The 61,492-nt window shown below is 52.9% G+C and overlaps 2 protein-coding genes and 1 non-coding gene across 4 annotated transcripts; 1 reads left to right on the top strand and 2 right to left on the bottom strand.

Annotated features, from left to right (window-relative positions):
- Positions 1 to 5,343: 5,343 nt before the first annotated feature.
- Positions 5,344 to 26,886, bottom strand: POLDIP3 (DNA polymerase delta interacting protein 3). 2 transcript variants are annotated; one of them, XM_027594745.2, is made up of 9 exons: positions 26,748 to 26,886; positions 18,186 to 18,576; positions 17,385 to 17,471; positions 15,956 to 16,051; positions 13,955 to 14,134; positions 13,316 to 13,393; positions 11,022 to 11,151; positions 8,678 to 8,744; positions 5,344 to 7,683 (listed from the first exon to the last, which is right to left on the bottom strand). In XM_027594745.2, the coding sequence occupies exons 1-9, from the start codon at positions 26,804 to 26,806 to the stop codon at positions 7,506 to 7,508; spliced, it is 1,266 nt and encodes a 421-aa protein (XP_027450546.1). In that variant the 5' UTR covers positions 26,807 to 26,886; the 3' UTR covers positions 5,344 to 7,505. The 2 variants fall into 2 exon arrangements, with proteins under 2 accessions (XP_027450546.1, XP_027450547.1); XM_027594746.2 differs by lacking the exon at positions 13,955 to 14,134.
- Positions 26,887 to 27,195: 309 nt separating this feature from the next.
- Positions 27,196 to 27,345, top strand: LOC113923314. The gene has a single exon (XR_003520292.1). It is a non-coding gene; the product is annotated as a U12 minor spliceosomal RNA (small nuclear RNA).
- Positions 27,346 to 30,947: 3,602 nt separating this feature from the next.
- LOC113922645 (NADH-cytochrome b5 reductase 3) lies at positions 30,948 to 59,783 on the bottom strand. Its single transcript, XM_027594797.2, has 9 exons — positions 59,638 to 59,783; positions 50,206 to 50,337; positions 47,296 to 47,368; positions 46,831 to 46,937; positions 44,171 to 44,300; positions 43,623 to 43,706; positions 43,301 to 43,386; positions 37,901 to 38,000; positions 30,948 to 32,175 (listed from the first exon to the last, which is right to left on the bottom strand). The coding sequence occupies exons 1-9, from the start codon at positions 59,656 to 59,658 to the stop codon at positions 32,003 to 32,005; spliced, it is 906 nt and encodes a 301-aa protein (XP_027450598.1). The 5' UTR covers positions 59,659 to 59,783; the 3' UTR covers positions 30,948 to 32,002.
- Positions 59,784 to 61,492: the final 1,709 nt, after the last annotated feature.

Here is a 61,492-nt window from a genome sequence, read left to right as displayed (position 1 = left end):
TTTTTTTTAAGATTTTATTTATCTGAGACAGAGAGAATGAGAGAGAGAGAGAGAGAGAGAGAGAGCACATGAGAGGGGGGAGGGTCAGAGGGAGAAGCAGACTCCCTTGCCGAGCAGGGAGCCCGATGCGGGACTGGATCCAGGGACTCCAGGATCATGACCTGAGCCGAAGGCAATTGCTTAACCAACTGAGCCACCCAGGCGCCCTGGGTTATTTGTACTTTTATTGTTGCGTTGTAAGAGTTCTTCATCTTTCCTGGATGCAATTCCCTCGTCAAATACGTGACTTGCAAATATTCTCTCCTGTGGGTTGTCCTTTCACTTTCTTAAAGGTACAAAAGTTTTTAAATTTTTGATGAAGTTAAATTTATTTTTTGAGGGTATCCAGTTGTCTGCACCATTTGTTAAAGACTATTCTTTCCCCCGCTGAATTAATTGTCTTGGCACCTTTGCTGAAAATTAATGGACCAGATACATGAGGCTTTAATTTTGGACTCTCCATTCTATTCCAGTGGTCTGTATGTCTATCCTTATGCTAGTACCACACTGTCTTGATTACTGTAGCATTTTACTTAAGTTTTGAAATCTGGAAGTGAGTTCAACTCTCTTCTTTTTCAAGATGTTTTTGGCTACTCAGGATCCCTTTAAATTCTTTCAACAATGTTTTGTAGTTTTCAGGATGTAAGTTTTATACTTATTTTAAGTACACCTATTTAAGTATTAAGTTTATCCTATTTTATTGTTTGATTCTATGCTGAGTGGCATTGTTTTCTAATATGATTTTTAGGTTACTCATTGTAAGTATATCGATTGACCTTGCATTCTGCAACCTTGCTGTTTATTAATTCTAGTAGTCTTTCAGTGGATTCCTTAACATTTTCTGTATAAAGACCATGTCATCTACAAATAGAGATAATTTTACTTTTTTCTTTCCAATCTGCATGCTTTTCTCTGCAACTCCCTGACTTCTCCCCTACCCCAATCCCCCTGGCTAGAGCCTCCAATTCAATATTAAACAGAAGTGGTAAAGCCAGACATCCTTGTCTTGTCTCCAATCTTAGAGGGAAAGCTTTCAATATTTAACCCAGGGATTACTGATTTCACTGTGACCAAAGAACACACTGTATGAACTTAATTCTTCTACACTTGCTGAGATTTGTTTTATGGGCCAGGACATGGTCTATCTTGGTATATGTCCCATGGTATTTGAAAAGAATGTCTTCTATTGTTGGGTGGAATATTCTTTGTTGATTGGATCCTGTTGGTTGGTGGTGTTAAGTTCTTCTACATCCCTGTCTAGTTCTACCTATTGTTGCAAGGGGTGTTGAAGTCTTTAAGTGTAAGTGTGGATTTGCTATTCCAATTCTATCAGGTTTTGCATCACATGATTTGCAGCTCTGTTACTGGGTAAATACGCATTTAGGATTATACTTCTTGGTAGATCAACCCTTTTTTTCATTATATAATGTTCCTCTATCTCTGGTAACTTTCTTTGCTCTGAAGTCTAATAGATCTGTTCCTAACACAGCTACTTTTTGGGGACTGTTGGCATGATATATATTTTTCAATCCTTTTGCTTTCAACCTGATACTGTCATATTCGACGTGTCTCTTGCAGATAGCATATAAATTAGGGCACGTTCTTTCACTCACTTTGGCAATCTCTTTCAATGGAGATATATACCATTTACATTCGATATAGTGATCTTAGTGACATAATCTCACATTTTATTAATTTTGTCTTTTTTTCTTGCCTTCCCATGGTTAACCTGAACATTTTTTTTTAGAAATTCATTTTCATCTATCTGTAGTGTTTCTGGTTGTATTATCTTTTTTAGTGATTGCCCTAAGGATCTCATCATATATTCTTAAGTTACTACCACATATTATTGTTGACATTTTACCAGTTTGGGCGAAATGTAGAAAACTTCCCTCTATTTCCCTTTGCCCTCCCCTATTTATAAAGTAATTGCTTTAAATATTTCCTCTGTGTACATCGAGAACCACATCAATGTTATAATTTTGGTTTCAACCATTAACAATTTAGAAAACTCAAGAGAAGGAAAGTATTTTATTTACCTATAGTTTTACTATTTCTGCTGTTCTCCCTTCCTTCCTGAGACACGAAGTTTCCTTCTTTTGTAAGTTTAGAGAGCTTTTGTAGCCATTATTTTAGTGTAGGTCTGCAGGCAACAAATTCCTAGTTTTCCTTTACCTTAGAATGTCTGAAATACCCCTGAACCCTGAAAGGTATTTTTTGCTGGTTGTAGAATCCTCTTTCTTTGTTAAAAGTGTGCCACTTTCTTCTGGCCTCATGGTTTCTGTTGAGGGACCTGTCACGTTGTTTTTCCCTTATAGCTGTCATTTTCCTTTTGCTTTTGAAATTTTTGTCTAGTTTTCAGAAGTTTGGCTGTGAAGTGTCTTGGTGTTAATTTCTTTGGGATTCTTAGAGCTTCCGGAGTCCACGGGCTCAGATCTTTCACCGTTTCCGGTGCGTATATGGCTATTACTTCAACTGCTTCGGCCCCAATTTTTCTTCCCTCCTTCTGGTACTCTCGATTTTTGTTGTTTTTTTAAGATTTTAGTTATTTATTTGACAGAGACGCAGCGAGAGCGGGAACACGAGCAGGGGGAGCGGGGGAGGGAGAAGCAGGCCTCCCGCCGAGCGGGGAGCCCGCCGCGGGGCTCGATCCCGGGGCCCCGGGACCACGACCTGAGCCGCAGGCAGACGCCCAACGCCCGAGCCGCCCAGGCGCCCCGTTGATTTTTTAGATTTTTTGTCGTAGGTCCGTGAAGTCTTTTTTTTTTTTTTTAAGTATTTCCTTTCTGTTCAGATTTGTTAATTTCTATTGTTTTACCTTCAAGGATTCTTTCTCTACTGCTTTCTTGGTAATTGTATTTTTCAGCTCTAAATGATCCTTTATATTTTATTTGCTGAGACTTTGTATTTTTTTTCACTTGTTTCAAGTGTGTTCATTGTTGACACTTTTATGGTGACCGCTTTTAAATCCTTGCCAGACAATTCTAACATCTCTCACCTCAGTGTTGTCTCCCCACCCCCTTTTCTATTTTCCTGGCCTTTTCAGTCTATTTTTGACTGAAACACGGACATTTTGGGTTGTTATAAAGTCTGCATCTCGGGGCGCCTGGGTGGCTCAGTCGTTAGGCGTCTGCCTTCGGCTCAGGTCATGGTCCCAGGGCCCTGGGATCGTGCTCCGCGCCGGGCTCCCTGCTCTGCAGGAAACCTGCCTCTCCCTCTACCCCTCCCTCTGCTTGTGTTCCGTCAGGTGAATAAATAAAATCTTTAAAAAAAAAAAAGACTGCATCTTATTTAGATTTTCTGTTACAGCACATCTCCTCTGATGGGGCTGGAAAGGCACCACTTAATTACTGCCAGGTGTGGAGTTCAGGGTCCTTGCTTGATGTCTGCTGACACCCAGGGTGGGAGTGCCTCCTAGTTACTGCCTTGTGGGGGTGAGTTCCATCATCCCATTACACTTCTACTTAGAACACCCTGGTTGGAAGGGGCTAAGGTGCCTCATTTCTCCTCCTATGGCCTCCACTGACACCAATTTAAAGTTCCAGCTCCCTGCTTGGCCTTCTCGGATACCACCCCAACAAGAATTTTGGGGTGCCTCCAATACAGCCTAGTGAGGATGGAAACCTAATCTCCCAACTTGGCTTATGTTGGTGAAGTCAGGGTGGTTTCCTCTGTGGTTTGGCTGTAGTCTTGCTAAGCTCTTCTTTTTCTGGCCCTCATTTGGGGTTTTGTCTGCCTTTTCAGCACCCAGGTTGAGATGTGAAGCAAAAAGAAAACTCAGGGAGCTCAGTGCCAGTAATTCCTTGGGTCCCAGGCTCCCAAGGTCCCCAGCCAGTCTGCCTTCTCTCCACCTTCCAGGCTTATGTTTGTTTTATATAAAATCTCCAGAGTTCTATTTAGTGGAAAGGATAGGGATTAAGTACTTCCATTCTACCTTCCCAGAAGAGCTGTTCCACTATTATACCTTAATAAACCAATAATGAAAATATAAAAATGGTACAGCCGCTGTGGAAACTGGAATAGCAATTCCTCAAATTACTAATAGAATTACCATAGGATTTAGCAATTCCACTTCTGGGTATGGACCCTCCAAAATTGAAAGCAGGGTCTTTTTTCTTTTTGAGAGAGAGAGGGGTAGAGGTGGGGGCGGGGGGGGGTGAGAATCTTAACCAGGCTCCATGCCCTGCGTGGAGCTTGACTTGGAGCTCGATCTCAAAACCCTGAGAGCACGACCTCAGCTGAAATCAGGAGTCGGACGCTTGGGGCGCCTGGGTGGCTCAGTCATTGGGCGTCTGCCTTCAGCTCAGGTCATGGTCCCAGGGTCCTGGGATTGAGCCCCACATCAGGCTCCCCGCTCCGCGGGAGGCCTGCTTCTCCCTCTCCCACTCCCCCTGCTTGTGTTCCCTCTCTCGCTGTGTCTTTCTCTGTCAAATAAATAAATAAAAGCTTAAAAAAAAAAAGAATCGGACGCTTAACCGACTGAGCCACCCCTGAAAGCAGGGTCTTAAAGAGATCTGTACACCTGTGTTATCAGCATTATTCACAATAGCGAAAACATGGAAACAATCCAGTTGTCCACAGGTGAATAAGCAAAATGTGGTATACACACACATACAAAGTAGTATTCAACTTTAAAAAGAAAATTCTGATATATGCTACATGGAAGCCTGAGGACACGATGCTGAATGAAATAAGCCAAAGACAGATAAATACCGTACCAATCTACTTATATGAGTAATCAAAGTCTTAGAAAGTGTAAGGATGGTTGCCAGGGTCTGGAGGAGAGGAAGATGGGGAATTACTGTTGAATGGAAATAGCATTTCAGTTCTACAAGATGAAGGGTTATGGGGATGGATGATGGTGAGTTGCACAATATGACTGTATGTACAAAGATGGTAAATTTTGTGTATTTTACCACACAAAAACCATCAACAAATTAGTTTTTTTCTAATGCATAATTGATCTAAGAGAGAAATTTCATAGGTGAAATTTGACGTCTTCAAACCAAGGCAAAATTCGGGTTCTCCTGTTCCCTATGAACAGACCTAATTCTATGCTGGAGCTGACCATGCTAATACCTAGTGAGGCACTTTAGGCCCAGGACATACTGAGTTACTGTACCAGGTACTTCACAGACATTGATGCTTACATCCTCCGCTATGGAGACGGGGGTTCAGCAAATCCTGTGAAAAAATGCCCCAAGATCACAGCTGGTGAGTGGGAAAGCAAACTCCTGTTTTCTAGTGCCAAGTCCCACAAGGTCACTTGGAATCCTTTAAGAAAGAACAGCTCAAAGGTAGGAATAACAAATATTTATTCAGAAATGGGTAACATAGAGTCTCCTCCATCCCTTCATGTCTCTTCCTCTCCTTTTGAACAAGAGATACACGAGGAATGCGGAGGGGTGGGGGTTGGAGAGGGATGCAGGGATTGGCCCATCACCTTCTCTTCCATTTCCCATGACGACACCCTGTAGAGCAGGGGAGGCAAACAGGCTCCACCCTGCAATGTACCATATGGCCATCCAGAGGACAGGGTCCAGATGGCCAGGAGGCTGCAGCTGGGCTCACTGAACTCTGTGATCGCCAGAGCAGCCTGGCACGGGACTGGGCGGCGGGGGGGGGGGGGGGGGTAAAGCCATGCAGGCAGGGTATTTACCATCCCTACTTGAAGCAGAGTCCAAGCAGTGATCCAATTGTCCCCAGTACCTGAGAAACCAGGTCCTACTGCCTTGTAGGTGCTCTCATGGATCAGGAAGGGCAAAGTGTAGGAGGAATGTCTTCCAGCTGCTGAGAAGAACTAAGTTTGCACCCGTTCAAAGGGGGGAAAAGGAAACAAGGGAACAGAAGCAGCATTCTTTGAAAAACCAAAAGGTGGAGCACCATCAGGTACCCTCCACTGACTTCCAAGGCCTGAGCAGCCTTAGAGCTGGAGGACTGAACGGTGTTCAAAGCCTGGGTCCTTCCTGCTTACAGACCAAACTCTGGAAACACGAGTTTCCAGATTTTTCTTCACTGGGCTGGTCTCAAGCAGGCCACGAAAGGCTCTTAGTGTCTCAGGTCCCCTCTACTTCCTAGACTCGTGCCTTTCACAGTGCTCACTTGCTACTGATTCTGTAGAGCTCCCCGAGCCCTGCTGCCCAACTCGCTCCAGGTCTGCCACCTGGATTCCCTCTGTAGTCCCAACAAAGCAGCAGGAGACTGAGGAGCCTAGTGGAGCCATGCTGTCCTGGTATTCAGGCAGGGGCTGCCCCTGGGGGCTACAGTTCTGCCCCAACTCACTTGGAAGGGCTGCTCTGCTCTCTCCACGCCCTGCCTACCACCCAGCATTCCCTGCGCCCTTCACTGCCAAGGCAGGGAAAGACCCCTCTGGTCATGGAAGGATGGGGCAGTCACAACACTGGGAACGGTGCCCCTCGGTGGCAGATCGATCTGTGCCTCTCTCAGCATCCCTATCGTCCTGTAAGCATCTTGAGGCCAGAAAGGAAGAGCCAGGAGCAAGCCAGTATCTTCCATTCAAATAATCCCCAGACCCCCAGTGTCACAGAACAAGAGGGAGGCCTTTAAAAAAAAAAAAAAAAAAAAAAAAAATCCAACTAGCAGAGAGCTGGCATTTGCACCCAAACCAGGTGTGACGAGTGCCGTGCAGGCGAGACCTGGGAGGGCTGACGACGCACACCCCTCCTGGCAACGAGACCCAGAAGGCTGAGAGCTGGCGCGGGGCATACAGCAGGATGCAAGGACAGGGAAACGTGAACTCAAGAACGGACTGTGAGCCGCCAGAAGACAGCGCAGCAAGGCCTGGGGATGCTCTTCCCAGCAGAGCGGCAGCCTCACCTGCCCTTGCCACGTGGCCCTCTCCAGACCACACTGTCGAGAGCCGATCATGGCGCGAGGACAAGAGGGCTGTGGCCTGATCCCCGCCCAGGCCACCTGCAATGACCAGGCAGGTGAGTGGCGCAGCTCTCGAGCTGACCTGGCTTCCCCTAGGACGGCAGGGGCTCCCACTGCCCACTTCGTTTGAAAGTTTAAAAAAGAGAAAGGGGAGGCAACTCCTCGCCTCTTGGAGAAAAACGTGTCCTTCTTCACAGAGGCCCCTGCCCTGCATTCCACGGGGCCACAAGAAAGCCATCCAGAGAACTCAGGGTACCATTTTCAGACAAGAAATCAGTTTGGGGCTGAGATGAGGGGGAGAGACACTGAGCAACACCAGCCTACCTTGGTGATGAGGTGGAGGGAGAAGAAACAGACTACAGGAAATGTTAACGTGCAGAAGAGCACAGGGTAGAACACAACACAGAAAGATGGGTCCCGTCCAGTGAGGAAGCGCTCTACCCCCGGCGACCTTCCCAGGCTCAGGGGCCTCCAGTCCAACGGCCCATTGGTCACAAGCTTTGCTTTAGGAAACAGAGCCACCCTCCTCTGCCCCTGCTTCTGGCTGCCTCACCGCCCCCCACCCCTCCAGCTCAAAGTTTGATTTTGAATTCTGTGGGCTGTGTAGTCACAGAGGCCCCTGAAGACTTGAAGAGCGCTTTCAGGATGGTGTCAGGGTCCACTTCGGCAGGAGGGTTGGATGAGGCGGTAGAATTCACCCTGCGAGGCAGCTCAGTCTCCTTCTTCACTGAGGGGCTGTCACTCAGCCGTCTGCGGAGAGCAGAGAAGAGTCAAAATCCTTGTCAGTTTTCCCTCAGATGGGAAGGGAACCCACCATTTACTAAGTCTGTTATGAGCGCTAGGTGCTGAACATAATGCTTTTTGTACCTCCTGATCTCACGACATTTTGTAGCAAATCCATCATTTTTTAATTTGCGGATGACAAAACCGAAATGCAGCCTGTTGTGATCTGGGGTTTTAACTTTAGGAAATGCTGCATGCCCTTCAGAGACGATCACATACACATCAGCTTATTATGTATTTAGAGAAGGCTTGAAGTCAAGAAATCGGCTTCACTCTGTTTAGCCCAAACTCATTAGGCCGTAAAACCCACATTTTCCAGAATACAACTTATTCCCGGAGTGCAGCTTAAAACACTCGTCCAAATCACACAACTCATTATCTGAGGTTCAAATTCTGGTCTTTCTAAATTTCAAAGTCGGCCTGCCCCACCCCCTTGGCAAATCTAGTATCTTCCCCCGAGGTTTTGTCTCCTCGTCTATAAAAGGACGTCCTGCCAATCTACATTTCATGCATCTCAGGCTCCAAAAAAAGCCTCAGTCTGGGCCAGGCATGTTACGTGCAGGTGCGTGTCATAAAACAAGGGCCAGCAGCGGGGCCTGTCTCCACCAGAGTCTGGGACGAGGAGGTGGCATTTTCCATTCACTCGGATGGGGCCCACAGTGGAACAAAGACACACTGGTCTGCTCTCCACTCTCTTCTCGGGCATTTCTGAATTATAAAGCTGAGAACGAGGTCTAAACACTAGCCCCCTCAATCCCCTGCGGAAATGACAGGTCACTCTATACAATTCAGCACCCCGGCGGCCCACCCGGGACGGCACGCCCGGCGTCAGCACGGAGGAAGTGCCAGAGAGGAAAGTGCTGACGCAGGCACGTTATGCCGCAGAATGAAGAGAATCCCACAGAGAAAACAAGGAGAAAAGCTCCACCCAGCCCCCAGCACCGCAGCCTCTGGAACTTACAGCAGGATGGGCTGGTCTGAGGTGATAACGTTCCCGTTCATGTGAAGGTTGCACTTCATGGGCTGCCCTGAAAAAAGACAAGAAAAAAAAAGGTTCTGCGATGAAACTTTGGCTCAGGACAAAACGACAAGGGCTCCACCTCTATCACGAGGGCTCGAGGCCCCCACCGCCAGCGGCTCCGGCTCTCGACGGCTGACGGGACTGCCAGGCCCTGGGAATCCCAGGGTAGGAGGTCCACGAAACCTCAGCAAGGATGGCACCAAAGTGGAAACAGACCACACTTCTCACTTCGAGCAGGAGAGGACAGCGGAAGGAAGGGAGAACCTGAACTCAGTGTGACTCTGTCTAAACTCGTTTGTGAGGTAGCAAAGGAAGATGTTTATGCAACAAAATTAAGTGAAAGAAGAATTCAAAAGTGAACACACAGGCTTCCACTTGGTCTATGAAGGATTAACTGCTCCGGGTATTGACTGCGACGCTACTCTACACACTATGAGAGAAGTATAGCAATCACAGCACGAGAGAGGGGGGAAGAGGGAATAGAGCCATACAGGGGTAACATTTCTAATACCTCACTGGAATTAATTTAATACTCATCTGAAATAGATTCTGGTACTGTAAACCCTTGAGCAGCCATTAAGGTAGCGACTCAAAAAATAGTGAAAAATGGGGCGCCTGGGTGGCTCAGTCGGTTAAGCAACTGCCTTCGGCTCAGGTCATGATCCCAGGGTCCCGGGATCGAGTCCCGCAGAGCCCGCTTCTCCCTCTAGTCCTCCTCCCTCTTGTGCTCTCTCTCTCACACATTCTTTCTCTCAAATAAATAAAATCTTTAAAAAAATTTATATATATGGTGAAAAAAATCTTTAAAGGACCTAAAATGTCACATTAGAAAATATTCATGCAAGTGAGTGTTGGGGGGGGGGAGGGAGAAAGAATCATAAGCAGACTCCACACAGAGCGTGGAACTCAATGAGCTTGATCCCACGACCCGAGATCATGACCTGAGCCGAAACCAAGAGTCGGATGCTAAAGTGACTGAGGCACCCAGGCGCCCCAAGACAAAGGAGGTCATTTTCCAATGATCAAAGGGTCACTTCACCAGGAGAGAGCAATTATAAACATATATACAACTAACATCTACAAACATATATACAGCATCAGACCCTCAAATACACAAAGCGAGACTCACACAATTGAGAGAAGTAAACCATCACAGTTGATGATTTCAATACTTCGCTTTCAGTAACGGACAGAACCAGGCAAAAGATCGACAAGGAAACAGAAGATTCAAATAACATTATGAGCTAACCAGACCTAACAGACATCTACTAGTAACAAAATACATATTCTCCTTAAACACTCATGGAACAGAAGGAAACTTGGCAAAGTCACAAATAAATGGAAATTAAAAACAATCCTAAATAACCAATGGGTCAAAGAAGAAATCACAAGGGAATTCAGAAAATACTTTTAAAATGAATGAAAATAACAAGAGAACATACCAAAACTTATGGGATGCAGCTAAAGTACTGCTTCGAGAAAAATACATAACTATAAATGCACAGCTCAAAAAGAAGAGAAAAAGTTGGCAAATCAGTTATCTGGTAAGAGACGCGTTAACATATAAAGATTTCTTTTAAACTCAATTAAGAAGTGGGCAAACAGCCTGAACAGACATTTCTCCACGATACACCAATGGTTCATGAATACATGTAAGAAAAGATACTCAGCATCATTCACCAACAGGGAAACACAAACCGAAACCCCACTGACCGTTACACCAGTGTCGGCATCTCTACAGGAGGTCCCTGGTCCACAGGGTACTCAGTAAACACGGAAAGAACTAATCAGCGGACAAAGGGGCCTGGCAGACAGTTTCTCTGCACAGGCCATCCTGAGGTAAATAATGTGGCCGTGAGCTCAGTAAAATCAGGAGCCTGCTCCCGAGGAGCAGCGCTCACCCAGGTGCGAACCGTTAGACAAGGCTTCAGGCCTTTGAGAAATCTGTGTCCCAGCAGTAATCAGACCAACATCTGGAAGGAGGCGGCAAGTACTTTTGGTTTCCCCGGCGAGAACTCTTAAGAGAACCATCCATGGAGAAACGGTGTTTCTCTGCTCACTGGACCGAAGTCCCACGGCTGGGTGAAAACGCAGGGCCCTGCACAACAGGCGGCTCAGGGGACCACGCACGCCCGTCTATTCTTGGCGCACGGGAACCTTCCCCCCAGAGGGGCTGGGTGCGCCAGGAGTCTTCCCACCCGTCTCAGAGGGAGGCTCGCTCTGAAGGCCTGCTGCCCGAGAGCGAGCAGCGGGAGGTGAGGTGGCTGCTTTCTCCCTGACTTACCGTCCAAACACCTGTTGTTATACTTCTTATATGCAGTAATGGCATCGTCCTTCTTCACAAAGACCACCTCTGCTACCCCAGGATGGACCAGCCGAGCCCTTTTAAGGGCTCCACACACACAGAAAAGCTCCTGCAAACAACAGGAGGAGTTAGGGTTGAAGAATTTGGGGCCGTTATCCTGCCTGCCTGCCATTCACACCCCCCAGAGGGCTCCGGGTAGACTGGCAGCTGCACTCCAGTTGAATATGCCCAGCGCCCAGGATTTGGGGAGGCGCCGTTTTAGGTGGTGTCCCTGGGACATCCACAGGCCTCTCGAAGTGGGACCAGATGAGGGGACGAGCCAAGCCGGCAGCAAGCGATGGGTCTGGGCTTATAAGCCCTGGAGTCTGTGCGTCCTTCAGCAAGCCACCCCCAAAGACTTCCTGCTTCTGCACCCACTTTCTCCACAAGGATAACAGTTACAGAATTTCTCTGAGGGCCCGGTCATGAAAGGGAACGTGTAGGCTCATCAAAGGCAGTGGTAAATATGTCACTAGGGAATCTGGCAAGTTATTTAACTTCTCTGACAATGAGTCTTCTCTTCTGAAAAAAAGAAAAGGAATGGTCTCGCCTTCCTCCTAGGGTCGCTGAAAGCTCAACTGAGGGCATTTTTTAGGGCAATGCTCTGTAGGCGTGTGTTACCGCCATTATCATGTCCCCTGGCGCCCCCACCTCCTTTTACAGGGCAGGAGGGGAGGCCAGAGAAGGAAGACAATGTGGAGATGGACCACGGAGGCCAGCCAGCACCCATGCCTTATCTTCACCTGCGACTCCCTTCACAAGGCTCTCATGAGGACAGAAGAGGTTTCTGCAGAGGTCACCGAAATGTTTTTCATTATAAAGTGGAAACCGTTTAATACCAAAGCCAAGATATGGAACTGAATAATACTAAGTGTGATCCCAATTGTACTGCTGTCGTTCTCTCGGTATAACCCGTGTGGGGAAAGGGAGGGTGCCTACCGCTGGCATTCAAGCGCATGGTGATCACCACGGGTGGGCCGTTCCCACTACTCTGTATTTTCAAAGATCCTGCCTACAAAGTACCTGCCACATACTAAGTGCCCAATACACTGTAGCTATTACTACTTTATAATCAGGAAAAAAAAATGTTTTAATTCTCTATTAACTTGTCAAGTATCAGACAAAGTAGGCTACAATGCCCACTGTGTGTACCATGCACTGGGGAGCCTGCTTACTTCTCAAAGCTATCACACAGCATTCGTGTTTCACACTCAAAACCACTGTCAAACGCGGTGGCCTTTATGGGCTGTTACAGAACTTGAAACTCAGCTGCAAAGAGAGGCTGGAGTCCAGGTGCATTCCTTCTATGATCTGACAGTTCAGAGTTTAAAGGGCACCTGGGTTTTCAAATTAATGGTGGTTTTTTCGGTGCCTAAATGAAAATAAGGTGGAAGAGAAGTCCTGGCTGCATCTGGCTCTGCCCTTACCAGGTTTAGGTTTTGCCCATGACTAAGGGCGGGCCAGGCCAGGGCAATCCAGGGGGGCCAACCACCAGATAACACTGATCTGTCTCACTCCGTTTACTCTGGAATCATCATGAAAACCCCTAGAGGAGGCAGAAGTTCCAAAGACTCACAGGAAAATGGGAACCACTGGGCTGGGAACCAAGGGACTGGAGGATCCCATTCAAGACCCACCCAGCACCACGCCCTGGCCCTGGGTGAGTCGCTGTGAAGAAGAGTTAGCACAGCCAGCCCGACTGCTCTCTGTCGAAAAGACCCGCTTCCAAGGCCGGATCTTGGCTGGTGTCGGGCAGCTCGGAAATTGGGGAGGGCTCCCACCGCCCTAGGACGTAAGAGGGGCTCACCGAGCCTCATCTATGCAAATAACGTGGTTTATGCTGAACACCTGCTTTCCCCCTAGGAGTCTGGGACGCTCGTATGCAGGGGCAGGGGGAGCCTACACGACTAGTTCCTAGTAAAGACCCTGGGCACTGAGTCTGTACCGAGTTCCCTGCTTTCACGTGTCATAGCTCGTTGCTGGGGGAATAAAGTGCATTCTGTGTGACTCCACTCGGGGAGGAATCCAGAAATCTGCACCTGTATTCCCCCGGCCTCTGCCCCACGAGCCCTCCTCTTTGCGGATTTTGCTCTATATCCTGTAAGAAATCTCAGCCCCAACAGGACTCTCTGCAGAGTCCCATGAGCCTCAGGGAATTAGCGTACCTGGGGATGGTCTTGGGGCCCCTTGACACAGACCTGAGAGCTAGAATCCTGGCAGGACACAGTACTCACCACAATGTCTTCCTCAGTGACTCGAGGGTGCAGATTGTTCACGGTCATCTTGGTGCCTTCCAAAGGGCTGAGGACAGGCTGCCAGACAAGACAGTTCCCAGAATCAGACAACAGCTGTGCGCTCAGCAGCAGCACGCGAGTGACCAGGAAGGCCCAGAGGAAAGCCCCCTAGGGAGCCTGTCACAGTCACGCCCCACCACAACGCTCAGGGCCCGAAACGCTCTCGCCACCTCCGAGATATGCCCGACACTCGCAGGCCTCTGAGCCTCCGCATGGAATGCCAATCATGTGTCAAGACCCACCCAGCTCAGGTGACACTTTCTCCTTAAAGCCTTCCTGACTTGCCCAGTAAATCAAATGCTCTTTCCTCACTGCTCCCAGCAGCTCTCCTCGGGGCAGACCTCTGTTCTATCACCAGCGTTGCTCGGTCTGCAGCTCCGTTTCTTCTACTCGCCCGCAAGCTTGTGGAGGGCAGGGGTTGCTGAGGCTTGGTTTACTCATTTGTAAAATGGAGGTGACAACGCCCACCTCACGGAGGTGCTGCGAGGACTCAACAGGGTACACACAACACACAGCCCACCCAGCACAGGCTGACTCTCAATGGGTGCAGTTGCTTCCCCTCCTTCACCTTCACCTCACCTCAGCAGGTGGGAGCTCTTTCGGGGGCTCCTCCTTGTTCACTAGTGTCCGAGACATGCTGGTCAAGGCTTTTGTTCGAACAGAGGAGGGGAGGGCAGGAGCTGTGTATGCATCATTCTGAACCACTTTGGTGAGAGGGAGGGCCTTAGACACAGAGAACTTGGAACTGCTCAGTCCGGCCTAAACAAAGAGGCAGACAGGAATCTGAGAAGCTAGAGAAGAAGGCAAGAGAGAAGCCCTATGGGGCCGACAACGCCCACCCCCAAGGCCTCCCAGCTCCCCAGCTCCATTAGAGACTGGAGCCAAAAAGGCTGCCTGTGACTTCCCCCAAGGAAGAGGCTGGAGGAGAGAAACGCAGTCTGCCCACGTGCTCACAGAAGCCACGCTCCAGTGCAGGAAACCCCTGGGGAGAAACTTCCACGCAGGCCTGACCTGGAGCCACAGGCCTACCCAGACCACTGAAATTTTTTGAAAACCCTATGATTTGGGCCTAAGCAGAAGGCCAAAAGCTTAAAGTTCATTCCCAGATATGTCTCTATCACAACGGGCTGATCATCAGCTCTGAGCTGGCCTGGCAGAGGAACCCACTCTTCAGAAGGTCTAGACTCCCAGCTTCTTGGTTCCTGTTTCTGCCACACGGAGGCATCATGCGTAGCCCTGGCCTGGCCGGCTCCCAGACCGTGAGGGACATGTTGGCAGAGTCGCCGTGCAAGCCAGCAGAAACTGTTCCCTCCCTCCCCTGCCCCCCCAACCGGGGATGGGGTCCTTTGGAAATATAAACAAGGAAACTCCTTGGTATGAATGTATCTGAAGAAAAACATGTATGAGGCAGAAACAGCAGGTGACCTTGCTGATTGAAGACAGTGCCTGCAAGGTACTGACTCAGGAAGAAGGGAGGGCTGAAGCCGCCAGAGGGGCAGAGTATGGGGCAGGGTTGGTTCACCAGCTCCTCCGAAGCAAATGAAATGTCTTCCAGGGCCCCACATTTCTTAAACTGCTTTTTGATTATTGACGGCCAGTACAGTATGATACGTGTGGCCTGGGAGGCAGACTGTGTAAACATGACTCTTAGATCCGCTACTTATAAGCTGGGTGATACTGAACATGTTTTAACCTCTCTGGGCCGATCCCTCACCTGTAAAATAGGACTAATAACAGCACCCACCTTACTGGGTAGGAGAGTAGGGGAGTCTTAAATTAGTTAACACAAATTCTGCATTCTTTCAAGTAGGGTGAGCCAGGAACTGAGCCAGCTGACCGCTCCCCTGGTAGTGGACCTTAGCAGTTCAACCAGTGCAAAGGCCCAGCCCCTTCTAAACCATTCAGCTTTAAGAACTTCAGCGGTAACCAGGAAACAGGGCCATACACTCAGTGCGGTGACAAAAACAGAGTCTTTGGGCCTCTGAGGGCCAAACAAAGGCACTTGGCTCGGTGCCCCCTGGCTGCCCTCCCTGTCATGGGCTATACCCACTGCTGCTGGCCACCCTGATGGTCCCAGATACCGCTCTTGTTCCTTCTCTGCGTGGAATCTGCCCAGCAGCCTAGTCTAGCAAGCTTGCCCGGCATGCAGGCTGCACCTGGTGGGGCGCACACGAAAGGTGCAGCTTATTCCTGCTAACACACCAACTGAGGGGATCCGGTGTCAAGAACGGGCCGGAGCTGGTGAACATGGAGGGAAGGGGACATGCAGAACGTCCTGCCACAAAGGAAAGAAAACGCGATTCCCTCCCCTGGGACCTCACATTTCCCCTGCAGGGTCTCAAACAGCAAGCGGAAGCTGCAGCCCAGCACCTCACTAGCTGTGGGGCCTCGAGCACAGAACTGGACCCCCTGGTCTCAGCATGTATAAGCCAGGGATTGCATCTGCATTAGCAGTTCTGAAATTCTTACGACCCACACGAAGAAAGATTTCTGAATTGAAAGGCCGTACTCTCCACCACCTCGCCCATCCACCGGACCAGATGCACACAGTGAGTGCAAGGAAAACATAAAATGTCTTACCACGTGGTGGAGAAAGCCACCCGAGGCTGCAAATTTCATCTGTTTACTAGGAATGGGAGCTACAGAGTCATCATCATCTTCCAAATCATATAAATTCTGAAAAGAAAGAAAAAAAAGCTAACATGGCCTGCAGGCCCTCAAAGAACATTTGGAGCAAGAACAGCAAGACACATGGAGCCAGTAGCCGGAAGGAGAAGTGGGTGGCGGGAAGGGGAGGGCCAGGGGAGACCAGCCCGGGAGTCAAATCCTCACAGGCCAGCTCTCCACCCACAAGGGCCCAACAAAAGTGCTGCAACCTCCACGTACACGAGAACTACCTTTCCACAAGCAGGCAACACCTAGAAACACCTTAAAACATGTATTTATAATCAGTTTAGAAATTTCACTGTTGGCAGTCCGGCCTACAGAAATAAATCCAAACCCCAGAAAGAGCTTTAGCCACAAAGATGTTCACAGAAGGATTTCTAACAGTGAAAATTAGAGGAAAATGGCTTAAATAAACTGGAACATCAACTCAATGGATTATGCAGTTAGTAAACATGTTTAGAGTAAATGTGAATCACAGGAGTGCTTGAGTTATAAAGTGAAAACAGAAAGACACAAAATTGGATAATATAATAATACACGCACAACTACAGCTAGGCATTAACTCAATAATAGTGACACTTAAAAACACAAAAAACCAGAAGGAGCCAGGGCAGAATTTCAACAGCAGTTGGCTTTGGAGAGCAGAAGCACAAGAACTTTTTTCCTTCTTATTCTTTCTGTATCTTGCAACTGTTCTACATTAAGCACATACTACTTTAATAACAAAAAAAGAGAAGACTTTCAATTTGCCTCTCTGCCCCTTACATACCCACCCCCCACTGTAAGTTTTTTTTTAATTTTTATTTTTTAAACTCATAAACTGCAGGGGCTCCTGGGTGGCTCAGTTTGTTGAGTGTCCGACTCTTGGTTTTGGCTCAGGTCATGATCTCAAGGTTGTGGGTTCTGGCAGGGACTCTGCTTGGGTTCTCGCTCTCCCCCTGCCCCTCCGCCCGTTCGCACGCACTCTCTAAAATAAATCTTTGAAAAAATAAAAATAAAAGTAAATAGGGACGCCTGGGTGGTGCGGTCGGTTAAGCGTCTGCCTTGGGCTCAGGTCATGATCCCAGGGTCCTGGGATCGAGTCCCACATCGGGCTCCCTGCTCGGCGGGAAGCCTGCTTCTCCCTCTGCCACTCCCCCTGCTTGTGCTCTCTCTCTCTGACAAATAAGTAAATAAAGATAAATAAAAATTTAAAAATAATCATAAACTGCAAAAACCCAAATGTAATCCCTCCAATTCCTCAAATTGGGAGCCCTGGGCCAGGCCTCGTTAATCCACCCAGTGGAGCTGCTCAAAGCACACGCACGCTCACGCCCACACGCTCACAGTCTCACTCTCTCACCTGCTTGGCCGGGTGGTTATTGACAACGTTGATCCTCATTCCAGCAGGATGGGTGTGCAGCGGTGCCATGACCTTCTGCTGGGGAACCTAGAAACACACAGAGATCGTGATTCATCCCCAGGGGTCCACACGTGTTCTCCACGAGAATCACTGAACCTGAAATATGGTGGCCCTCAGCTGTGGCCTGTGGTAACCTCCAGAGTGCCTCGTGCCCAAAGCAGGAGTGACAGGAAGCCTCGGCGTCCTGCTCAGCGAACCTGGCTCAGTAAGCGTTCGCCGCCACCGCTGTTCCTGTTCCCGAAGTCGCCGTGACCACTGAGTGCTGTCTGCATTTCCTTCGGCGGCTGTGCAAGCGGCCAGTGCCCTGGATGGGGGGCCGGGTCTGACCAGGCCCCTGTCCTGGACCTCCCACGGACAACTGTGTTAACTCTGGGCACAGTAATTCACAGCCCTGAGACCCAGAGTCTTTTATAAAACTGGGGTAGTGGTCCCAGAGTTGCTGTAAGAGATGAATTAGGTGCTATGGGTGAAGTGCCCGCCACACAGCACACGCCCCACGAGTACCTTGTCTTCTCCCCTCTTCCCCGCATCACGAGCTCACCGGAGAAAGTCACTTACTTTTTCTGGAGCCCCCTTTCTTCTCCATAAAACTAGATTAAAACCTTGCCTCCCTCATACAGTTACTGTACAAACACTTGGGAGAAGTGTCATTTTGCCCCAACACTCCAGGCCCCCGCTCCCTGCCTGAATCCACAGTTGTTCCTGGCTCCCCAGGAATATATGGCAAGAGTCACACCTAACCTGGATGGTTTTGGTGAGCTTCAGGGCAGGGGTCACTGTCCCGATGGGTGGGCTCAGGAAGGTGGCTGGGGAATTCCGCTTCAAGCTGATCTTCTCGCGGGCATCGGCCACCTGGCGGGGCTTCGGGGGCGCCGTGCTCTGCTGCTTGCGCGAGTTCAGCATCTCTCTGGCATCCTGCACTTTCCCTTTGATCCGGAACCGAGCATCTTTTTGCAAAAGCTTTTCCCGGGCATCCTTGACTCCCAGCTTGAGCCGGGCGTCCGAGAGGCCAATCTTCTGCCGGGCATCAAATCTCTGCTGGAAGGTGGCAGTGCGGGCTGGCTGGCTGAGGAGGCTCTGCTGGATCCCAACACGAGATCGAACACCTCCGACTCCTGGTCTGGCATTGAGACTGCAAGTAAAAATGGCAATATTAAGCGGATCTGGGTTATCAATAGTAGCCCACGGAAGTAGAGTCGTTGTAATACTGGGAACAGGGGGGAGTTCCTGGAGAAACCAGAAATCTGCTCGCTGAGGAAACAATTAAACCTATATTGAAACTTTTCTTCCTAGTTTATGGCTTTTAACTTTGCCTTGCAAAGAAAATGAGGAAGAAGGGCCTGGTGGTTTCAGTCACTTAGGTAAGACTGTTTTGCTCCCTAGACCAGGTATTCTGAGACACCATTAGGGACAATAACCTACACATGATGCTAGTCAAAAAAAAAGCATATCCCCCCCCCCCAAATATCCTAACCCCACACACCTGAAGAGCAACTTCAGTCTCCAAAGCTCTTCCACAGCCGTGCTCTCAGTCACCCCCCCAGCACTCTGTGAGGTGGGCCAAACAGGCCTAGAGAAGAAATGATTAACGAAAGGTACCCGGCATGCTCCTGGCAGCCCAGGCCTCCGGTGCCGGCCGATGCCCCTCTGGGCTGGGAGCGGAAGCTAGCCCGCTAACAGACTGAACACACAAGGACTTGGTAGGAAAGAAAAACAGTCACTGTCTGAGTTGTTTCCAAACACCAAACGTGTGGGTATTTCCCTCACATCAACTGTTCTTGAACTCTCTGGACACCGGCTGGGTGTCCTACAATTCAATTCTGACACTATTACCCAGAGTCAGCACAAGAGACTGCCCTCACTTCAGATGCCAGTCCCAAGTCCTGGGCTTCCCACACTTCTGACAGACTAGCTAAAATTGAGGAGACCCACACCCCCTCCTCAAGTTTGAGAATTTGCTAGAATGGCTCAGAGAACACAGCAAAAACAGTTTACTTACTAGTATCAGTTTATTATAAAGGACACAATTCAGAAACAGTCAAATGGAAGAGAGGCATAAGGTATAGGGGAAGGGGTGTGGAGTTTCCATATCCTCTCTGGGGGCACCACCCTCCCAGCACATAGCTGTGTTCACCAACCCAGAAGCTCCCCCAAATTCCATTGTAGAGGGGGTTTTATGGAGGTCCCATTATGTAAGCAAGGTTGACTGAATCACTGGGCGCTGATGACTGACTCAATCTCCAGCCCCTCTCCCCTCCCTGGGGGGTAGGGAGTAGGGTAGGGCGCGGGGCAGAGCTCCAAGTTCCAACTAATCATGCCAAGGTCTTTCTGGCAACCACCCCCATCCTGAAGCTATCCAGGGGCCCATCAGGCATCACCTCATTAGAACATAAGATGCTCCTACTACCCTTGTAACTCAGGAAACTCCCACGAGTTTTAGGAACAGAGTTTTATCCCAGGAACCAGCGATAAAACCAAGTATGTATTTATCATACTCACCACCAACAAGAACGTCAAATTCAGAAACTGTTAAGATTGGAAATGAACTAAACTCCATTAAACAGGCCCCATTTGCTTGTGGGGTTCCTCTGTTGGCCCTTCAGTGGCCTGTGAGCAAAGCGAAGACCATTCCAAGTACAATCCTGGAAGTCCTTCCTGGTGTCTGCAGGCTGCTCCCTCGCTCCACCTGCCCACCACACCACGAGGCCGCTCTACACCGGCCTCTCGCAGCAGGTACCCTTGCCCGGGGACTTCGGCTCCCAAGGCAACATCTCCTCTTGGGGAAACCCTCCCTCACTGATTCTTCCAGGACAACCCTCCTTTGTGCCTGTAACTACATCTGCTTGTTTTCTCTTCCCCATTGGACTGGGAAGGGGGAGGATGGGCCCAGTGCTTTCTAAGTGGTGTTGAACCCTGACTGAGCATTAGAAACTCCTGTGGAACTGCTTAAAAACACAGCTGTCCAGACCCCACCCCACAGCTACTGAATCTAAAATCTGGGTGAAGGCCTGGGCATCTGCATTTTTTACCCCACAGGCAATCCTGGATGACGGCAGCGTTCAGAATCTCTGACCTGGTGTTAGAAGGCAAAACTCTACGGAACAGTCAAGTTCCTATACTGTTTCCCACATCTGTGTCCAGGCCTCCCCAGAGGCCTCCTGCACACTGGCCAAGTCAGCGAATGCTCCTACTGCCTCACCTTTCCCCAACTGATGGGAGGGAGACTATCCACCAGCTCCTGTGCTAACAGCAGGAGCATAGCCAAGGTACCAGTAAAGGCAAATCTGGACCTTCATCTTGTTATCCTTTGACCAGTGGAAACGCCTGCTGTCTCCAGTATGCTAGAGGACTGCCTAAGGCAGTGATGCACATACCAATTTTCTTTGAAAAATGGCAAGTTACTTTAGAATTCAATTACTTTCCAATGGGTCTACACAAGAACTGGGTGGAAGAGAGAGGGAAAGGGTCATTTACAGAACTGGTCAGTTAAGGTGGGGTGGGGTGGGGTGCCCTACTTGCTGGTCCTATTTTCTCCTGTAAAGGAGTGGGTTAAAAAAAAAAAAAAAGGCAAGGTCAAAAGGAATGGGTGTTTAGGGAGTTCAGTAAGCACAAATTAGGGAGACGGCAACAGATGCGTGTGGCAGACAGCACCCGCCCGCCCCTGGAGCAGCCCACCCTCGGTTTCATAGTCTGCAAGGTCTTGACAATAGTGGGGCTATGCACTGTAGCGGCACCAAAACCCATAGCTTGAGGGGTCCCTGGAAATTATGAAGGGCACACAAACTTCTTAATAAAGCCCAACCCCCAGGGCCAAGTAGCAGGTGAGGTAACCCCACTGGTTTGTTTAAGTGCTTTCAGCTCCCTACATCTGTTGATGATGCCCATCAAAGAAATGCAACAGGCTATCAGTTCGGACCAGGAGCTACTACTGAAGGCCTACTCGTAAACTGGGGAAAAGGGTTTTTTTTTTTTTAGATTTCACCCATTTATGTGAGAGAGAGAGAGACACAGCGAGAGAGGGAACACAAGCAGGGGGAGTGCGGGAGGGAGAAGCAGGCTTCCCGCCGAGCAGGGAGCAGGATGCGGAGCCAAAGGCAGCCGCTTAATGACTGAGCCACCCAGGCGCCCCGGGAAAAGGATTTTGATCAACATTTACTGTCCAGATCCGGACGAAACCAGCGTTAGCGGAAAGCACTCCAGACAAAAACTGTTCACTTACCACGCATGGGGCCTCTCTGAAGCCAGAGGCCTTGGCTGGGAAATCAAGTCACCACAAAGAGCATGATGGTAGGGGCACTGCTGTTCCAGGACGGGGAGGACCAAAGCCTCTGGGGACGCTGCATACAACCAGATGCCCGTAGGGCTGAGAGGGCTGGGGAGAGCCGAGTGTGCCCCAGGCCCTGGGCACAACACCCCACAGCCCACAGCTTACAGCCTCCTGGCCCTCGCAGCTCTGGTGGGCCCCTTCTGCCCTCAAGAGCGTTCCCTCACTTCTCCCTTAGCACTTCCACAGTCCGAGGCACCCTCCCTGGGGCAGTTGAACCTTGGACACAAGTGCCGCAGAGGTGCTTACTGTGCTGAATCACAAGGCTCTGTTTCCAAGCCTGCACCTCCTGCAGGACGAGGAGCCTCTCCTGCATCTCCTTGCCTGGGGCAACCCCGCACCAGGCGGATAAAAAAAAGGCTCAAAGAGCTTTCCTTTTATTTATTTATTTATTTATTTTTTATTGTTATGTTAATCACCATATATCAAAGAGCTTTCCGGTCCTGAGCACCCGCCAAGTGCCAGGGACCCTACAGGGCCTCCCTCCCCCGGAACTCCTCCTTTCACCCTCCCAACCTTGAGAATGAGGCTGCCAAGCACATGTGACAGGTGAGGAGGCCCTGCTGAAGGCCACTCCGGGCTTGCCCGTATCTAGTTAGAGCGCATGGGTCAAAAATAATGACCAGAACTTGAAGAGTTAAAGAGGGGGTGTGCTGTCCCCAGGCTGAGGAACAGCTCACACAGCCACACGCTCTAGTGACCAGAGGGTGAGAAGAGGTCCACCTGGGGGCGGGAGGGGACGTGGCAGGGAGGCAGGAGCGCGAGGAAGCTACTTCCCGGGTTACACCAGTTCCTTCAACCCCTTTCATGAGCAGCTCTAGCGGCCTCAGTGCTCAGGCTTTTCATCATCACGGCTCCTCCTCCCGCATGAAGAGACGGCTGTTCATCCCAGCAGGCAGCAGCGCCGGGAACAAGGCAGGCATTAGTCATCAGGAATTTTTCAAATAAACACTCCTGCTAGGAGTGGGTCTCCAAAACACAGAGCTCGTGGTGTTACCCTCCTGTTCCAAGAACTGCCGAGGGCTCCCTAACAAAGCCCAAGCCCTCGGCGGAGCCTCTGGTCTGGCCCCAGCTTCTGCCCGCAGCCTCACCTCCCACTGCACAGTCTCTGATGTTCCCAAAACACATTCTCCACGTTGGGCCTCAGTCAACGTTGGGGAGGGGGCGGGGGAGGCGTGGAACAAGGCTCTGCACTGCCCCACCCGGCCACACAGACACAATGCACCCCCGCCCTGCTTCCAGGGCCCCACTAGGTGCTCCACGGGGTCCTGGGAAGAGCACTGTGGGTGAGAGGGCCAGGGTCCCCACTGGAACTTCGCGCTCTCTGCCAGACCCCGACCACAGCTGGCTCTGGACAGATGTCTAGTCTGAAGGATTCAGGCCTTTGAGGGGGGCCCCGGATTACTATTATAAAGTGGATTTTAATCCATGGGGTCTTTGGGTTAGAGTTACGTGTACTGAGTACTAGTTACGTGTAACTAGAGTTACGTGTACCTTTACAAGAAGAAAACACAGATTAGTTCTGTTACAGAGAGTCAACCCTCGATTAGGTGCTTCACAGACACATCCCCTTACCCTCCAAGAGAGTCTTGTGCAGATGTTTTGTTTTAAATCCCATTTCTTCCCCTCCAAGTTACATAACAACTAATTTTCCTCCTCTGTGTTTTAGGTCTACATTTCCTTTATCTTACTTCAACAAGGAAACAAGCAAGGAATACCCGGACCAGAGCCCTGGCCTGAACTGAAAAGTTGACCAACTCCCTTCCCCACGGCTCCAAGGACTCCCCAGACAGGGCAGCTGGGCCAGAGCTGCTCAACCCCACCACACTCATGGTCCGACCATCCCACGAAGGCTGCCTGCCACCTTAGATGAGCCTTCTCTAACTAGGAGGTGGCAGTGGACAGACAGCGATCTTCTGAGAGCTCAACAAATCAAACCACAGTGGGTGACTTTGCAAACTTGACCAGCAGTACTCACAGCTTCAGGAAAAAAACGACAAGAAGAACAGGCCCGCACTGCAGGTGGTGCCCTGTGCTGTCCTGGGGAGACTCATCCATGGGTCCTGGGCATGGAGGACAGTGCCTCACCCTAGCTGAGTGAGGTATCACTCAAAACTCTCCCTTTCTCTATTTTCACATTAATCATGGAAATCTTTTGATGATTAATTGGGGCCCAGGTAATAATAATGATAACGACCCCTTTCTTGACTTACATGGTGTGATGAACACAAAACCCAACGGCTGCTCTAAAGAACAAGCACATTCCATGACCTGTGGGCAAACAGGTTATTTACACTTACTTCCACAGTTTCTTCTGCTATTTTCACTAAAACGAATAAAGTTTTTGGAGATCATCACTGGTTCTACTTAAATGACCAAGCACAAAGTTCCTCCTGGGACCTCCACGCAATGCCATTCCCTGGTTCCCAGGAAGGGTAGAGTTCTTCCAGGAGGCACGTAAGACAGAATATGCTTACTGTAGGAAATTAGCTTAGACCTTTCAGTTCTTGACAGGGATGCCCTGGACGTAGTCTTCATTGTCTTTGCAAGCAAAAATAAAAATGAAGTTTCCACCAGGTTTAACCCAAACACAGCATGCAGACCAAACTAGTATGTAGAGTCTGATGCATGTTCCCCCAATCCAACCTTCATGTTAACGGCTAGGCAATATTCTCTCACATATTCTCACACAAAATTGGAATGTTACTTCTTTATTTAAAAGCCTTCAATAATGATGATGAGAGCTAACAGCTACTGGACACTTAGAACCATCAGATACTTTTAAAAGTACTTTAGATATATGAATTCACTTAGTCCTAACAATCACCTAACAAAATAAACATTATCTACATTTTATAAACGAGAGAGGTATGGAATGGTTAAGTAACTTGCATAAGATCATGTGGAGGGGCGCCTGGGTGGCTCAGTCGGTTAAGTGTCTGCCTTCAGCTCAGGTCATGATCTCAGGGTCCTGGGATCGAGCCCCAAGTCAGGCTCTCCCTGTTTAGCGGAGAATCTGCCTCTCCCTCTGACCCACCCCCCTCTCATGCTCTCTCTCTCAAATAAATAAAATCTTAAAAAAAAAAAATCACATGGAAAATGAGAGAAGGGAATCGAAACTTCACAGTTTGACTCTAGGGCTCCAATGCTTACCTATTGCCCCCCCCATCGGGGAGGGGTTTGGGCTTCTACTCCTTTAAAAGAAAGATCCACGAAAACTGCCCTCATTTGCTGAACCATTACTACTGGTAAAAACTTTACACATTTTTATATTCTCATACTCGATCTCCTCACAACCACCTGCCAGGAACCATTACTACAAATGAGGAAACGGCCCAGCTCAAAAGTCATCTTGCCAGGGAGGCACAGAACCCAACAGGCCCACCAGGGCACCACGTCTGCCTGGTTGCACAGCTCCCGTTCATCCCATGGATCCCACCCGATGCCCAACACCAGACCGCACACCTGGGCGCCAAGAAAGTACAGACCCAACAGACAGTAACAGACCACCTGCAGTCAGGAACCGAGGGGAGTGACTGCAGAAAGAGCATGTCCTGGGAAACTGGTTCATTCAGCCACTGTCCAGCAAACCTATGAAACCCAGACAGACTTCGAAGTGGCCAGAGGACTCAGCACCAACTCCACACCAGTTATTAGAGGGAAGACCTAGGAGAGACCTACTCACACAGCAGAACTACTCACAGAGCACAGACTGAGTAAACTAATGCTTCCTGTGTGCCTGTTACGAACGAACCCAGGTGAAGGGCTGGCTGGTGAATTACGTGGTGGCGGCAGGTGCAGCGGGTATGCGTGTAGGGGGCTGGGGGTGGGGGAATACATTTCAGTTAGCAACAGAAAGGATCTATTTTCTAGCCACCCGCACACAGGAGGTATTAGTAAACACCTGCTAAGTGAATGACGTCTGAGAAACAGTATCTAACATCTTTACAGCCCGTTTACAAAGACACTTGAACTAATGCAACGTGTGCTGGAGAACTACTGGCCGGCGTCCCACTTCTTCATACAGGTGAACCGGCCCTCACAAAGGCTGGAAATGACTAACAATATTTAAGGGTCCAGAGGAAATTTGGGGCACAGCGCCGCAAATCATCTTCTCACTCAGATCCAGAACAGTCTTCTCCGACAACTCGGAGCTACAACCATCACGAAGCTCTAACCTCCAGTCCCACCATTTTTTTTTTTTTTTGCCCAAGCCTGAGGCCAACTAGAAGGTACTCAGCCCCGACTCTCAGCTCTTCGTGGCCTCGAGCAAGTCACCCACTCTACATCTCCCGGCCTCAAGCTCTCTGTCTGCAAAATGGGGAAAATATCACTACCTGGCCGATACGGTGGCGAAAAGAGCAACTGGGACAGTAGTTACATGAAAGCGCTTACAGAACTTGAAACGCCGCGCAACGGAGGCAAGTGTTTCATAGAGGCGGCAGAGCGGGGAAGCGCACCTGGGATTTGGGAGTTAAGGTCTGGGTCTCAGCTTCGGCGGTAACAAGCAGAGTCTGAGCAAGTCACTTCCCCGCTAAACTTCACTCGTCCTAACTCTAAGGCCGCGCGGAGATGGTGGAGCAGCGGGACCCGAGGGCCAGTCTTCCCAGGGGAGGGGGCTGCGCCGGGGCAGACCTTCCGGACCCCTCCCCCCACGGGACGCCCACCCCCACCCCCACCCCCACCCCCAGGGCCGCTCCCACGAAGGGGGCGCCCCAGCCTCGCCGCCGCCGCCGCCGCCGCCGCCGCCGCCGCCAGCGGCCCCGCCGGCCTCCCCGGAGCGACGGCGCTTCCAACCAGTGCGGACGGCCGAGCGGCTGGGCCCGCGGCGGCGGCGGGGCCGGGCCAATGAGGAGCGCGGCTACGGCAGGGGGCGGGCGCAGACGGCGCTCCGCGTCGCTCCCGGGCCGCTCCCTCCCCTGCCCCGAGCCCCGCTAGGCTACCGGCCCTGAGCACCGGAGGGAGAAAAGGCCGCTCACCGCCCCTTCGTCGCAGCCCCGCGCTTCCGGATGAGCTCGTCCAGGGAGATGTCCGCCATCTTGCACTGCCGAGCGAGCCGCGAGCAGCTTAGGCTCCCTCGGCCCTCGAGCCCGCCCCTTCGGCCGCTACGGAGCAACTAGCTGCTTCCGGCGTGCGGCCCACGAACTCTCGCGACAGCTCAAACCGGGCAAAAACCGGAAGGGGCGGGGAGGTCCCGTGAGCCTTTGCGACGCCAGCTGCTTATCTGCATACGGCGGTCGGCGCAACTATCGTTGGGGGTTCTCTCTAGACACCAAATAAAATGGAAAGCGATATAAACAACTAACTAAATGAATAAGACAAACTACAAAGGAACTGGGTTCTTAGTTCAACGGTCCACTCTGATACTCACCGTAGGGATAATGAGAATGGGATTCATTACCCAGCAAGTAACACATAAAAATCTTCATGCCTTAAACTTATGAGTAAGGAAAATAACGATTCGGGGTGACGCCCGAATCCTCACTGCTAATGTGAGACGAATTTTTGAGCGGGTAAAGGTTGCCCCTAAGGTGACCCGCCTACTTTGCGGGATGCCTGGGAGTTGCGATCTGCCCGTCCTTTCCCCCCCTTTAACACTAGAAAATTAGACGGAAGAGCTGAAGTTGGTGAGCAAGTTTAGAGAGGTTTTTTTTTTTTTCCTATTTTCAAAGAACTGTTATTTTTGTGGTTTTTTTCAGGGGAGAGGTGGCATCAGACCTGCACCGCTTTCGCTACACCCTCGGTTGTTTGCTATTTGTGACCAGCGAAAGTCCCTTTTCCCGTATGGTTCGTGAATCTTAGGTGGGCCATCTTACCCAGTTGTATGAAACTTCGCTCTGTAATTACAGTGTAAGGCCAGCCGCTCGTTTGTGGGTGAGAATTACCGAAAGATACCTGTGACTGCAGGGTGCATGCAAAATAGGCGCTCATTTTGCGGCTCAGCCGGCGAGAGCTGCGCGAACGCCTGCGTCACGTCCCACGACCCGCCCTTCTCGGCGGCCTGACTCTCAGGAGCAAATTGCCTCACCTCGTTGCGCTTCGGTCGTCCCGATCTATAGAATGGGGCAAATGACAGGTCGTTGCGAGGGTTTAATAGGCTGATTGTAAAAATCTTCCATACGTAGAATTGCCTTCTCTATGATGCGGCTCCAGGACCCAGCACTAACCTTGGCACGAGGTAGATGTTCAGTACATGTTTGTTGCCTCAATCGATTACGCAACGTCTTTAGAACAGCAAAGAGCATTACTGTACTCTGTGAGTTATTAATTCCTCAGTGCGGTGATGCCAGTGGAGTTCATGTACTGTTGACAGAACACATAATTAAAACTCTGGCATCAGGAGCTCTGTGGGCAAGAGCTGGTAAAGCCAGCGGGTCCGGGGTTGGGACAGACAGACAGGGAGGGAGGCCAGGTCCCAAATGCGCAGCCGCGATACTCGTCTCAGCTGTAAAACGGGACGCTAACCCCTCCCTCCGTCCTTCCTTTCTTCCTTCCAGGAAGTGCGGGGAGGAACGCGCGGACCAGGTACGAGGAGGGGAGGGCCCAGGGCCGGCCTCAGCACCCTCCCCTGCCGGACTGCGGAGGGCAGGTGCAGAGGAACAAGGGAGGGGCCGGAGGACCGCAGGATTTAAGGCGCTGTCATGCCTTAAGTGAAATGTAATAAAGTGACTTAAAGGTTATTTTTTAAAGCCAGTTCAATAAGGTCATTAACGGAGATCAACTGTCGGCGGAGTGGCCCTCCCCTGGAGGCATTTCGGAGGGTGTAGACTGTTGCAGGGTGGTGTCTGGTTATCTGAAGGACAGGGATCCGGAATCCCGTCCTGTGGAGGTTGGGGACTGGGGTGTGGCAATCCTGAGACGTGGGCCTTCCCGACGCCTGCGCCTGTGGCATTCCGACATTCCAGGAGGGAAGAGGCCTATTACAATTCTGCCAGGCAGGGCTTCACTGCATTTCTTGTATGGACACGTCGGACTTTGTGCCCAGTGTGAACAAACATGGAATTGCCAGGAACGCAGCTGCGCCATAGCTGAAGGTATCCGGTCCTGCTTTGTTTGTAAATAGACCAAGGATTGTGCCCTGCTTGGGAAAACCGCGTCCCTCTCAGCAGACCCTGGGAGTCCGGCTGCATTTGGCGCTGTGACCATGGCCCCAGGCGACCCGAGTTTTTAAAAATTCTATGTGTAGGGCGCCTGGGTGGCTCAGTCGTTAAGCGTCTGCCTTCGGCTCAGGTCACGATCCCAGGGTCCTGGGATCGAGTCCCACATCGGGCTCCCTCCTTGGCGGGAAGCCTGCTTCTCCCTCTCCCACTCCCGCAGCTTGTGTTCCTGCTCTCGCTATCTCTGTCTCTGTCAAATAAATAAATAAAATCTTTAAAAAAAAATTCTATGTGTAGGCTGGTGATATTACCTGTAAATCCACTTCAGGAGACTAAAGGGGCGGTTATAAATGTTATTTTAAAAGGGTGTCAGGTCTGAGAGGGTGGAAAGTCGTGAAACTAGGAGAGAGGGTAGGGACCAGGTCCAGTCCAAGCCCTTCTCAGCTCCTGGGAACAGCCCCTTGTGAGCTCAGGCAGGTGTGCATTCAAAGCCTGACACTCAGGTCTGTTTTCTCATCCTCCAGAAGGGGACCCGGATGAGGAGACCTCATGTGAGCCCAGTGCTCTGCAGAATCCCGTGCACACTGCAGGTGTGCCAAGCCCTTTCCTGCCCACTGCCTTACCTCAGGACCCACCTCCAACCCTGCTCTAGAACGTGGGCCTGGGCCAGAATAGAAGGGAAGAGGAGAAGAGAGGAGAAAGGGGCTCCCTGGCCTGAGGCTCGGCTTCTGGCATTCCTTCCCGCGCCCTTCCCCATCCTGTCTTCTTCCCCCCTCCACTCCAGTACACTGGCCTCCAGGATGTTCCTGGAGACATCCCGCGGGTCTCTGCCCCAGGGCCTTTGCGCTTGCTAGTCACGCCCTCTAGAGCACATCTAGCGTGCTTCCATTCCAGCCTCATTTCCACGGTCCCCTCAGCCACCTGCTTCCTTCCATCTGTTTCTGGAACTTAATTCCACAGGCTTGTTCCAAATGCAAGGCGTCTGCACTTGCTGAGTTCACACCACCTTGGACACCTACCTCAGCAGGGCCAGCTTTGTTGGCTCTTCAGAGAGAGCAGTCCTCACTCCCACGTTGCCTTGTGTCCTGATTTCTGTCTTGGCATTTGCCATCTCACTCACGACACCGCCTGGCTTACATCTTTCTCACCGGCACCCCGGAAGTAGGGGAGGGCGTGTTGGGGCAGCTGCAGCCAAGTCCCTGGCACTCGGAACGGTGCAGGAAGAAACGAGGGAGCTAGCGATCCCTCTTGCAGCCTTCCACGGGAAGACTGATGCCTGCCTCACTTCAGGACCCACCTCCAGCCCGAAGGCCTTCACGGCTGAGCCTCAGTCCCTCCAGCAGAAACTGAGGCTAATGATGTCTCCTTGCTTCTCAGGGCTGGCCAGAGGGGAAAGCGAAAAGGAAAACAATGGCACATAGAGAGCTGCACAACAGGACGGGAGAGAGCTTTTCACACCGCCCGGATGGCGTCAGTGAGGCTGGGCATGAGGGGGCTGGACACGAGACGAGGGTCTCTAGGCTGGACTCCCAGCGTCCACACGCCCTGGCCCGGCTGTCTCCAGGAATCTAGCCCCCAAAAAAAATCATCTGAGGGGCACCTGGCTGGCTCAGTCGGTAGAGCACGCGACTCTCAGTGTCAAGTTGTGAGTTCAAGCCCAACACTGGGTGTGGAGCCAACTTAAAAAAAAAAAAAAATCTGAAAGGAGGATGAAGCAGGCCACCATTATCTACAAAGTCCACAAATGGGAAACAGCCCAACTGTCCAAGGATAGGGGATTTGCTACATAATAAATCATGATCCGTGTGGGCTTATGGAGAACGTGTGACCCCAGGGGAAAGCCCATCTGATGAAGGGAAAAGCAGCAGCCCCCTGGCGGGCCTTGTGGTTTCATCAGAGCGATCGGCGTTTCCTCGGGATGTCCAGTATTTTTTTTCTGTGCATGGTTTTCTGTACAGTCCAAACTTTACATGACGAACCCCAACACACATTAGAAATAAGTGCTGGGCCCCTTCCTGTCTCCTCTCCCACTGCCCCCCAACGATGACACAAGTCGCAGAGCCTCAGGGAACTGCAGAAGGGTTAGTATTAGCAAAGTTTTATTTCAATGTTTTTTCTGCTCATAAATGATTCTGAAAAAGCCCATATGCAAGAGGCGAACCCACCCTTGTCTAAAGGCAACATCAAGATCACGGAGAATGCTGCTCAGACGAAACCTCCCCTCTGCTGGGGTGCAGGCAGCATGAGGGGTGGGTCTGGGACAGAGGAATAAATACACATCGTCTCAGCTTGGCCATCAGCGCTGGTGGCCCGGGGTCCAGAGGCGGTCCACCAGACTGCCAGCCTGACAGACTGCCGGCCTGACAGACTGCCGGCCTGAATGCTCAGGTGTGTTGGGGAAGATGCTGAGGCTTCCGGAGGGCCCGCGTGCCCACCAGAGGAGCCCTCAGACAGGCCCCCCCCTCCTCCTCCTCCTCCAGCCCGGAGCGGGGAGAGCCCAGCTCCCTGCTGGCTGGGCTTGCCTGGGTCCTGGGGTGGGGGGCAAACTCTCACCCCCACGGCACCTGCCAAGAGGACTTTTTGGTGTTACTGTCATGTAGTGTCAGGTGCTGAGGCCTGGCTGTGGCCCTGAGCAGGTAGTGAGGGGTGGCAGGCGAGGGTCCCGAGGCAGTGGCTGGGGCGGTGGGGGGGGGGGGTGTCCCCTGGCATTTGCAGCTCTGGGCTGCCTGTACATTTGTGTTTATTTCTAGACGTGGTCTGCCCTGGGAGGGGTGGGTGGAGCATGGCGCTTGCAGCCTTGGCCTAGTAGTGTGTGGGTGGGTGAGTGGGGTGGTGAGAGGGGAGGGCCAGGGCCAGGGCCAAGCATCACTGGTAAGAACCAATGAGGGCCAAACAGGAACCCACCCGGAAGGTGGCTGGCGGCAGCCCACCTGTAACAGAACCCTGCTCCCAAAGGGGTCCCTCGGGGGCCAGCCCAGCGGGATACCCAGCCAAGCACAGGCAGGCCAGGCTAAACCCAGGGCCATAGTGGGAGATGTGGGGTAAGGAAGTGATGTTAAAAGAACAGTGGCGGGAGGTGTGGACAGGGCACGGTGAGTATGCGGGGCGGGCGCGTGCGAGCAGCCAGTGCCTGGCCCTCAGAAGGCGAAGCAGCGCTCCTTGGGGTGGCCCACACGGTCCAGGTTAGGCAGGCAGGCGTACTGGATCATGGGCGGGGGTCCACACATCAGTATCAGCGGCTCCTCCTCTGGAGGCGGGAGGTGGTCCCGGATCATCTCTTCGTTTACGAAGCCCTGGCTGTAGTCCCAGGCTGCGGGCGGAAGATCAGGTGAGTCCAAGTGTGGCCGCATGACTGCCCAACGACTGCCCACCTGCCCAAAACCCCTCCCCTTGACCGTTATACTCCTGTACCGTGAGTTTCTCCCTTCTTTCAACAAACACTGGAGAATGAAGAGGCTGATCCAAAGCAAACACTTGCTCTGGTCCCCTGCCCCAGCCTGGCTCGCCCAGAACAAAACAGCCAGTAAGCAATTAACAAAATGGCAATAGTGCATATGTATCAATATTTACTTTAAATGTAAATGGGCTAAATTCTCCAATCAAAAGTGACTGAGTGGATAAAAAACAAGACACGAAAACAGACATATAAATCCATGGAACAGAACAGAAAGCCCAGAAATAAACACATGATTATATGGTCAATTAATCTTCAATAAAGGAGGCAAGAATATCCAATGGGGAAAAGGCAGTCTCTTCAACAAATGGTGCTGGGGAAACCAGACAGCTACATGCAAAAGGATGAAACTAGATCATTTTTGTACACCATACACACAAAAAAACCCTCAAAATGGGTTAAGGACCTAAATGTGAGACCTGAAACTATAAAAACACTAGAAGAGAGCACAGGCAGTAATGTCTCTAATATCAGCCATAGCAACATTTTTCTAGACCGGTCCCCAGAGGCAAGAGAAATCAAAGCAAAAATAAACTATTGGGACTCCATCAAAATAAAAAGCTTCTGCACAGTAGAGGAAACAACCCACAAAACTAAAAGACAACCTATGGAATGGGAGCAGATATTTACAAATGATATATCAGATAAAGGATTAGTATCCAAAATATATAAAGAACTGATACAACTCAACATCCAAAAAACAAATAGTCCCGTTAAAAAATGGGCAGGAGACATGAACAGACCATTTCTCTAGAGACATCCAGATGACCAACAGACACATGAAAAGATGCTCCACATCACTCATCATCAGGAAATACAAAGCAAAACTACAATGAGATATCACCTCACACCTGTCACAGTGGCTAAAATAAAAAACACAAACAAAAATAAAAAAAAAAATACAAACACACACACAAAAAACCACAAGAGGTGTTGGCAAGGGTGTGGAGAAAAAGGAACCCTTGTGCATTGTTGGTAGGAAGGCAAACTGGTGCAGCCACTCTGGAAAACAGTATGGAGGTGCCTCAAAAAATTAAAAATAGAATTACACTACGATCCAGTAATCATGCAACTGGGTATCTACCCAGAGAATACGAAAACACTAATTCAAAGGGATACACGCACCCTATGTTTATAGCCACGTTATTTACAATAGCCAAATTATGGAAGCAGCCCAAGTGTCCATCAATTGATGAACGGATAAAGAAGATGTGGTGTGTGTGTATATAATGGAATATTAGCCATAAAATGAATGAAATCTTGCCAACTGCAACAACATGGATGGATCTAGAGAATATAATGCTAAGTGAAGCCAGTCAGTCAGAGAAAGACAAATACCAGATGATGTCACTCACACACGGGACTGAAGAAACAAAACAAACAAAGGGGAAAAAAAAACCCAGACAAACCAGAAAACAGGCTCTTTAACTGTGGAGAACAGAGAGATAGTTATCACGGGGGAGGGGGATGGGGGATGGGTGAAGCAGGTGAGGGGCTGAAGAGGACACCTGTCATGATGAGCACTAAGTGACGCAGAGAATTGTTGAATCACGTCATTGGACACCTGAAATGTCTAACACTGCACGTTAACTACACTGGAATTAGAAGGAAACAAACAAGACCTATCTACATGTTGCCTACAAGACACTCACTTCAGATGTTTGTAAGGACACATGCAGACGGAGAGTGAAGGGACAGAAAAAGATATTCTTTCCAAATGGAAATGAAAAGGAAGCGAGAGGAAGTCAGAGACAAAGATGGGCATTACATACAGGTAAAGAGGCCAATCTCACAAGGATATAACATTGGTCAATACTTACGCACCCAACATAGAAGTACCTGATTATATAAAGCCAATACTAACAGATCTAAAGGGAGAAATAGCAACACACTAATAGTAAGGGATGTTTTAAAAAGATTATTTATTTGAGAGAGAGAGAAAGGGAGCAGGAGGGAGAGAGAATCTGAAGCAGACTCTGCCCTGAGCACAGAGGCCGAAACGGGGCTCGATCCCATGACCTCGAGATCATGACCTGAGTTGAAACCAAGAGTTGGACGCTTAACTGACTGAGCCACCCAGGTGCCCCAATAGTGAGAGATTTTAATACCCTGCTTTTATCAATGGATAGGTCACCCAGACAGAAAAGCAATAAGGGAACATTGGCCTTAAGGAACACGTTAGAGCAGATGGACCTAACAAACATTTACAGAACGTTCCATCCAAAAGCACACACACATTCTGCTCAAGTGCACACCTCGCAGCTGTCAGAATGCCATCATCAGAAGACAGGAGACAAGTGCTGGCGAGGATGTGGAGAAAAAGGAACCCTTGTGCACTGTGGGTGGGAATGCAAGCTGGTGCAGCCACTCTGGAAAACCGTATGGAGGTGGTGCCTCAAAAAATTAAAGATAGAATTACACTGTGATCCAGCAATCCCACTTTTGGGTATTTACCTGAAGAAAATGAAAACATTAACTCAAAAACATTTCTGCACCCCATGTTCACTCACTGCTGCATTGTTTACAACAGCCAAGATAGGGAAGCAGCCGAAATGTCCATTAATGGATACGTGGGTAAAGACAGTGTGTTATAAATACTGTCAGGGAGCAAGATTTCCTGTCCCTTCAAGGTCCTTCTAGGTGGGCTAAGAATCAAATTGACATGAGAGAGATTAACAGGAGGAAATCAAATTTAATAGCGTACATACAGGGAATCCACACAGACACGGACATTCCAAAGACAGTCAGGCAAAATGGGGTATATATGTCATTCTGAACGAAGGAGAAGGGGGCAGGGGTCTGGGATTTCGGAGGAAAGGAATGCATTTCACAGGGTGATAAGAAGAGCAGATGTTTGGTAAGTAGATGTTTGCCCTACCCTACAGACGGATCACTCAGGTAAAATTTACCTCTGTTAATAGCCCTTATTCTGGGAAAGACCGCCAATTTAGATTCTTCTGTATAGTTAAGGAAGGGATCAAAGTTTCTCTTGAGCTCAGCAGGGTCTCAAGTGCCTCTAGCTCAAGATAATCCACATGCCAAAGTGGCACATTCAGCGCGGTGGGGGGGGGGGAGCGGCGGTCCTGAACCCCTTCAATACAATGGAATATTATTCAGCCATAGAAAAGAATGAAATCTTGCCATTTGTGGCAACATGGACGGACCTTGGGGGCATTATACTAAGTGAAATGAGTCAGACAGAAAGTCTAAATACCGTATGAGCTCACTTATATGTGGAATCTTTAAAAAAACAAAACAACAAAACAACAAAACCAAAAAACCCAAGCTCACAGATACAGAGAACAGACTGCTGGTTGCCAGAGGTGGGGGGGCGGGGGGCAGGACGGAGAAACAGGTGGAGGTTTAAGTCTATTTTTAAGAAATTGCACGGGACTAAGCTATATTTGCTAGTGTGTAAAATGTGCAGGTATAGAAGATAGCTCAATTTTACCAGGATTTTTTTTAGATAGTGTATTTTTCTTTATACATGTACCGAAGGTGGCTTTGTGGGGAAACGCAGGTCAGCTGTCTTTGCCACGTGAGCTCACCCCACTCCCCGTTCCTTCACTGCCACACTAGCCCAGCCCACCTGCTACCATGACCTTTTCTCAGCACGTAGGATTGAAGTTTATACTTAATGTTGTAGCACTACCGCGACTCCTCTTGAACTGTGGCTCAGGGTAATAATAAACCTAAGTGTGAGATGCGAGACCACCCGCCCAAAGTCCTCCTTGGTGGGTAACTGGTTGCTGCTCAAACGGGTCCCCAAGAGGCAGCACTCCAGTGGCGGCACTGCCATGTGTCACCACCAGGGGTCAGCGCCGGCCCCTCCCCCGCGGGCCACAGGGACCAGGCTGCCCTCCATGCGCCCCCGCAGGGAGGAAACACCAGTTTCCCACCTTTGATTGAGACAGGGATACAAAAGAAACATTCCTTTCTTTGCTGTTGGAAAAGGAGCAACTCCCCTTCTCGTTGGCCCTGCCAGACCTCCCTGCCTGACCCTACAGCTGGCCTGTGAACAGCGGGGAGGTGTGTGTGTGGGGGGGTGACCAGCACGGGTCCACTCATATGTGCATTTTTGGCCATGAGTACAGTACTGTCAATATATTTTCCTTATGATTTTGTTAACATTTTCTTCTCTCTAGCCCAGTTTATTGTAAGAATACCACATGTGTGACATACAAAACAGGTGTTGTTAATGGATGGTTTGTGCTCTTGGTAAGGCTTCTGGTCAACAGTAGGCTATGAGTGGTTACGTTTTCGCGGAGTCAAAGTTCTATGCGGATTTTCAACTGCACACGGGGGTCAGTGTCCCGAATCCTGGCGTTGCCCAAGGTCAACTGTGCTTTGTTTCTCCCTGGTCTCACTAACCACTTGCTACTTGACTCTGTAACTTGCTAGTAAGCTTGTTTCCTGTTCACCCGCCCCCACTAGAACATCAGCTCACGGGGCCAAGCCAGCTTCAGGAACAGAGTGGACAAGGCGCCTGGTTCAGATGGGCTGGTCCAGGACGGCTGGCCAGCGACAGATCTCGGGGTACTGCTGTCAGGTCCACAATCCAACCAGGCCCACCCATAGCTCTTGGCCAGGAGGCCCAGAACCCAGCTTGATCACCCCAGAAGGACGGCTCCTCTCTCGGGGATGGGTCCAGATGACGCACTCATGAGACGGATGCCCATCCCTAGACCCCATCTGCTCAGTTCTAGGGGAAGCAGAGGTGGGGTGTCCCCACACCATGGTTGAGCCCTGGGGAACTGTGGGCCCCAGGAGGAGGGGGGAGGCAAAGCAAGGGCAGGGTGGCCGATCACACACTGGGGCCCGTAAGGGTGCTTCGAAAATGTCCAGTTTCCAACATTTAGAAGTTTCCCGTGGTGATGCAGGTCCCTGCTTCTCTTGAAAAGTAGAAGGGCCTGACCGACAGGGCTGCAGCCACACAGAAGGACTGCACCACTCGGCCAAACATCATCAGTGTCACAGACCAAGAAGCCTGAGCTACTGCTTTTCTCACAGCAAAGAAGAAATTGAGGTATTTCTTGTACCCACATCTCTACCTACAGCAGGAGAATGAAGCAGAACTTAACTCCCAGAGGGCAGCCTTGTTTCAGGCTTGGGAGGCAGCCCTCACTCGCTGCTCCTGCGGGACCTTGGCATGGGTAGAAGGAGGGTCGCTGTAGGTCAGCCCGGCCCCCAAGACCCAGGGAGAAAACAGTGTAACAGGCCTTACGGGGTACAAACCGCATAGCGGGCGCAGCTGCCCCCACCCCCCCCCCCCCGCAGTGACCCTGCTGACCTGCCCCAGAGTGAGCCCCCCACCAAGGGCAGAAGGCCAGCTTGCTTTGTCCAGCAAGGGCAGAAGGCCTTGGGCTCTGGAGGAGGATGCGAGCTCAAGTCTCGGCTCTGGTGTTTTCTAGCTGGGGGTTGTGGGACACTTACTTCTCCTCTCTGACCCCTCCTTCATCTGTGAGATGGGGTCACACCACCTCCCTCTCCCCAAACCACCCTGAGCACCATCGGAGACCAAGCGAGTCGAAGGCCCAGCACCCTCACCCAGCCCAGCCCACCCAGCGCTTCTGTCTCTCACCTTCAGGGGCCTTGTCCACGGTGTACCAGAGCTTGAAGCGAGCAGAATGTTCGTTCCTCAGTTCCTCCAGCTCGGGCCGCAGCAGGATGTCCTTCTCAGTCTGGGGAGGCGGGGGGGCGGGGGGGGGGACAGGGCCCAGAGGTCAGGAGGGACTGCCCTTGGAGACACTCGTCGCCCAAATGGCTCATCATCCCGCCCACCGTGGGCCACACACTTGGCAAAGCTTGCAGGACAGCAGCCTGGCGGAGCTGACCCAGACTCCTGGAAACGTGCGCCCCGTTCTGCCCATCTCGCCCGAGGAGCGGCTCGAAGCTGCAGATGATGTTCATTACAAATGGCGTTTGCAGATGGTTTCTACCACTGTGGGGACACGTGCCCCCATATAACGGGTGGAGGAAGCAAACAGCTGAACACAGGTGCAGTCAACTACAGAACAAGGAAAGACCGAAGCAAATAGGCCAAAACCTGCGCAGTGCCTGTCCCACTTAAAATAGCAGTTGATTCTGGTGACAGGTCCCCCATCCCTCAGATAAGCCTCCTTACATTCTGGTATCTTGGGTTGCACATCCTTAAATCGGGAAATGCAGGCAACTAGTCCCCAAATCACACCTGCTCCTTCCACAGTCTCACCTACGCTGTGGCCTACAGCTCCCCACTCTCTGCTCCCACCAGCTTCATCCAGTTGGCTCCATGTGGCCAGTCCTTCAGCCTGGTGTCACCTCCTCCAGGAAGCCTTCCTAGACTCCCCAGGGGCATCAGCGACCTGCTCCTCACATGGCCCCTCTGACCACAGGCCTCTCTGCCTCATGAGTCTCCAGGTCACTCCCAGATAGAAGGGGCTCCTCGGGCCAGTGGCAGCGTGATGGACTTCATGGGACTGTTATAAACTGGGGGCCAAAGGGCTCTGTCAACCAGAAGGGATCGCCTACTCACAAAACACTACTGAGCCCCTGAGCTGGGGCAGCATGGCCCTCCCCAGGGAGGCAGACCTGGGGGAGGTGGGATGCATTTTCTCTGCTCCCACGGGACCTCGACACGCTCAGCGAAAGGGGCTACTGGCGGGCGAGTCACAGCAGGGACTGAGCAGGAAGGGACGGATGATTTGAAGCCACAACAATTAATATTTCCTGAGTATCCACTGCGTGGAGGGGGGTCTTGCTGACGGGAGGGACTGACCCAGCTCAAGGTGTACTTGTTCTCACAAGGGCCCTAAAGGTCTGGTTTCTCAGCGTTCCCCTCCAGGAACTGGGCTGCAGGCAGGAGGCATGAGTCTCTGCAGGTCCCAGGGAGGAGGATGTTGATTGTTTCTTCCATTTCTCTTCTTTTCTTTTTTAAAGTAGGCTCCGTGCCCAACAGGAAGCCCAATGCAGGGCTTGAACTCGCAACCCCGAGATCAAGACCAGAGCTGAAATCAAGAGTTGGACACTTCATCGACTGAGCTGCCCAGGCGCCCCTCGTTTCTCCCATTTCTCAGGGGGGCAGTGGGCCCCTCCTGCCCTGATCGAGTGAGGACAGGGCCAGGGCTCAGGCTGGACAAGCTCTGCGTAAAAAATGCCAAAATATGGAGGTAAAGAAAAATCCCCTGATAGTCTTCAGAGATAACAAGCATTAGGATTTTTTGTGTATCTTTTAGACTTTGCTTTCTAATAAGTACATATACTTTCTTTTTAACAAAAATGGGATCAGAGGACACATGCCACCTTGTCACCTGCTCTTCCAAGGTAAGAACATGTCACAGACCCTCCACGTGCCATCAGCCTCCGAGCGCCTGCGCTTCCCTTACCAGCTGCCCAGCTTTGCCCTGGACAGAGGGACCATCTGTTCTCCACCGAAGGGCATTTAAATAGTTTTGAACACCCTCCTTCATAAACAGTGTCTCTCTGCCCATCCTCACTGCCCTACCAATTCCTCAGATAAATCTCAGAAAGTGGAGTTCGGGGCAGAAAACTCCACATGGGTAAGGCATTCGATACACACAGGTTTCAGTCATTCACACACCAGAATGGCACCCAACACCATCCCTCTTCCTACGCCTTTGCCGGCCCTGGGTAATAACCATTTAGTCTTGGCCAATCAGATGGATGGAAAGTAAATCTCATGTTTTATTTACTTATGTATTTACTTTAAAGTTCATTCATTCATTCATTTTTTTTTTTTTTTTAAGTAATCTCTATGCCCAATGTGGAGCTCGAACCCATGACCCCGAGATCAAGAGTTGCGTGCTCTTCCGAATGAGCCAGCCAGGTGCCTGTATTTTTTATTACTTAAAAAAAAAAAGGTAAGTTTGTCACTGGCTCTAGTTGTATCTTATTAGTCTGAAAAGACTCTTTCTATATTGGTGATGAGGTATGGATTTTTCCCGGAGTTATTTATCAATCTTATTTGTAAGGTTTTCTCGTTTGTAAGCCAATGGGCTCTCCTTTCGTGTCTTGCTTACATTGCCCATCCTCCTTCATTCATTCAGTACTCCTAAAAATGCGCACCTAGCCCCTCTAAAGCTTCACTTTCCTACATGTACATTTTTTTTTAAAGATTTTTATTTTATTTGACAGAGAGAGACACAGTGAGAGAGGGAACACAAGCAGGGGGAGTGGGGGAGGGAGAAGCAGGCTTCCCACCAAGCAGGGAGCCCGATGCGGGGCTCGATCCCAGGACCCTGGGATCATGACCTGAGCCGAAGGCACACGCTTAATGACTGAGCCACCCAGGTGCCCCTCTGTGTGTGTGTGTGTGTGTGTGTGGTGTGTGTGGTGTGTGTGTGGTGTGTGTGGTGTGTGTGTGTGGTGTGTGTGGTGTGTGTGGTGTGTGTGTGGTGTGTGTGTGGTGTGTGTGTGGTGTGTGTGTGGTGTGTGTGTGTGTGGTGTGTGTGGTGTGTGTGTGGTGTGTGTGGTGTGTGTGTGTGTGTGGTGTGTGTGGTGTGTGTGGTGTGTGTGTGTGTGGTGTGTGTGTGTGGTGTGTGTGGTGTGTGTGGTGTGTGTGTGTGTGTGTGGTGTGTGTGGTGTGTGTGTGGTGTGTGTGTGGTGGTGTGTGTGTGTGTGTGTGTGGTGTGTGTGTGTGTGTGTGTGTGTGTGTGTGTGTGTGTGTGGTGTGTGTGTGGTGTGTGTGGTGTGGTGTGTGTGGTGTGTGTGTGGTGTGTGTGTGTGGTGTGGTGTGTGTGTGTGGTGTGTGTGTGGTGTGTGTGTGTGTGGTGTGTGTGGTGTGTGTGTGTGTGGTGTGTGTGTGTGGTGTGGTGTGTGTGGTGTGTGTGTGGTGTGTGTGTGTGGGTGTGTGTGTGGTGTGTGTGTGGTGTGTGTGGTGGGTGTGTGTGTGTGGTGTGTGTGTGTGGTGTGGTGTGTGTGTGGTGTGTGTGTGTGGGGGTGTGTGTGGGGGGGGGTGTCTGTGTGGTGTGTGTGGTGTGGTGTGTGTGTTTCTGTGTGTGTTTCTGTGTGTGTGTGTGTGTTTGTGTGTGTGTGTCTACACATACATGTATATTTTTAACCTAAACCTCATTTTACCGGAGGGTTAAAGTAGGGACCTGCCCTGCATTTTCCAAATTCATAGCAACTAACCCGACACTCCTTTCATCCCTCTCCTCGGGTTGAAATGCCACCTGCAAAGCCTTGTATATACTTGGGCCTGTTTCTAGGCCAGTGCTGCTCAGCGGAACTTTCTGCAATGATGGGGATGGGAATGTTCTAGATCTGTTATCCCAGACAGTAACCACGAGCCACAGGTGGCTACAGAACCCATGAAACGTGGCTAGTAAAACCAGGAAAGTGAGTTGTAAATTTTCGTTAATCCTCATTAACTTAAATGTAAATAGCCACATGTTCTAGCATGTTCCAGCACAGTGTAGACTTTCCATTATGTTACCAGAAATGCTTTAAGTCCAGTAAGCCCAGCTGCCACGTGTGGCTCAGGAGCCACGGTTCCCAACACTGATGCTTTAGTGGCACCATCCAGCAGGCTAGATTCATCCTTCTTATTCTTTCTTCTCAAAACTTTCTTGGTTGTGCACGGACACTTGGTCCTCACATAATACTAACACCTTCTCTGCTTTTTTTTCCCACTCTCCTGCCATCACGGGGACACACTGCAACTTCCAAAGGCTATGTGACTTGCCACACTGCCCCAACCGAATGCAAAAAAAAAAAAAAAAAAAAGAAAGAAAGAAAAAGGTATGGAATCCAGCTGCTTCTAGTAAGCCAGACATTAGAAAGATCTGTAAACATGTGAAACGGGACGATATTTTCTAAAATAGTTATTTTTCATAAAATACGCTCTGGCTCAAGTTCCGGTCCCACTACTTCCTGTGAGCCCGGCCGGTCAAGCACCTCTCTGGGTATCTGAGCTCAGAGCTATAAAGTAAGCAATTCCACCACCCTGGCTAGTGAGCTAACAGGCCTGAGGATGCCCTGTACCGGCGACACAAGAGTGACAGCCTCCAGAGACTAGCCCAGCAGCACCAAGTGGAACCGCCATCCCCCCACCCCACCCCACCCCACCCGCTTGGAATTACTGGCTCTTCCCACCCACCCCGGGGCCTCATCAAAGCCACCTCAGTTGGCTTCAGGGCAGTATCCTGCAGTTGTGGGAGTCCAAGGACCTTACAGATGAACGGGACAGAGCCTGGGCCAGAGGGGCCCTGGGACAAGCTGACCTGAACCGTATCTGAGAGGCGCAGCAGGCCTGAGCGCGGCCCCCACGCTGTTGGGGGAGGGGTGTCTCACCATGGCCTTCCCCCAAAGGGGTGTCACTTTGCAAAATCCACATACTCACTTCATAAAACACTAAACCTAGAAAGACCCTTGGGGTGACCTTGTTTCATCAGCTAATTCCACAGTGAGGGAGCGGAGCCCAGAGAGGGAAAGTGGTCTTTCCAAGGTCACACAACAAGCCAGGGCAGACAGGCGGTAGGGCAGGCATGGGCAGGAGGACATGCACTCGGGAGTCAGAGAGACCAGGTCCAGAGCCGGCCCCAAGACCCCCAAGCTCAGGGCCTGCCTGCAGCTGTGCTCGCGGCCCCTCTGTTAAGGACTGGCCCCTCTGGCTCCAGGCCAGCCCCAGCCCCAGCCCAGGCCAGCATTCTTCCACTTCACCGCTGGGTTCCTACCTCTGTTTGTGGGCCGAGTGCTGAAGTTCAGAGGAAGCAGCCAGGGAGCAAATCCCAGGGTGGGGGGTGCTCCACGGGTCTCACCCCCTCGGCCCCCGAAGCAGCCCCACTTGGGGCAGACATTGGGCTCCAGACTGAAAAGCCTTTACCCCCACCAGCTGCAGGAAGGCTGCCCGTGCCCAGGACGCTCAGAGCACCCTCACATTTCAGCCACGGAGCCGCACAGACCCCCTGAGCGGTGCCTCGCAGGGCCCTGCACCCCCTCTCTGCAGGAGCCCGGTTTGCACGTCTTGGGATCACCCACTGACCTGGTTGGCAAACAGGAGGTGGCACACGGTAGGGTCATGTGGGTCTTTCATGATGGCGCGGATCACCTGCAGCATTGGGGTGATGCCTGCAAAACAGCAGCCCCCCACACGCTGAGTGAGCACCTGCTATATACGTGCACACAGGCCCAGGCCCAGGCAGGCAGGGAGTGGCGTGTCAGCACAAGCGGGCCTGGGCTCCTGACCTCGGGGAGCTCACAACTGCTTCTAATCTGTGCCCCGTCCCATGGTCTGACCCTGACCTTGAACCCCACCCATGACATTTGCCTGCCGAGGCTCAGCAAGGGGCTCAGGGTCCACGTACCAGTCCCTCCTGCAATCATGCCGACAGACTTCACCGTCTTGATGACAGGGTTGGACTTCTTGTCTGGACGGATGGCAAACTTTCCTGCGGAGAGGAGCAGGGAGGAGATGGGGAGACCCCAGCTCTCAAACATGCCAAGCTTGGGGCCAGACGGGCTGGAGCACCTGCCCCCACTTCGGGGGTCTGAGGTGCGGGCAGCCACCATTGGGGGTAAGGAGAGGATGGGAGGGTGACAAAGCCAGCAGAGAGGAGCAGGAAGATGGGCCCTTCGTTCCCACCACAGATGGTGCAGGGGGCAGCGGCGAGGCTGGGGAGCCAGAGATGCTCTGGCTCGATGCTTTCACTTATTTGGTTTCAGTCAAACAAAGCCGGTCTGTGGGCAGCTAGTCTGCAACCCCTGTGCTGGCCAACTTCCCTCCTATACAGCCGGGGAAACGGAGGCCCCAGAGAGGAGACCGGCTGCCCAACAAGGGTCACCCACCCAGACGGCAGCAGACCCAGCATTCACTGTGCCCACCGGGGCCTCCGGGCACTCCAACCCAAGTCACCTTTGCCCTGGTAGACCAGCAGCCCGTTCGGGCCCCGGAACTCAATGGTGTCTCCAATCTTCATGCTTTCCAGGTACTGGGACATCTTCCCTCCAGCAGGGAACTTGGGATGGGTGTCTTTGAAGTAAACCTGCAAGACACCCAGTCCTCAGGCCCCGTTCCCAGGGTCAGCAGGCTGAGCTCTGGGCCCCAGAGGGAAGGGAGCGCCTCTTTCAGGTTTCTCTGCGGCCTGTGTGTGGCTCTCTCACGTAAGGCCCTGTCCACCCATCTAAACTCACCCATCTGCATGCCAGCCCCCCAGGAGTCTGCTTTTCCCTAACATCCCCTCTGAACACAAAGCGTCAGCCTGGTGAACAAGGCTCCCAACTCGCGGGCTTAATGTATTAACGTTCGGCCAAGAACGGTCTCTGTGCCCGCTCCCGGTGGGAGATTCCCACGCTGTCAGCACAGAAAAGGCTCTGGGAAGTGGGCTCAGCTCCCTCCTGTGCATGTTTGGTTTTTTCCATTCTGTGCTGTCATAAAAACAGCGTTTCTGGAACAACTTCCCTCCCTGTGCCCTGTGGGACTTCCCCTTTGAAAGAAAGGAAGTGCTACAAGACGGAGACAGGGAGCCTGAGGGCGTGCAGCTCAACCTGCCCCGGGCTGAGGGTGCTGGGCTCCAGGGGCCAGCAGCAGTGATGGGCAGGGAGGGGCGGCTGGGGAGGGAGAGGCAGACAGGCAGCCCAAAAGGCCTGGGCCGCAGGGAGAACACAGCACGGGGGGTGGGGGGGAGGGGGGTGGGGGGGCAGCGTGGGGTAAGCGCAGGGACAGGGAGAGGCGGGCAGAGCCATGTGCAGGCCAGGACTCTGACCTTTGTCCGGGGCCAATGGGGAGCAGGGAGCGAGGTCTCTGAGCCAGAAGGGGCCTGGTCTTCCTGAGTTTCCCATCCTCTACTTGGAGCCCAGCCCACCCCCAACACCTTCTCCACATCCGGCTGGAGGGATTCCAACAAGAACAGATGCTCCGACCCTCGACACCTTCCCTTTCCTCCTGGACAAAGCCCCAAACCTTACTGCCTCCCTATCCCCCCTAGTCCTCCGAAGCCCCTGCCCTTTGGCTGCATCAGTCTTTTTTTTTAAGATTTTATTTATTTATTTGACAGAGAGAGACACAGCGAGAGAGGGAACACAAGCAGGGGGAGCGGGAGAGGGAGAAGCAGGCTTCCCGCCGAGCAGGGAGCCCGATGTGGGGCTCGATCCCAGGACCCCGGGACCATGACCTGAGCCGAAGGCAGACGCCCAACGACTGAGCCACCCAGGCGCCCCTGGCTGCATCAGTCTTTAAGCCTCCTTTTGACTTCAGGGCCTTCGCACCAGGAAGGTCCTTCTCCTTCCTCTCTGTCTGGTCAACACCTCCTCGGCCTCCACGTCTCGGCCCTCTGTTACCTGCTCAGGGGAGCAGCTCCCATCACCCCACCCGCCCCACTCTGTGCCATTCCTGGTGCTCAGTTTCATGTGCTTCTCCCCTGGGGCAAGGGTATCCACTCTCCAGGCAAAGACAGGCTCCCGAGCCTGGGCCTGGGCACCCAGCACAATCTAAATGACACTAAGCTAAGGAGGGACCCAGGCCCAGCTCCTTTTCCGCCCTCACAGACCTGGCGCCACTCCAGGACCCTGTGAGACCCGGGGCCTCCGCCTCTGTCCTTCCGCCCACAAGGGGCCCAGTGAGGGAGCCCACACAGTGGAGTTAGGACAGTAAGCCTGGCCCCCAGGAGTGCTGAGCCAGGGTGGCCATGGGGGTTTGGGCCTTTCCTGGGAGGGTCTCCAACACCCCACCTCCACTGGCCTGGGCTGGTTCCCATTTGTTGGACGTGTAATCTGAGAACGTGGATCGTTCTGTGAAGTTTGTGTTTCTAATTTTCACAAAAGTATACTGTGCTATGGTTGTCATTTCTCTTTCCACTTGATGTGATGACTTTTTTTTTTTTGGAGAGAGAGCACGTGCGAGAGAGAGCACAGTGTGCAAGTAGGGGGGAGGGGCAGAGGGAGAGAGAATTTCAAGCAGACTCCATGGGGGCTCGATCGCACAACCCTGAGATCATGACCTGAGCCAAAATCAAGAGTCGGACACTTAACCAACTGAGCCACCTGGGTGCCCCTCAACGTGATGATTCTTAAGATCCTTGCTGGCTGTTCTGGGCGTCTCTGATCTAATGGCTGCATCTCTTCCACAGCATGTACCCACCCCTCACCCATGAGGGATCTCAGCTCCCCAGACAATGACCTGAGCTCCTCACACCTCTCTTGAGGGGGCTTTGGACTGTTTCTGAGGGAAACGTGCTCAGGAAAGGACCGGCTGGTCACTGAGACCGTGCGACTGAGTGTGCTGGGGCGGGCCCCCTGGGGCCACAACCGGACACCCGGTGCCCTAGGCTTTGCTCGTCCAAGAGCAGGCAAGTGAGCTCTGCACGAGCTGGTCAACCTTCCCCGTTTCCCTTCTGCAGATGATCTGTCCTTAGATCCTGCCCTCTGCCAAGCCCCCACATTTGGCTTGGCGCTGGGCAACTCCCGTTTGCTATTCATTCAGAAACCAGGCACGAGGGAGCACCAGGCCTTCAGAGACCAGATCACAAGGGATGTGGTCACTCCTGCCCCCACACGGCTGCGGCCCCAAGACCTCACCTTGATGACCAGGTCCACAAAGCCCTTGTCATCATCGCTGGAGACAGGCGTGTAGGGCCGAATGACCAGGTTTCCATCAATCCGAGCTGAGAGGTAGATGTGCTGGCCTGCAGGATGAGGAGGGGTGATTCTGGTCCCGAAGGGGCCACGGACTACCTCTGCAGGCTGTGCTGGGTCGAGTCAGCCATCGCCCCGTGCCCCGCCCTGTCCTCAAAGGCCAGCCTGGCCTGGGCTCCAGGGCCCCCTTCCTGCCCCCACCCCCCGGGATTCCCATCAGGCCCCAGCTTCCTGCTGCCACACCTCTGCTCCTGCCGGGGACACCGCCGGGGACACCGGGGATCTCCCCTCTCATTCGGACACTCATCTTTGGAGGCCCAGTGTGGCTGTCACCTTGAAGCCCTCCCCACTCTCCCTAGTTCAAGTGCAAAGCTCCCACTCTCTGACCTAGCCCCCGGCGTCACTCACCGACAGGGAGGCCCAGGATGTGCTGGGGCGACGGCAGGGCGAAGCGGAACCGCCGGGTGTCGTGGCTGATCAGCTGCAAAGAGACCCGAGCCGTTGGGCGGCGCACCTCCCCCAGCCCTCAGAGCTGCTCCTGCCCCGTGCCACCCACCCAAGGGGATGCTGATGCCACACGCGGACACACACCACGTGTTCCTCTGCTCTCACTGGCCCAGGAAGGGCAGGGACCCGCCCGGGGCCGCCCAGCAAGGTGATCAGGGTAGGGAGCAAACTCAGGATCCCAAAGGGAGTCTGCCAGATGGCCCAGAAAATTCTGGGGGCAAGAGGGAAGATCCAACCCTGCCATCAGCTTGGGCAATGTCCTGGGGTGGCACGAAGACCTCGGGCCCTGGGCTGGCAAACTAGGGGCAGAGCTGAGACAAGGCCCGCGTACCTGGGCCGAGGACACAGAGAGGGGCTCCAGATTACACCAAAAGCCCCCTGAGAAGAGGGACGGCTGTGACTGCTGCAGGGCTGCACAGGGCAGGAAGCGTGCCAGCCCCACTGCTCACGAGGTCACGGCCACGGCTGAGCCCTAAGCCAGGCGTCCACCCTGCACAGGATGGGCAGGTGACAGCCATGTCCCCTCCAGAGCAGGGCAGAGGCTGGTTAAGGGCCAGGCTGGGCCGAAAAAGGAGCCGGAACCCAAGCCCCCGAATCCCCATTAAGCGGTCTTAAACCAAGGCCAGGGGAGACAAGTCTCCCACAGTAAACTGTGGTCAGAGCCGGGAACAAGCCCGGCACCCCAGCCCCCTGAGGCCCCTGTGGGGTCTCTCCTGCACCCGGTGCGGCCAGGACGAGGGGTGCGGAGGGGCCGCACAGAAGGCAGGCCGCTGTCCAGCACTGGTCCGCGCCCACACGAGACCAGGCGACGTGGCAAGGTCACTGACGGACACAGTGTCATCACTTGGAGGGAGGACAGCGGACTCCTCCAAAGGAGCAGAGCATCACTCTGAGTGTCCCTGAAGCATACGAGCAGAGCCAGGAGGCCCGGGTCTCAGAAAGCCAGAGCCCAGCCACCACTCAGGACACAACCAGCAGTCTCTCCACCCCAGCAGCCCAGGCCTGAGGCTGCCTCCCCCGGGGAACCTTGCACTCCACGCAAACTGAGCCCCCAGGCCTCCTGGGAACAGATTCCAGGATTATCCATTGGTCCTAGGGCTCAATCAAGGTCAGAAACCCACACACCAGACAATTTTTGGAAGAAGAAGAGAAACAAGGGAAAGACACTGATAATTCTTGGGCTGGATGACAGTGGCAGGGCACATCAAAATCATGAGGCTAACCTCTGTGCGGGGCTCAGCACGGTGCTGGCGTTCACGAGGCTGCTGGCCGTGATGAGCCGAGCAGTCGACCCCCAGAGCTTCAGGGGGACCTTGAGGGTCAACAGGTACGGGGAGGGCAAGCAGCGGGGGCTTCCCTGTGCCCCTGGGGGAGCTTAGCAAAAGTACCAAAAAGCGGACCCACCTGCCGACCCTGAAAAGCCACCACTAGGCTACAAAGGGGAGGCGGCAGATTTAACTGCTAAGACATTAACCTCCGGCTCAATCAAAAGGGACTGGTGGGTCCACTGTGCAACATCCCTACAGGGAAATACTAGACAGTCATCAAAAATAATGAACCAGCTTCAGGTGAGATGTGATAAGGTGTCCATGTTGTATGGCTGGCTAAAAAAATCAGGTTCTTAAAAAAGTGAGAGTAAGTATATACACGCCCAAAACTCTGCAAATCCACGTATATGAATGTGATGCCCAGGAAAGGCTCACACGGGCCCGTGAACTGGGACCCTCCACACGGAGGCGGAGTGGCAGGGGATGGGACCTTAATACTTCACAAAGAATTTTTATCGTGAGCACGTATAAGCCATACGTTCCTTCTGGAATTAAAATTGTTAAAACATATATAAAACATAACGAAAAGATAAAGCCTGGTAAAAGCCTCTGGGAAGTGTTTTGTTTTGTTTTGTTTTTCCCCCTGTCTTTGGTTTTTGACTTGTCTGTGACCTCCGGGTCCTGTGCCTCAGGGGACCTCAGAGTCGCCTGGAGCTCAGGGTGGAGCCGGGGGCCTGGCAGGTGACTTTCTCTGCTCCATGACTCAGTTCTCCCTGTCACACCCTTCCAAGGCAGCTGCCGGTGGCTGGAAATAGCAGCAGGGAGGGGCTCGGCTGAGGGAGAGGAGGGAGAAAAGCAGCTGTTATAGGGAGGCAAGTCAATGGAGGGAGAGGATGGTTTTCAATCACGATCAGACGTCTGAAAAGGAAAAGGGTCAAACAGGAGGGCAAGAGTGAGCCTTCCAGAGGGGTGGGTGGAGCCCCGTAGCGAGGTAACGGGATCACGGATCTGCACAGAGAAAGAGATACCGGGGTCCAACAAGCACCAGGCCCGGGGTAGATGGCCCTGGGGGCGGGGAGGAGTCATTCACTTTAAGGAAAGGGGCACTGGGCTGGGAAGCTCCTGAGACCAAGGCAGGGGTAGGCCTGAATTCTGGTTCCACCCCTAACTCACGGTGTGACCTCCAATGCCCCCCTGCTCCTCTCTTGCCCTCTGTTTTCCCATCTGTTAAATGGGCGCTTTGACCCCAAAGTCCCGAAGGGTCCCTCTTGTTCTGGCTTTCCGTGGGATATAGACAGCGTGGGTCGGAGAGCAGGCTCTGTGGTCAGAGACCTGGGTTTGAATCCTTCTGCACGCTTACAATTAACTTTAGAAGGCGCCATCACTTCAATTTCCCATCTATAAGAAGGGCGGACTACAGGACCTACTTTGGAGCGGGGGCCGGTGCCCTGAGCACACAGCAGGTGCTGAGAAACACTGTGATGCTGGCAGGGAGGGCGAGGGGCCTCCATGGGTCCAGACCCCCACGGTGTCGGGCACTCACCTCCTTGTCGATGAGCCGCAGTGGGTACTTGATGTCCGGGCTCTCAAGGGTGATGGCCGGGGTGGAGCGCTGGAACAGCTTCATGAGCAGGTTGTAGAGGAACCAGACTGGGGAGAGGACCACGTGGCCCAACTGAAATGACAGGAACAGACCCACGAGGTCAGTGCGGGCACGGGGAGGGGCCTGCCCCCTGCCCTTCCCGCAGACACACCAGTTGGTCCGTACCTCCAGGCCTCTGCTCATGCTGTCCCCTCTGCGAGGAGCAGCCTCTCCCCACCATCCTCACCCAGGGAATCCTAGCACCCATTCTGGTGCCGTCTGGGCAAAGTTATAAAACCCAGGCACATGAAACCTATCACCGCATTCCTAAGTCACTGGCAAAGCTCCATTTCCCGGAGGAACCGGGACAAAGAAAGCTACGTAACAGAGCATGTGTCCCTTTTCACTTTGGCTGCCAGGAAGCTCAAAGTAAAGTTCACAAGTAATTGTGCTTCATCTTGAGCACTGTGCATCTGTTCTCCCTCCCTCCTTCCCTTCCTTTAGTCAACTTCCCTGGTCCTATTTAGTGATGTTGAGCGCTAGCTCTATTTACACAGACACACCCCTGAGCCCCGAGTTCTGCCTTAAGGTGGGAGAGACAGCTGAGGCACTGAACTGGGCGCTGGGGAGCTCTGCTCCTTGCTGGCTGTGGGATCCTGGCTAAGTCCCTTCCCCTCTCTGAAATGAACCGGACCAGATGATCTGCAAGGTCCCCTGAAACACGGAGTCTACTGCTCAGCACCATGATGAGCCCCACACGGGCGTTCATCTCAGGACAACCCTCAGTGGGTTGTCATCACCACCACTTTACAGATGAGCAAGCAGCTCAGAGAGGTGAAGCAACCTGCCCACAGTCACACAGCAGCGGGTGGGTGGGGGGCTGCAACATGAACCTGAGTGCACTCACTTCCCCAATCCCACTCAAACAGCGGGCCCATGCTCACTCTCCTGCGTGACCTTGAGAGGCTCCTCCTTGCCAGCCCCCTGCCCCCCATATCATATCTCAACCTCACAAAGACCCTAAGAGCTAGTTTAGATTTTTATTTATTTTTTAAAGTAGACTTCTTTTTAAGGATTTATTTATTTATGAGAGGGGGGTGGAGCACACGAGCACGGGGTGGGGCAGCAGAGGGAGAGGGAGAGTCCAAGCCGACTCTGTGCTGAGCACAGAGCCAGATGCGGGGCTCGATCCCACAACTCCGAGACCACGATCCGAGCCGAAACCAAGAGTCAGATGCTCAACCGACTGCGCCACCCAGGCACCGGTGTTTAGATTTTTTTAAAAAAAGAAAACCCAAATCCCATGGCCAGATAGCTCACTGCTTCAGTTTACTTGGGGAGAACACCCTTGCAGAGGAAGACAACTGGTCACCTGTTCTTTCTAGCTGTTTTTGTCCTGGGGCAAATCACTTAGCCTCTCTGAGCTGTTTCTCCATCTGTGAAATGGGATCATTTCATCTGCCTCTAACCAACCATGAGGAAAACAGTGAGGGCCATTCTCCAGGACAACTGGCCAAGACTCCTCAAAAATGTCAACAGCACAAAAAAACAAAGAAAGGTCGGAGAACTGGTCCCAATTAAAGGACGCTCTGGTGGAGTGAATGGTGGCCCAAAGATATATCCACCCAGATCCTGGGAATGTGACCTGACTTGGATAAAGGGTCTTTCTCAATGCAACCAAGCTAAGGATCTTGAGATGAGATCATCTGGGATTATTCTGGTGGGCCCTAATCCCCATGACAAGTGTCCTTATAAGAGAAAGAAGACTCAGAGGCCACATGAAGACAGAGACAAAGATGAGCGAGGTGGCCACGAGCCAAGGAAGTTAAACATCGTTGACAGCAACCGGAAGCAGGAAGAGACAAGAAGAACCCTTCCCTAGACATTCAGAGAGGGTGGCCCTGCCAACACACTGATTTCAGACTTCTGGCCTCCAGAAGAGTGAGAGAATAACGTCTGCTGTTTTATGCAGTTTGTGGTGACTGTTACAGTCCTAGGAAACCAATACAGAGGCCAAAGAGACAGCGCACCAGAATGCAATACGTGGCTTTGGACTAAATCCTGCATCAGAAATAAAACAGCTATAAAGGGCAATGCTTTTTTTTGTTTGTTTTTTTTAAAGGAGAAACTATTTTTATTTATTATTATTATTTTTAAAGATTTTACTTATTTATTTCAGAGAGAGAGAGAATGAGAGATAGAAAGCACGAGAGGGAAGAGGGTCAGAGGGAGAAGCAGACTCCCTGCTGAGCAGGAAGCCCGATGTGGGACTCGATCCCGGGACTCCAGGATCATGACCTGAGCCGAAGGCAGTCGCTTAACCAGCTGAGCCACCCAGGCGCCCAGGGCAATATTTTCTTTTTTTTAAGGTTTATTTATTATTTGAGAGAAAGAGACAGAGAGAGCGAGCACAAGCAGGGGAAGGGAAGAGAGGGAGGGAGAGAATCTCAAGCAGACTCGCTGCTGAGCGCAAAGCCGGAAATGGGCTTGGATCTCACAACCAGGACCCGAGCTGAAATCAAGAGTCGGAGGCTCAACCAACTGAGCCACCCAGGCACCCCTATAAAGGGCAATATTGAGACAATGGGTGAAATCTGAATTAAGACCCATGGATTAGATAAGAGCATTTCAGGGGCGCCTGGGTGGCTCAGTTGGTTAAGCGTCGGCCTTTGGCTCAGGTCATGATCCCAGGGTCCTGGGATTGGCCCTGCATCAGGCTCTCTGCCCAGCAGGGAGCCTGCTTCTCCCTCTGCCTGCTGCTCACTCGTGCGCTGTCTCACTCTCTCTCTCTCTTCTCTCAAATAAATAAATACAAATCTTAAAAAAAAAAAAAGGGTAAGAGCATTGCATCAATGTTACTTTCCTGATTTGATCCCTGTCCTGTAATTAGGCAACAGAAAGGCCTTGTCCTTAGGGGGTAAAGGGGCATCGTACCTGTAACTTAAATAGTTAAAAAAATAAATAAAATATACACACACCCACAATAAAGCAAATATAGTAAATGTTAACACTGGGTCCATCCGGGCAAAAAGTATACAATGGTTCTTTCCACATTACTGCAACTTTACTGTAAGTTTGAAATTATTTCAAAATAAAAAGTGGGGGTGGGGTGGGGAGGAGCCCACACTGGTGGTTTGAACAGTGAGGCTGAGATCCAAAAGTCCACACAGAACACTGCTTCTCCAGAAAGCTGGCTCACATTTTGTTCTCCAAGCATCACTAGCACACCTCCCTGACTTTAATTCTCTCAGCAAATGACCATGTGTTCTCCTTACCATCATTCTACAAGTTCCCCTTTTTTACTTGGTTGTCAGGAAGCTCAGAGCCAAGTTCTTTGCTTGCATGGAGGCCTCTCTGCTTCCTTTGTGGGCTTCTGGAGATAGCATATTCTGCAGAGCATGGACCTGGAAGTGGCTGGGTGAGAGGACCCTCACCTCTCAAGGTCCAACCCACGGCTCCCCGGCTTCCTAGAAGCCTTGCCAGGATTCCCCAGTTTCTATCAACCCAGGGAGGGCGCTCTGGCTGAGTACCTGAGGCCTCTCCGAGCCTCAGTGTTCTCATCTGTAGAAGGTAGGTAAGAGCTACTGCTCTGCCCACCTCCTGGGAGAGCCGGGGTATGAGAGGAGATGGGGGCGCCCAGGTCACAGAGGAATGTGGGTGCACACACAGGAGCTTTTTCCTGCCGTCCTCAATGGGCCTCCACCACCGGGGAGACGGGACACCGCGGTGAAGGAAGGGCAGAAGCACAAGATCCCATGGCAGGCCTGGCCCCTGCTCCCCAAACTGGCCCAGCAGCTTCAAGTTACCTTGTCGCAGCTGTGGTTTCAGGCCCTTTGTTGGGCTCAGAACAATATGCCTTCTCTTCCGGGCAGGGCCTCTAGGCTGGGTACAGCCTAGGCCCCACCCCACAGAGCCCCTGGTCTGTGACTAATGAGTCTGAAGGAAAGGCCCCTGGGAGCCAGCCAGGGCTTCCTTCTCCAACCCCACCCATCACAGCAGGGGCTGGGGCCACGTGGCAGGGGTCTCTGGCCACTGCCCATTTAACCAGCACCCACCGTATCCCAGGCACCACACAGCGTTTCGCCCATGCTGGGTCTCATTAAGGGGCCTGGCTGGCAGCCCTGAACCCAGGGGTCAGAAGGCCCAGGTCTGAAACCCCAGCTCAGGACCTCAGGAGAGAATCTCAGCCTCTCCAAGCCCCACCCTCCTCAACTGCAAGTGGACGGTCCCATCTAGGGCTGGGGAGGTGGGCGTGGGGGGGGCGGAGATGGAACAGGCCACACACAGCACAGGCCGGCAAACATTTCCGAGCGGGCAATGCTCGGGGAATGGGACGTGAGCAACCTGGGAGAACCCTCCTTTCGACCTCAGGCCAGAGGCTCCATGATTATCACCAGGTTACAGATAAGGAAACAGACGCAGGGAAGGCCAGTATCTTGCCCCAATCGCACCAAAGCCAATCCTCAGAGGACCACACTCACAGGGGACACTACTGTCCCTGTTTCTCAGTTAAGTGACTTGCCTGTGGTCCTGCAGCAAGTCAAGGGGTGGAGCCAGGACTCAACACCAGGCCTGTCTAGCTCTTCCTAGGCCACCTCCCAGGACAGGTGCCCTCTCTGTGACCCCGGCCACAGAGCCCGAGGCCCAAATCCCACCTGCTCCACCACAGTCTGATATCCTGCCTCCCACAATGAGGCCCCAACTGCCAAGCCAACAGGGCACCCACCCCCTCCTCAAACACCCGTGGCGGCTCCCCACTGCCTACACCAAGGCCCCTTACTGTAAGGCTACAACTCTGGCCAAAAGCCCTTCTTGCCTCAGGCCTTTGCATACTCTTCTTTCTGCCCCAAATGCCCTTTTTCTTCCCTCATCCAAACAGGAAACTCCTATTCATCCTTCAGAGCCCAGTTCAAATGTCAAATCTTCCTCAACTAGCCCCTCCCTAGTTAATCAGGCCCTCAGTGGACTTCCACAGCCCCTGCTCCCCTCTGCAAAGTCTGTGGGGGTGAGGAGATTCTGCAGGCCCGTCCCAGAGAAGCCATATCCATTGGGAACACTGTTGAGGGAGAAACTGAAGTTACAGGAAATCACCATTGTAGGGAGCCCTGGAGATGAACTGAAATGACAGGAAGAGCCAGCTGGAGTTGTGTTTCGTGCTCCCTGGAGTTTTATCTTCCCCAGTGCACAGCCAAGTTTAATAACATAAGACCCCTTGGCCTGCAGCTCGCTCCCTTGCATTTCCTCTATGACCCACCCACACCAGTGGGAGATAGGCCAACTGCATTCATTTGACAAATGAGGAAACTGAGGCTCAGGGAGGCCCAGGGTGAAGTCTGGGCTTGGGTTCCCAATTTTCTGTCACTTATCTCTCACCTGCCCCAAGTCCACAAACACTGGCAGTGAAAACGATTCCTAAGTCAACAACTCTGAAGGCAAGCCCTGAATAAGGGCTGCAGCCCTAGCACAGACCTTCCGGATGCCAGGTCCCAGCCTCGGGGACCCCGGATGCCAGCCTGGGCTCAAACAGCTGGGGCCAGTGCCCACATGTGGTCACAGCTGACAGAGAACAGCAGATCCCAGAGCAGAAGCCCCAGAAGGATGGTGGCATCTGGGTGTCTCATCACCACGGCACCCCCAGCGCTCAGAGCAGAGACACTCAGTAAATATTTGTGGATAAATTTGTGAAGGGACAACAACAAGCCCCACCCCCGCCCCCACTCCAGGTCTTTCTCTGACTCTTTTTATTTTGTCTGGAAGTTTCAGAAACCAGGGCAAGAGGCCAGGTCCCTCCCGGGCAGGCATGGGCCTACCAGCTTACCCTGTTGCTTTTAAAAAACCCACAGCCCTCCACAGAGCACAGGCCCAGGCGGCTAGGATCCTAGCTTCGATCCTGTTAGGTACACCCACGTTCCAGAGGTATGGTAGGATCAGTGCCATGGCCGGAAGGAGCTGCCCACGTGGGCAGGTGATACAGGTCAGCCGCCTCCCTTCCAGTGCCCACTGCCAGGGACTGGGCTTTGCAGAGCACCGGACAGCCGCCTTGCGCATAATTATTTCCCATAATCCAGAAGCCCGGAGACGGGAGCTATCACCACTCCCATTCCAGGCAAGAAAGCTGAGGCCCCAGTGATAGACCTGCTCCAAGGGCCAGGATTTGAACCCCAGCATCTGGCTCGAGTCCACGCACTGAGTCACCGTACAACACTGCCCCTCTGTGCCCGTGGGCACCGTGTGGCCCCTGAGAGAGCAGAGGTGGACTTGGCATGCACAACATCCCTACCCGGGAGGCCGCTGTGGGCAGCTCGTCCTTCAGGCCAGAAACCCCCGGGAGCACACCTACCAGGGCTCACGCTGGATTCGGGGGACACAAGCCAGGGGACCCTGCCCCTGAGGAGCTCAAGCCAGCAGGGAAGCCAGACACAGTCAGGGGAAAGGGTACAGTGGCTTCATCTCCCAAAAATTGAAGGCTCTGCCAGATTCACAAGGGGCAGGGATGCCCTGTTCCCATAACTTGGGTTCCCGCAACTCTGCACCCGCCCCCCAGCCCTGCCCACAGTGGGCAGAGTAAACAGGAGGCAGACGGCTGAGGCCAAGGCCCCACCCCAGCTCCTCCTCAGCCGAGCTGCTCGTACACAGACACACACATGTACACACACATACGCACATACCCATGTCACCACAGCCATTGGAGCCATTGCGGGGGTGGGTCTAGGAGACAGCTGCCTCCCAGGCCTTGACCGGATGCCCCCCAGGCCATGCTCTGCCCACCAGGGAACCCAGCACCTGCCTTTCCTCACCTCTGCTGACACAGAAGGGGCAGCCAGAGTCCCAGGATGTCTCCAGGGAGCCCCCAGCTCGCCCACCATTGCTGAGGGGCTGGGAAGCCCTGCTACCCTCCACGGGGCACCCTGCCCTGCTGCTCAGCCTGTGGAATTCCCTACACCGACCGTGGCATCCACTCTACCCGGGTTAGGTCTGTGTGGGCAGACTGAGCCCTCCCAGGTGGCAGCTCCGTGTGCTGAGCCTTACCTGCCTGTCGCCCACCAGCTGTCCTGCTGCAATCTGAGTGTCCAGCCCCCTCCTGGTCCGCTTCTCAGGAAGTGGAAGGAAGTGGAGGAGGGGGTGGAGGAAGTTCTGCAGAGGGGGGCTCCTGGCTTGGAACTGTGGGGGAGGGGAAGTCGGGAGGAGGGGCAGGTGCACAGCAACGCTGCTCCCAGCAGGGGAGACACAGCCCTGCTTTCCTGGGGCCAGGGATGAGGGCCACAGACGAGGCACATCGGGGCGCGGGGAGGGCGGCGAGGACAGTGGCAAGTCTGGGACTCTACCTGTGATGTCAGCCTGTCAGGGCCCACTGAGCACTCACGGCTGTGCTGGGGGCAGGGAAGCCACAGTCCCGGATGGCGGGCCAATCCCCCAGTGTTCCCCCCAGGTGGCTGACAGACTCAAGCGCCACCCCTTCAGCTGGGGCCCCCTGGAGTATGGGAGGAGGCCTCCTGCAGAGCCTGCACATCCCCGATAAGACGTCTGGGGCCCAGAGCCCGGGCCAGCCTCCCGCAGACCCTGCAGAGACTGTGTGCCAGGAGGCCTAGCTCGGGTCTGCTGTGGGTATTTCGGGCTAAGTGGGGATCCCAGCACGGCACACACAAGGAAGGGGCAATTCCTGCCCAGCCACCGGGGGGGACGCTGGGCGACTGGCCTACCATCTGGGACTGTGGCCCCCCTGCCCCCAGCACAGCTGCGAGTCCTCAGTGGGCCCCTTGGACCGAGGAGGCCGTGGAGTTGGTGAGTCTCCTGACTTCCAGACAGGGCTCTGCCCCTCACAAGGGGGTTGCCAGAGGGCCTTGGCTCTTCAGCAAAAATGTATGGAGCGGCCACACGCTGGGGACGCACTGACAAATCCTACCAACACCAGCTAGAAGGTGAGAAGCGTTGGAGAACAGAGGGGGGGGGGGTCAGGGGGTTGAGTAATGGAGGAGGAGGGTCAGGACGTTACTCTGAAGCTGAGTAATGCCCACAGGTTCGCCCTGGGCAAGGCTGCTCCTTGGTCTGAATGTCCCCCAGAGTCCTGGGCTGGGACACAACTTCATGAGCAAGTACCCAGGCCAAGAAGCCTTTTGCCTCACCGTGAGGAGGAGCCTCACAGAGCCAGAGGGAGGAAGCAGGCACCCTCCAAGTCCCAGGCACCTGGGGTGGCGATGGCAGTGGAGGCAAGTGGTTCTGGGCCTAGTCCTCAGTGCCAGGCCTGTGGCCTGCTCCCTGCGCCCAGCCAGCACCAGGGACCAGAGTACGTGTAAGGGCATGGGAGGCTGCCCTCTGGCTACAGCCTTCACACGCAGCACAGGGCCCCAGCCCGGCCATTGTGGCTTTTGAGAAATCCAAGAGCAGAGGCAGGTGGGGTGGAGGCCCTGGGCCGACCCAAAAGTGACAGCATGATGGTGGACTTCGGAGCCCACAACTTCAGGCCCTGCCAGGCACAGGCAGGTGGCCAAGTGTGAGGTGCATTTCTTCATCTCTGAAATGGGGCTCACAAGTCTGTCAGCTTCTAGCATTCACGGGAGAGCCGGAGCCAAGCCTGGCTGCTCCCCAGGGCCCCTCCCAGCAGGAGACAAGACTGCAGCGCGGTCACTGTGGCCCAGAGAAGCCACAAACGCTGCCACCTGACCACAGTACACACATACTCCACTCCCACATTCACGTGCTCTCAGATGCTCTCACACACATTCACTCCCGCCTGCTCACTCGCTCACAGTCTCAGCCTCAAACCTCCACACTCACACTGCCCATCACCCCCACTTCGTAGATTCACACTCAGCCACACATCTGCACTCTCAAACGCACGCACATTCACTCACACTTCACACCCAGTCACTTCACATATTCAGCCGTGTATTTGCAATCACAAACTCGTGTGCATTCACACTCACACGCACTCTCGTGCACACTCACACTTCACATTACACCTAGTCGTGTCATTTATTCACGCTCAGACACACACGTGCGCTCTCAAACTCCTGCACATCCACACTCGCTCACCAGCACACTCGGTCACACTCCAACTTTCCCCGCCACACCCTCTCCCACCCTCACTCGCGCGGCTCACGGAGGCACCCGCTCCTCCCTCCACTGGGCGGGACCGGGCGGGATGTGAGGGGCGGGGGGGGGAATGCGGGCGGGCGGGCGGGGCGCCCCCGTGCCCATCAGCCGGGTGCCCGCCCGCCCCCGGGGCCCGCCGCCCGCACGCCCCCCGGGCAGGAGGGCTAGGTCCCGGCGACTGAGGGCCGGGGCGTGAGCCGCGGCTCCCGCGGGCCACGCGCGGAGCCGGGCGGGCCGGTGGGGTCCCCGCGGCCCCCGTCCCCGCGGCCCCCCGCGCCCCCCGCGCCCCTCCCCGCCTACCGTGCTCAGCTGGGCCCCCATGGTGGCGCCGCACGGTGCTCGCTCCGCCGCAGCCGAGACAGTCCGGCCGCCGCGCCCAGGCCCCGCCCCTGGGCCGCGTCACCCTCGGGGGAGGGGCGGGGCCGAGTGGGCCCAGGCGGCCCCGCCCCGCACGCCGCCGCGGGGAAGGGGCGACGGGAGACCCCGCGCACGGCACGTGGCCCGCTGCAGCCGCGGGCGGCGGTGGGGTCGCCACGCGAGCGCGCGGCCGGCATGGCCCGCGGGGCCGCCTGGGGTGGGACGTTGGCTGGCTCTGGGTCCCGTTTGTCAGCAGAATGGGGGGAAGATGGCGCCCCCCCTCGATGGGATCCGGAACATAAAATCCGGAAACCACCAGGCCACGCCTGGCCTAAACTCTGACGGAGGCACCTAGCGCGGTGCTGGGCCCCGGGTCCTGACACTGCTTAGCTCCGTTCCCCTCCAGGCCTTTGAACTCGCGGTTCCCTCTCTCCGGGACACTGTCCCCAACTGCCTCAGAGCCAGCCCCGGCCTACTGTTTGGCTGCAGGTCAAACGTTCCCTCCTCAACAAAGCCTGCCCCGCCCCTGTGGTCTTCCTAGCACTTGGCCTGGAGCTGAAGTCGTCCCACTGGGTTCCCTGGGGGCGGGGGGAGTGGTTTGCCCCCAGGCCCACCGCATCGCAGCGGACTGTGGGCTCCCTGAGGGCAAGACTTTTTTTTTTTTTTTTAAGAATTATTTATTAGAGAGAGAGGCAGAGGGAATCCTCAAGCAGATCCCCCACCCACGCTGAGCGCATAGCCTGATGGGGTGCAATCCCAGGACCCTGAGATCATGACCTGAGCCAAAATCCAGAGTCCCATGCTTAACCCACTGAGCCATCCACAGGCCCCCCAACTCTGCTTTGAAGTCCCCTGCATGCCTGGAGGCTAGGGTATAGTGGTTGCTCAATAAATACTTGTTGAAGGAGCGAATTTAACAGTACCGCCTCTGTGTAAACCCATGCTGGGTCCAGGGAGGCTCTGTGGCCTTCGCCTCAGGAATGGTCTTGGACCCAGATGTGAACTCCTGGTAGTCTGACTGCTCAGGCTGCCAGGCGTCGTGTCCCTGCATTGTGATGCTGACCAGGCAGGGAACTGGGCCTTCCAGGCAGAAGGAGCTGGGCAGAACCTGGAGGTAGAAACAAGGTGGAGAGACACAGCGTTGCAAAAACCAGAGAGGCTGATACAGCTGGAGCTGGCGGCACAATGGGATGATGTGAAGTCAGGATGAGGCAGTATGGGGACCTGGGTAGGGGGGACTGGGATGTGGGGAGCCCTGGAGGATTTAGGCATGTGAGGGAGTAAATGGCTGGTTTTAAAAGGCAACAGGGGACAGCGTAGAGGGAGGAACAGAGAAAGGGATCTACTACCATAGAATATAAGGGTGAATGTGACAGCAGATCAGTTGGGTATGATTTCAGTTTTATCGATCACAATTTTTTTCTTTTTCTTTCTCTCTCTCTCTTTTTTTTTTTTTTTTTTAGTAATCTATGCCCAACACGGAGCTTAATCAAACTCAGGACCCCGAATTCAAGAGTTGCATATTCCATGGACTGAGCCAGCCAGGTGCCCCTATTGATCACAATTTTGGTATTACAAAGGAAGTCATGAAATCAGAAAGTTCAGGGTGTGCAACCAGTAACTTCCCACGAGTAGGTGCTTCTTTGGACAAGCACCCTTGTCCACAACGCCTTCCACTGAGGCCCAGGAGCAGATCACCCCTGACCTCCTCATTTGCCACAGTCATTTCTGGTTTTCTTCATGTTCTTTAATGATGATGATGATCACAAATGTGGACATGTGATGTTGGCGTTTGTTC

This window comes from Zalophus californianus, chromosome 9, assembly GCF_009762305.2.
Source record: "Zalophus californianus isolate mZalCal1 chromosome 9, mZalCal1.pri.v2, whole genome shotgun sequence".
Classification (NCBI taxonomy): domain Eukaryota; kingdom Metazoa; phylum Chordata; class Mammalia; order Carnivora; family Otariidae; genus Zalophus; species Zalophus californianus.
This window is presented reverse-complemented; position numbering and strand designations above follow the sequence as displayed.

Coding starts and splice junctions, on each gene's coding strand:
- POLDIP3 (XM_027594745.2), bottom strand. CDS start 26,806: ATGGCGGACATCTCCCTGGACGAGCTCATCCGGAAGCGCGGGGCTGCG. Junction 13,394..13,954: donor AAGAGCTCCCACCTGCTGAG/GTGAGGTGAAGG, acceptor CTTGTCTGGCAG/CCTGTCCTCAGCCCTTTGGA. Junction 8,745..11,021: donor TAACAACAGGTGTTTGGACG/GTAAGTCAGGGA, acceptor GTCTTTTTTCAG/GGCAGCCCATGAAGTGCAAC.
- LOC113922645 (XM_027594797.2), bottom strand. CDS start 59,658: ATGGGGGCCCAGCTGAGCACG. Junction 50,338..59,637: donor TGGGGGCCCAGCTGAGCACG/GTAGGCGGGGAG, acceptor CTGTCATTTCAG/TTGGGCCACGTGGTCCTCTC. Junction 43,387..43,622: donor CATGATTGCAGGAGGGACTG/GTACGTGGACCC, acceptor GCTGTTTTGCAG/GCATCACCCCAATGCTGCAG.